Source organism: Mus caroli, unplaced genomic scaffold (assembly GCF_978045245.1).
Source record: "Mus caroli unplaced genomic scaffold, Mus_caroli_1 scaffold_4, whole genome shotgun sequence".
Lineage (NCBI taxonomy): Eukaryota > Metazoa > Chordata > Mammalia > Rodentia > Muridae > Mus > Mus caroli.
This window is the reverse complement of record NW_028227259.1, coordinates 17,385,638-17,457,726: the sequence shown is the minus strand read 5'-3', so window position 1 is coordinate 17,457,726 and position 72,089 is coordinate 17,385,638. Positions and strand designations below refer to the sequence as shown.

At 39.2% G+C, this 72,089-nt stretch overlaps 2 long non-coding RNA genes and 3 pseudogenes across 2 annotated transcripts; 3 read left to right on the top strand and 2 right to left on the bottom strand.

The window, feature by feature from the left end:
• Nucleotides 1-11,316: 11,316 nt before the first annotated feature.
• LOC147004945 (uncharacterized) lies at nt 11,317-15,795 on the top strand (annotated as a pseudogene).
• An 8,227-nt stretch (nt 15,796-24,022) lies between these two features.
• Nucleotides 24,023-35,575, bottom strand: LOC147004944 (uncharacterized). The gene is made up of 4 exons (XR_015046818.1): nt 35,303-35,575; nt 31,233-31,445; nt 28,217-28,347; nt 24,023-24,193 (listed from the first exon to the last, which is right to left on the bottom strand). It is a non-coding gene; the product is annotated as an uncharacterized LOC147004944 (long non-coding RNA).
• A 154-nt stretch (nt 35,576-35,729) lies between these two features.
• Nucleotides 35,730-40,207, bottom strand: LOC147004943 (uncharacterized). The gene is made up of 5 exons (XR_015046817.1): nt 40,161-40,207; nt 37,248-37,325; nt 37,051-37,143; nt 35,888-35,933; nt 35,730-35,789 (listed from the first exon to the last, which is right to left on the bottom strand). It is a non-coding gene; the product is annotated as an uncharacterized LOC147004943 (long non-coding RNA).
• A 1,885-nt stretch (nt 40,208-42,092) lies between these two features.
• On the top strand, nt 42,093-46,778 carry LOC147004942 (uncharacterized; annotated as a pseudogene).
• Nucleotides 46,779-51,482: 4,704 nt separating this feature from the next.
• LOC110287631 (anaphase-promoting complex subunit 5 pseudogene) lies at nt 51,483-52,870 on the top strand (annotated as a pseudogene).
• Nucleotides 52,871-72,089: the final 19,219 nt, after the last annotated feature.

Genomic DNA, 72,089 nt, shown 5'->3' with positions numbered 1-72,089 from the left:
TGATTTTTCAAGTAGAACTTAGAGACCAACTTTTTTGGGTTTAGACTCCATCTTATAGAACCTAACCCAAGTTTGAACTCAAGTAAATTAACAGGCCAGTGCCTGGCACCAGTTTCCAGGCTACCCCCTACACACACAAGACCTGTGTCTCCAGGTTATTCTCCCAACAAATTTGCACCTGCATATTACAAGCCCTCCCTGCCTAACAATCACCAGTCATGAGGAAAACAGAAGTTAAGTTTATGGTTTGACTTCTAGCACCAGCCAATTATGTTGAAGACCATAGTAGCCTCACCCCCAATTACATGGTTAGCCAGACTAGAAACACTCACCCTTCTCTTGATATTTCCTATGAAACCTTGTCCTGAGGAGTGTTTGGGGCTTTTATACATCGAAACCATCCTGTGGATCAGCATGACTTAAGCCCAAGTTTGAACTTGTGAATAAAGACTCTTGTGTGATTGTAACGGATTGCACCTGATTGGTCTTTCTGACTTCACAAATGCTTCCTGGTACTACAGAACATGAATCTCTGATGATCCAATGTTATCACCATGAAAGGAGAGAAAAATACATGATTTCTGGGCCTGGGTTGCTTTGGTGGAAAGAAAATGTAAATATATCACAGTCATCACAAAAATTTGAAGATTTCTGTCTCTTTAGAAATTTCTTCTTGAGTTCTTTCAACTAATGTGCTCCCATATATTCATCTTAAAAATTAGGAAGTTAATATCTTTGACAAAAGAATTTAATTTACATTTCCTGTGTTGTCATGTAAAGTGATCACATGGTATCAGATACTTGGCTTTGGCTTCGTTTGATTCCTGTTGTATTTGAGATCAGTGCTCATTGTGGCGCATGTGTGAGGCAACTGATTTCTGCTAATGTATTAGTCTTTCTACTTACATATTTGTCTGCATATTGCTCCTACAATTGAAATATATTACAAATAAAGCAGTTGTGAATGTATGTGAATGTCAGTGATACACATCTACTTTTACTTCCTTTTTGAAAATGTCAAAATACATTTGGCTTCTAAAGGAAAGGTAAAAAAATATTGCTAGTCACTATCTTATTTTGTTGCAGAATTCATCATCATAGATGGTAGTGTAAGTGTTTTAACTATTGACATTTTACTGAGTGAGAAATGAAAGCTCTTTATGGATTTAAGTGTAATCCTCTTAACACACACACACAGAAAATTATTTTTTAAATTTCACAAATTTATAGTAATACTGACTTCAATTTTTTATTTCATTTGTTTAAGACTATAGACTATATTTACTTTTCATGATTAATTACATAATTGGAGATTGTATCACTAATTATGATTCCCAAGTTGACAATAATATTTAAAATTAATGTTGTGTATCATTCCCTGATACTTAAATTTCCCATTTATATTAATAAAGTCATATCATCACATTTACCTTATTGTTAACTTTTATGATTATGTATAATTCTACTGAATTATTTCTTTCTATACCATAAGTCCTATGTGACATGTTTATTATTGTTATTTTAAGTTACAATGAGTCATTTAGTAACATTTGTTTAAGAGATAAGTAACTTTTGAGCCCGCATTTATTTAGCATTATCTTCAGATAACATACTGTCTGAGCTTTCATTTTTCTGAAAATGACTATTCAAGTGCAATTTTGATATATGTTCGTTTTAAATGTATATCTATGTCTATCACTCTCTCTGACATATATATATACATATATTTATATAATGAGATATATCACCTCATTATAAAATATATAAAAGTCATTATAAACTATAAAAATTTTATATATAAATATATACATATATATACAATATATACAAGTCATGTATATATATATATATGAAGACTCTTTTGCAATTGTATCAGATCCTCTACTGATTGGTCTCTCAGAGTTCACAAATGCTTCCTGGTACTACACAACATGAATATCTGATTATCCAATGCTATATAAAATATATATAAAAGTAAAAAATATATATATAAAAGTACAATATAGAGCCGGGCATGGTGGCACATGCCTTTAATCAGAGCACTTATGAGGCAGAGGCAGGCAGATTTTTGAGTTTGAAGCCATCCTGGTCTACAAAGTGAGTTCCAGGATAGCCAGGGCTATACAGAGAAACCCTGTCTCCTGAAGGAAAAAAAAACTATATATATATATATATATATATATATATATATATATATATAATAGAGAGAGAGAGAGAGAGAGAGAGAGACATAACATTAGGTTGTGGTTCTATCTGCATTTCAGCTTTACTTTCATAGGCATATTAACTTAAGGTTCTATGAGCTCCGGGTGGCTGTGGCTGTTCCCTTGCCAAAAATCATTCCTGAAAAGAATAAAGTAGGTGGGAAAGGTCTCCAGATGAATTTTTCCATTTTCATCTGAAGTATAAAAGGCTTTTCCAGAAGCCTTTGCAGCCATCACCAGAACAGAGCTTCACAGTTACTACTGGGTTCGGTCAGACTGGAAAATTTAGGATCTGACTTTCCACCCTTTGCCATATGACAAAATAAACGGTTTTCAGTATGAATTTAGCCTCACACATCAATTATATTTGTCTCAATAGGAAAAGGAAGAAATGATCTCAAAGATACCCATTTCAGACTCATGGAGAATCTAATGGGTCCAAGATGTCAATAGCAGCTTTAATTATCAGATTGTGTTTACATTGATACATTGGGAGCCTACAAGCATATCAACTTCAGTTGTCTGTTTCTTTGTATTTAAATTTTAGAGCATATTTTCTCATTTATTTCATTTATTACCATTTCCCTTACAATTCTAAATTATATTATGCTCCTTTTTTTCTACTATTAAGCTCTGCTTCTTTTCTTCTGTGTCTCATAGATTCTGTTCACTAGTTTTTCTATATATCTTTCATTTTCCCATGTACAGTTTTACTAAATTATTTTTCAATATTACATATTGTCATCTATTATTTTTTAGACCTCATCCTTAATAAAAATATCAATGCTTAACAGATGTTTTGGAAAACAACATATCAAATTCAAAACACCTGCTTCTGAAGACTAGGCTTTGAGGTCATTGTCAATTTTTGTTTCAATCAGCTGTAAAAAAAAACAAAAATATCAAGGTATGAAGTGGGGTTCCTATCTATGGTGGTGTGAATAATAATGGCCCCATAGATTCATACATTTGAAAAATGGACCCAGTTAGTGGGACCCTTTGGGAAAGGGTTGTGGCTTTGTTGGAGGATGTATGTCACTGGCAGTGAGCTTTGAAGTTTCAAAAAACCCACATCAAGCTCTGTTAGCTTCTCTCTCTCTCTCTCTCTCTCTCTCTCTCTCTCTCTCTCTCTCTCTCTCTCTCTCTCTCTCTCTCTCTCCCTGCAAGTTAGGGTGTCTTTTGTGGTTTTCTCTGTCTCTACCTGTCTCTGTCTGTCTCTCTGTCTCTGGTCCACTCTTTGTCTCTTTCTGTGTCTCTCTCTGTTATTCTCTGCCTCCTGTCTCTCTGTCTCTGTCTCTCTCTCTTTCTCCCTCCTACTTGCAGATAAGATGTAAATTACTAGCTACTTCTGTAATACCATGCCTATGTGGCTGGTGTCATCTCCTCCAATATGATGATCATGGATCCTGCTTCTAAACTGTAAATTCCAGTAAACAGTTTTTTTCTAAAAGTTACTTGATCATAATGTCTCTTCACAGAATTAGAAATGTAACTAAGGTACTATGTATAAGAAATTTCTTGTCAGTTTTATTATAAATAATTCTGGAATTTGGGAATTAAAAACAATGTAAAATCTTTACTGGATTAAGGTCCTCTGTCATTTGACAATAACTATCTTTTTTACCATTCATACAAATATTTATTTTGCCAACCATAGAATATTAGTACAGACATTAAAATGCTTTAGATCTGGATATATGTTTGCTTCCTTTTAAATGTGAACTAGTAAGTAACATTATTACTGGTGTATGTAGAGCAGACCAATTATTTTTGGTTGAGATGTTTCAACAAGTGTCAAGAGACAAGTGTGATATCATAATCCACCAAGACAATAAGAAAATTGAGATCACATGTTTCAGAGGAGAATACTTTTCTCTCATTCTATCTGCAGACAAACATGACTGAACTATGGCCATGGCATTTTACGGTTTCTAAATCAATATCAATGAGTCTATGAGGTGTAAAATAGAGGGAGCTGGTGTACAGTTTTTCAGGGAGCAGAGAATGATGCTAAGTAATCAGAACTTCTGACTGAAGGAAAGAATTACTTTATAAAAACGAGAAGTGAAGTTCTTAGCATCTTTCTTCCAGAAAAGCTATTTCAAATTTACTTATAGTAGTTGTAGAGTGTTATAAATTAGATATTATATATGGGAATGTTTATATTACCTGAAATTTTAATATGATAATCACCTTGAAGCAAAGATATTAGACTAATCTGTAATAGGTTATAGGAATTAGGTTAATTAAGTAGACTAACCTGGTTAGTTCATGTTGTTGTTTCACCTATAGGGTTGTAGACCACTTCAGCTCCTTGGGTACTTTCTCTAGCTCCTCCACTGGGGGCCCTGTGTTCCTTCCTATAGATGACTGTGAGCATCCACTTCTGTATTTTCCAGGCACTGTCATAGACTCACAGGAGACAGCTATATCAGGGTACTTTCATCAAAACCTTGCTGACATATGCAATAGTGTCTGGGTTTGGTGGCTGATTGTGGGATGTATCCCCAGGTAACTAACCAGTACCCCCAGAGTTTGTGTCTCTAGCTGCATATGTAGCAGAAGATGGCCTAGTCAGCCATCAATGGGAAGAGAGAACCCTTGGTCTTGCAAACTTTATATGCCCCATGACAGAGGAATGCCAAGGCCAAGAAGTGGGAGGGGGTGGGTAGGAGAGCAGGGCAGGGGGGAGCGTATAGGGGACTTTCAGGATAGCATCTGAAATGTAAATGAAGAAAATATCTAATAAAAATAAAATAAAATACATTAGAGAAAACTAAAAAAAAAGATAAACTAACATCCTCTCACTGTGGGTAAATGATTTTATCAGATAGAATCCCACACTGAAAAAAAGAGAAGTAAGATAGCAAAACACAATAAATCATTTCCGTGTCACTACTTCCTAACCACAGTTTCATGAGTGACCAACTGCCTGAGAATTCTGAGTCCATAACCTCTCTGCCTTGGTGATGGACTGCACCTTTGAATTTCTAGCCAAATTAATCCCTTCATTCTTTTTTTACTCTATATAGTTTTTATGATCCTGAAATGATAAAGTAATTGTATATCATATCTCCCCTTCCCTTTCCTCCCTAAACTTCATCTTCACACCTACTCTTTTTCCAATCCATGGGCTCTTTTTGTGTTAATTGTTATTGGTCTTAGTGTGGGGTAACGGTGGTATTCTTTAATACATAAATACAGCTTGATCAGTCTCTAGTAATTGATGTTACTTTTTATATGTGTTTTTTGTGGCATTAAATAACCAGTTGGTGTTCTATTCCCTTGAAAGGCCATTCTCTCACTTTCAACATCCCTTAGTTGGCACAAATTCTTTCTCTAGGGTTGAGGCCTCCTGAGTCTTCTCCCTTTGACAGTAGTACATCTGTTGGTTGTCCTTGTTCAGATTATGCTTAGGCAGCCATGCTGTTGAGACTTACTGGTGTAACTTTTCTAATAGTTTAAGGAGGCAAAATCTGCTAGAATTGCTCTAACTCCTCTTCCACAATGAAATGCCCAAGCTATTGAAAAAATATGAACTGATAAAGGAAACAAGGTGTTTTGTATCTGAGTTTTATGCAGAGTAAGATGTACACAAGAGTGCACAAGACCTTCAAATTTGACCATTAATTCAAACATGTATATTTATTTTTTAATAATAAAGCCTGCATCTGTGTATAAAGGATTGGCATCACACCTCCTAAAGAAAACATACAAACATACAGAAAACCCATGGAAGATTATACAGTGTCTTGATAAACATAAGTAATTTACCCAATGAACTCTAATCCCGCACTTGTTAAAATAGCCATAACCAAGAAGATGTAAGACTGACATGTGTATGCATACCTCATGTGACAGAAGAAATATTTGCCATCAACTGCTTTCTGATAAGACTACATAGATATTTCAAGGCAATGCTATGAAATTATTTTTTTCTTAGTTGTTTATAAACCTTACCTCTATATCTTGAAAAGCTTGACTTCAAATTAATGAATTCATGTTTTAGATAAATTCTGCTGCAATACACTATCAAGATAAAATTCACATGAGCTGGTAATAAAATTACAAGAAAAGGTTCAAACACTAAAAATGTACTTAAGAAAACAAAATTAAAATTTACATAAAGGCCAGCCCTCCAACCATCAAATACATACCAAAAAAACTTGAAATTGGCATGTCCTCTTAATGTTTACTCACCATCCTCACTGTGTCATTTTACCCAATTGCCAAGATCTAAAACAACCTCAGAAATGAAATAGTAAATCAATTTGACTATATATAATGTAGTACTTTCTGTAATAAAACAAGTGTGTCTAAAAGTAGATGCTGTATCAGTGAACAACAATAAAAAAGAAAATGATAAATAGATAGATAGATGGAAAAATGATAGATAACAAATACATTGATAGATTTTTTCAAGATTCAAATTTACAGGTTTCTTGATGAAAGGATTTTTTTTTTCAAAAATGGTTTCAAAGTATAATTTTAAAATTATTTGAATGTATCTACGAGAAGGCTGCTTGGAGATCTGAGTAGCTTGAGAATCTAAAGGTCTTAGTGAAAAGGAGTCAATGTATTGATAACATAGAAGTAATTGATGCACCTTTCCTAATTGGTCCATTAAACTAATGTAGCCATCCTGACAGAAATAATTTAATCTTCTTTACTCTGGGTAAAACCACAAGAGGATGCATACATTTTCCATGATTCAATTTATCATCAACATGAAATGGACAATTCTTTCATTTGCATTGATTGTCTTGTGCTTTTAACTCAGTTAAAGTTCAGGAAGAAGAGAGGTAAAGACAAATGAAACAAAAGTGATATGTCACTTCTTTGGATGGCTGTCAGTGAGCCATGTGGATTTCCTCTAAAAATTCCAAAGACAATCATTCCATTGAATATTACTCTCACAATAGTCATAGTTAATATAAAAAAATTTGGTGTGATTCTAATCAAAATATTTTGAATATTTTTCTTGGGTTTTTTGTTATTTCACATGAATTTGCAAATTGCTCTTTCTAACACTATGAAGATTTGAGTTGGAATTTTGATGGGGATTGCATTGAATCTGTAGACTGCTTTTAGTAAGATGACCATTTTTACTGTTAATTACACTGACCCATGAGCTTGGGATATTTTTCCATCTTCTGAGTTTTTCTTCAATTTCTTTCTTAAGGGATATGAAGTTCTAGTCATATAGATCTTTCACTTGCGAAAGATATTCTTAACAATAAATGAAATTCTGGGGGAATCCCACCATCCCTGACTTTAAGCTGTATTACAGAGGGATAGTAATAAAACTGCATGGCATTGGTACAGAGACAGGCAGGTACAGAATTGGAACAGAACTGATGACCCGGAGATGAACCCACACACCTATGGTCACTTGATCTTTTAAAAAAGAGCTAAATCCAGCCAGTGGAAAATAGACAACATTTTCAACATATGATCCTAGTTCAATTGGAAGTCAGCATGAAGAAGAATGCAAATTGATCCATTCTTATCTCCTTGTACAAAGCTCAAGTCCAAGTGGATCAAGTATCTCCACATAAAACCAGATATGCTGAATCTAATAAATGAGAAAGTGGGAAAGACCCTGGAATACTTGAGCACAGGGGAAACTTCCTGAATGGAAAAACAATGGTTTATGTTTTAAGATCAACTATCAACGAATGGGACCTCATAAAACTAAAAAGTTCCTGGAAAGCAAAGGACATTGTCAATAGGACAAAATGGGAATCCACAGATTGCAAAAAGATCTTTACCAACTCTACATCTGATAGAGGTCTCATATCTAAAATATACAAAGAACTCAAGAAGTTAGACTCCAGAGAACTAAATAACCCTATTAAAAAGTGGAATACAGAGCCAGAGAATTCTCAACGGAGGAATCACAAATGGCTGAAAAACACTTAAAGAAATGTTCAACATCCTTAGTCATTTGGAAAATATAAATCAAAATAACCTTGAGATTCCACCTCAAACAAGTCAGAATGGCTATGATTAAAAATGAAGGTGACAGCAGATGCTGGACAGGCTGTGGAGAAAGAGAAACACTCCTCCACTGCTGGTGCGACTGCAAGCTGGTAAAACCATTTTTGAAATCAATCTGGTGGTTCCGAAGAAAATAATAAACACATAATAAGGACTCGTGCTCCAGTATGTTTGTAGCAGTCTTATGTATAATAGCCAGGAGTTGGAAACAATCCAGATGTCCCTCAACAGAAGAATGGATACAGAAAATGTGGTACAGTCACAGAATGGAGTACTAGTCAGCTATTAAAAACAATGACTTCATACATTTTGAAGGCAATTGGAAGGAAACTAGAAAATATCATCCTGAGTGAGGTAAACCAGACATAAAAGAACACAATTTTATGTATTCACTGATAAGTGGATATTAACCCAACAATCACAATGCCCATGTTACAACCCACAGAACATATGGTGCTTAGAAAGAAGACCAGAGTATGGATGTTTCAGTCCTGCATTAAGGGAAGAACAGGATAATCATATGACATGGAATTAGAATGGGACCAAGGAGAGAGATGAAGGGAAGGAAATAAGGGGGTGGGGGCAAGTATAAGGTACTGAAAGGGAGGAGAGAAATGTACAAAGGGCCAGGAAAAAAAAAGAGTATGGAAAAAAAGAGTATGGAAAAAAAGGGTCAGGAAATTGAACAAAAATATTTAGGGGTTGGGAGGTGAGGAACAGAGGATAGCCTTTGTGGGTCTCAGACATCAGGAAATTGTGAGGCTCCCAAGGCACAAAGGGGATGACTTTAGCAGAAATGCACAGAGAAGGGGAAGATAAAACCTGTAGAGACCACCTCCAGAGGATAGGTGTGCCTCTGCCCACCCCCACCCCGATATTGCCCTCTGCCAAGGGTTGGTGTCACCCACCCATTTCAAAGTTTTTAACCCAGAAATGTTTCTGAGCAAAGGAAGAACAGGGACAAGAAATGGGGCAGAAGCTGAAGGAAGGGCCTTCCAGGGACTGCCCTACCTGGGGATCCATCCTGTCTGCAGAAACCAAACCAGATACTGTTCTTGTGGTCAAGAGGCACTTGCAGACAGGAATCTCAAGTGACAGTTCTTTGGGAGGTCCAGCCAGCAACTGACAGTTGGAAGCAACCATTAGATTGAGCTCACAGAACTCCTTGTGGGAGCTTGGGGAAAGCTGGAAGTGCAGAGGGGGTTTACAACTCTATTGGAAGAACAACATCTGCTGGCAGGACCACCCAGTGCTCCTGGAGACTAGACCACAAACCCAGGAGTTTATAAGGAGGGAGCTATAGCTTCAGATACATTGTAACAGAGGATGGCCTTGCTGAAAGCAATGGGAGGGGAGGCCCTTGTTCATGGAGAGTTTTGATGCCCTAGTGTAGAGTGTTGTTAAAGCAGTAGGGAAGGAAAAGGTGGATGTGGGAAGGAGCACCCTCATCCAGGCAAAGGGGAGGAGGAGAGGGCAGATATTGTTTCAGGGTTTGTGGAGGGGTATGAGATGTAAACGAATGGAATAATAAATATATAATTTTTTAAAAACACACATATGCCAGGCATTTCTTTTTAAGAATGAAGACTCAGGAGCCAGCTCAGAGAGTCAGGAAAAGCACCCAGCTGATCTTCCTACTCTGCTGACTTCCCAGAAGGAACACATTCTTTATCCCTCTCCACACAGTCTTAAATATCCTTGAACTTAAAGACCTTCCTTTGGTTTAGTTATTTTCATTCCCTTTCAATTGGTTAATTCTTCTGCCTCTTGACCTGGAGTTGACTTTATTTTGTCTTCCAAGAAAGGTGTGTGCTACACCTGAGCCAGACAAGAACTTTCAGCAAACAGAAAGCTCTTGGGTTAAAAGTCTGTGCTAGGGATGAGCTACACCATAAAAAGGGTTTTGGTTAGTTTGTTTTTGTTTTTGTTTCTGTTTTTTTTTTTTTTTTCAGAAAATAGCACAATCTTGGGGTTTATAATGGGATCAAATATCGTGCATCAGAATTCAGCAATGTTCCCACCCTTATATTATCAAGCTCTCTGACAGTGCTCTGGTTGTTTCTAGGTGTGTCTGAGTGCATCATCATGGGCATACCAGGATCCTAGTACATCAGAATTGGCCTTTTGAACCTGTTGCACATGGCCAACAGGGACCTAAAAAGCACCAAGGAGACAACTGATCCTTATCACTAGGGATAAATCCCTCATCCCTCTTGTAACATAATTTACTGCAAGGTGTCACCATTCCTGACCATGGCTCATTGTCCTATGTTCTGCTGAAAGGAAGGGTTCCTGTCCAGGGTTCACCCAACTAACCACAGAAACACTGAACTCAGTTAAACAATGTTCCACAAAGCTCTATATAGGACCCATTCAATTCAGAGTCACTATGCACTGTTATAACTAAGATGGCCTGATCAGAACTTATCACTTCACATGTGCTCCTTGTGGTTTTGTTTTGTTTTTTTGTTTGTTTGTTTTCCTTTATAAGTTAACAAAGATTGATGTCTGGAACCATGGCTCAGCACCCAAGACCTCAGCATATTCAAACTCGTGTGATTTCTCAGTAGTTTTTAATGGCTCCTTTGATGATTGAAGAAATTGTAAGGTAGGATGAGACATTTCTGAGAAAGGTTTGGAAGGGAAACACTCTGTTAGATACATAGAAATTACTTAGGCAATGCCAATCAAGACTGGACAAACCCTGGCTTTGGAAGGAGAATGTGTTCAATGGCTGTGTCCCAGGAAATGGGTATCTGTTTGTGGAACATTGTAAGATTAACAAATGTCATTCAGAACATAGCAGGATGTGATCACCAGGACCTTCCTCTGAGTCAAGTTATTTTTCTATATCAGTGATTGGCAGGCTTATTACAGCAACAATCTGAAATAGGGGGTGGACAGATAACAAAATGGCTGTAGCTATACTGGCAGGTATACACCTCAGCTTCCTGTCAGTACAGGGAGAACATTAGCAGGGAGGCAAAGGCTATAGCCCATGACATCAGCAATCCCTTCTTGGAAAAATCTATTGTCTCCTGGAGAATTCTTGGCATCTCCTGTGATGTCACCAGTGTTGTAGCAACAATCTCACTTAGGATTCTCACTCAGTGTATAGCCACTAAGTTGGTGAACATGTTTTCTCAACTCTGCCATCTTTTTGGGAGATCCAGTGTGGATCGGAGAGAGGCCAGAGGGAGGAGGGAGGATGCTGGCCTTCCATCTGAGAGTAATGAAGGACGAAGGAGGTGGACTTGGAGAATGTGGCGTAAGTCCTGGGAAGTGGATGTTGAGCTCCCTGGAAGGGGTGGCCTGACATGGCCTTTCTACTAATGGGGCACAGGAACTGGAGTCTCTGGGTAGCAAAAGAAATTAATAATTATCAAAATTCTTGTACATCAAGGATTTCAGAACATTACTTTCTCCATCCCCTAAGCAGGAGTTGGCAAGGCCAAAACTGTTAAGCTAAGAAGTATTTACATTCACTGAGGATTGTGGGTGTTACATGAGACCATCAGGAGTCACAGAGTGTCTAACCTATGCCCTTTTAGGGAAGGGCATGACTCTATTTCACTCTCAGGGTTCTTTAACTTCAGTGGCTATTTGGGAGTAGTATGATAGAGAGAATTGTGCTCCAGGCCATGACCTCATGTTCTCAGAATGACTCTGAGATCCTGTCCATGACGGTTCCCATTTTACCTTTCTTTATTACCAGTTGTGAGTGGCAGGCATTTCTATACTGTAACCACAGACCTGTCTAGTGGATACACCCAGACAGAGAAGGGATCCTATTGCTACTTCTTGGGTGTTTGGTGTTTCAGTAGGGGCAATTGATAGCATTTGACCATGTGGTCCCACTGCATGACTTTTGAAGCCCAAGTCCTGAGCCTAGCATAAATGGGTAGGAGATCTGAGCATCTCCAAGCACTAAAGTACTTGAGAATAGGGATTTTACCATCTGACTTGTGAAACCACAGGAATAATGGCTCTGAAGCCAAACTGCACTCTGTTCAGCTGATAATCATCCTGAGTAAGCCATCTCTCTGGTAATAATAAGCATGTTTAGGGAGATAGAGGAAACACCTGTCTGTTTACATCTCCTGGTCTCTCTAGAATACTGGTAGAACTGAGACCCACTGTGGAGGCCTCTCAAGCCCAGACCAAAGGCTTTCTGGTGTCACTAGTTTCCAGGCATGGTCTCTCTCTTGGTGGTCTGCCTACACTCTTTGATTTCTCACATGAAAGTATTTTTGTATTCTTCTACCTAAAGGGGCTGGAAGACACACATCATCCACTGCACCTGACCTAAGCAAGAATGAGTTCAAAAAGGAAAAGGAGAGGCTGACCACAGAGCTGCAGCTCCTTATCCAGAAGAGAAATGAGCAGAGTGATCACCTGAACGCTTTCAAAAAGAGATCCAACTACAAGAGGTATGCATTGTTCCAAACATTGTGGTGTCAGTCTGGGGTCTTCAATGTCAGCCTCAGCTTATCCTTTAAAGGAGGTGGGTTCTATAAAGCTGTACCACCAGATCGTCCCTAGGTCCAACCTCATGTCCATGCATGCTTCATAGTGGAGAGGCAGAACCTGAAGCTTGGTCAGGAGGGAGATGAGAAATGGACTCTTCTGCTTCCTCCAGGGGAAAAGAAGGTCTTGTATTCTGAATGAAGAATTCAGGGATAGAGCTGGTGGACATTGAATTCCCAACATGCATTTGGAAAGCACTTGACAAGATGTGGCTTTGTGTGGTTCTAGGTGATTTGAGTTTATGGTGAGTGTTTATACTTGCCTGGCAGGTGACTGAGTGCTTGGAAGCTCCTTGTAGTATCTAGAGGGACCTGGTCGACCTTTTACTTCTCAGTGCATATCTAGAAGGCCTGAGGTTCATTCCTGTTCCTCCTTGTCTGTGTGCCTTATACTGAAAGACAGTAATGCTGCATATATTTCTTTTGCATCTCATTGTGCTCCTTGTTTCTGTCTCTGTCTCTCATTCTCTGACTGTTTCCTTTTCTCCTCCATATGTGTGTGTGTGTGTGTTCAAGTGTGTGCGTCTGTGTGTGTGTGCACATGTACCTACGTGTTAATGAGTTTTGTGTGTTTAATTTTCCCTCAAAACTTGGGAACCTATGGGATCTGTGTTTTGACTTGAGGATTTATCTTCATAACAATTTCATGGTGATGTTAGTGCTGAAGTCTCAGAGCTCCTACTTTATTCAACACTCTTCTTAGCCTATGTGGTCACAGTTGTCCACACACTTGTATCTCTTGGGCATATTATAAAGCTGTGGTGATGTCTGATCACATCTCCAGGATTATGTTTAAGGTCTGTTTCTATGTTATAAGTTACTCAGGATTTACCACCCCAGTTGTGAAAACAGAAAAAAATGTAATCACAGGTTTTTGGTGGGCAAAGACCTGTGGCCTAGGATCTTGAGAACATAGCTGGTTAGACTGCAACATCCAACCCTACTGAGTGAACACAGGGAGCCAGGGAACCCTCCATCTTGATGCTTAGCTTCTGCTGTCCTGGACCAGGATAACAAATTTTCAAAGCTGAAGATCATCCCAGTATATAGAATTCAGAATGTGCTTTCCATGGCTGGGGTAGTCCAGCACTCAGCCTGAGAAATGTGTTCCTAAAAGCCCATGTTCATGGAGTTCTTTCTTCCTAGGACCAAGCCCTTGGAGAAGATAAATCCATTCTATGAACAACTGATATCAGAGAAGAACCAGATCCTGTCCTCTCAGTACAAGTTAGAGAAGGGGATATTTGAGGCCCAACAGAACATCCAGGAGCTCATTAAGTGGAAATTCTACTTTATGTAAGTACCATTTAGCAAGCCAATCAACAGTGGAATGGCAATTTCTGCCTTCCTTGGGTTATGGACTGGAGAATCTGCTGTTCTGCTTCTATCCCTTCTGCTTTTAGGCATCAGTGTGCCTTGGGATATTAGACTCAGTTTTCATAAATCCGTAAGAGACTCTTACCCCTCCCAGCATTGTCCAGGCATCCTTAGAAGCCTCTCAGTAGAAGAGTGATTGTGTATAGTTATTATGCAGTACTGAGAGCCTGGTTCTCAGGCAGTGTTTTAGAGAGCTGAGTGTGACATAACACAAGGATAGAATGCCCTCCCTTTGATTCTGCTGATCAACTCTGATGCTATTTGCACCCTATTAATTGATGTTGCCCTAGTGCATTGGGCAGTCAATTATAGATGGAGATCCCTCTTTCTTTTGGAGAGACATGGACCCTCATTGGTGTTCAGGCTGTAGCAATAATTTCTTCTTCCCTGAAATGGCTGTTTGCTGTTTGTACAGCTGTCATGGATTTATTGAGATGGATTGTATTAGGTCTTCATGGGAACCAGGATCCTGGTAGGGTTAATGGGCCTATACCTAAGAATGAGAGGAGGAGGCTGCAGTATCTTACTATGCAGAGGGTGTTTCCAGGAACATACAGAGCCAGATCATGATGGAAAAGAAGAATCTTACCAAGATGTCCGTCACACTGGAGCAAGAGAGCAAGGAAGTACAGATTGATTGGGCTCTCATTGAGAAATATTTGGTTGACTTGAACCTGAATGGACGAACAGGAGCAGACCAGCAACCATGAGACCCAACAACTTCAGGTAGGGACAAACAGCTCAGTCAGGCTAATGCTGTCTGACACCATTTGCCCCATTGGATTAATCTTTGCTTTCCCCTACTGCTTTTCTAACCCACACTCCCAACCAGCCACCCACCTCATGGAATGTAGTTGTTCACTGCTCTTTTTATACACACATATTCTGGGAAGTTAGCCTCTTGTGAGAAACTAAATCATTGGCAAGTGTACCTTGCTGCACTGCTTTAATATGAAGTCTAGAAAAGGTGACAGATGAATTACATACCACATTTCTGCATGTGTTCATGAGAAGTGGGATGATATGCAGAGTTTTGAGCAGCATCTAGGTCCTGGGACAGAGGTCATGCAAGGGTCATGTGACTTGAGGTGGGAAGAACCTTCCAGGGTTAAAATCGAAATGCAAATATCAAATGAATGCTTCTCATGGTCATTAATCTGGGGGGCATGTGGGCTACTCCTTTCTTCTTGCAATCCAATGAGGTCTCTTCCTGTTGCCCAATTCTTGGTTTGCAAGCATAGAATTCTGAGTGACGGCTTGCCAGTTCATGTGTTTGTGAGTATTGTTTGACATTTTGCCCTGAATGTATATAACAGCAATGGTTTCAGTTAATAGATCAGTGTTAACTGTCCTGTTGAGGTGGTGGGATACAGCTGTCTGACAGCTGATATTTAGGTCTCCACCAAGCTTGTGTCTTAAGAACTGCCTTCCTCTCCTAGGACTCAGAGACTCCAGCAAGAGCTGAAATGTGCACATCCCAGGAAGAGAGCCTCCTGCAGAATGAATTTCCACCTCAGGAGCCCCCTGCTGAACTCCATCCCCAACGTCCCCAATCTACCTTGGATAAATCTTATTACATTCAGTACATTTATGCAGTGTGAATAGGAGAAAGCCAGTGAGCCAGCTGATTCAGGGTGTTATTCCCTTTCCTGTTCTGGCAACACCCCTTGAGAGACATCTGAGGTGACTGCCCGGCCAACAGCAGTCCAAGTGGAGATACAGCCTGTAGGTCTGTACTTCTTAATATGCAGTGAAAGGGTGCTGATGTAGAATCATTTTCTGTTCGTTTTAGTTAAAGTTTTGCTCTTTATTGTTTTATTCTTTTTTTAGGTTTTGAGGAATTATATGTTCTTGTTTGGTTTTCATGGTTAGATTTTTGTTTTATCTCTTTTTAGTAATTGTACTTTTAAAGCCTGTTTATTAAACATTTTATTTCTTATAAATAAAAATTGATTTACAACTCTTGACTCTTAAGTCCATCTTCCTTATTTAGGTTTCCTCTCCCCTCCTGTAAACCTAGAACCCACAACCAGAGATGGATCTATGTAAGTGTCAGGCAGCCTGGGTTACAGAATGAAGTCAATGTCACCAAGGGGTATACAAGAAGATGGTCTCTTGTGGATATATGTGGCTTACTCCATGGAAACACATTTTATGCTGCAATTAGTTCCACACTGTATCCATGCTGCTATATAGTCTCCTACACCTAAATTATAGCACTCTATAACATACATTCTTGACTGACACTGTGGACCAGATATTGATTAATATACAGTCATTGCTCTAATGCTGCTGAGGAAATAAAAACATTCTCAAAGGAATAGGAAATTAATCAGGAAGGCCAGAGACATGTGCCTCAGTTTTCTTTGCACTACAGCATCAGTGACAACCACACAATAGAGATAATGGCTTTCCTTGTCAGGCTTTGAAATATCTTTTGGTAGATGATGTTGTTCTTGAACATACATTTGCTCTGGTTTTATTGTTTGTTTGTTTATTTGTTTGTTTTCTGTTTTGGGCTGTTTAGAGATATTGTTAATTATGTGAATGGTTGTTTTTCCTACTGTATGTCAGCAGCCCTTCCTAAGTGTAGTAAACTCAGAAGACAGAAGAATGAATAATAACCCCTGTTTAGATGACTGTTAGGCCACATGTGGGTGTGTTGAGAGAGCAGTAGATTTCCTAACCTGTGAGGCATCCCCACACCTTCTGCTGCTGCCCTTTGTCCTTCTAGTGCCTGTGCTGGATCAGGTGGACTGGATCACCTCCAAGTAAGTGGAGAAATCTCAGGAGATGTGTAGGTGCAGGTGCTTGAGCTATGCATGCTCATTCTCCTAGGCTGCCTGGCTTGTATGCAGGGCTCTGGTGTTACCACTGCTGGCTGTGTGCTCAGGATCATACCCCAGCATCCCTGATTTTCAATTTTAGAGGAGATCTTTCACCTCTAATCTAGGATGACCATGTAGATTAGGCATATCCTTAAAATTCAGAAGTGAGTCTGGCCTCCTGTAGGCTGTGTTGGGCTGATGAAACCCTCCTAGTTAGAACAAAAGCATCTTAACTTGAGCAATGTGGGGAGGAAACTCAAGAGCAGCCACAGTGAATGGAGCCTGCAGCTGTTGCCACATGTTTCTGGTGGAGAGCATAGAACAAAAGCATCTTAACTTGAGCAATGTGGGGAGGAAACTCAAGAGCAGCCACAGTGAATGGAGCCTGCAGCTGTGGCCACATGTTTCTGGTGGAGAGCATGCACATGCAAGGGGGAACCTAGGAGACACAGTTGCAGCTGACCTTTTCCCATAGCAGATCTGGGAGTATATTGAGAAAGGGCTTCTTCCAGATGACTGCTGTCCAATTAATGGAATAGAAATAATTAATTGAGACTGGAGATTAGTCAGAGTATTATAGTGTGGAGGAAGTATTCACCAAATAATATTGACATACAGAACATTTAAAATCTCAGCAGAGTATCAGGATAGAGGCTTTGGTTACTCTCTACTTTAGGTCTTCTGATATTTATGAACTGACAGAGAAGTTCATCAGCAGTGTGGAAAATAAAAGGGGGCCCTGGTGAAGAGAGAGAGGAAAGACCCAAAGCCCAACCAGAGTCCCACCTATGCTCTGGTCAGGTGGACATGGGAGGGCTGCCAGAGGCTTTCCACTCAGCCCCGGGTGGGCATCCAAGCCTCTGACTCACTCTTCATTGAGTAGACAATGGGGAGCCCAACCTGGGAGCCCCAGGGCTACTCTCTAAGGCCCTGCAGTAATGGGATAGAGGGATGAGGAAAGAGAGGTTCCCATTCTGGCAAGTCTGAGCACAGCCCTGCTGAACAGAGACAATCTGTGGTTTTAGAGCTTTATTATAGAAAGGCAGGGGAAAGAGAGAAGGGGAATAGGGGGGGGGGGGGCAGAAAGAGAGAGAGGAAAGCTAGAGGGAAAGAGAGAGTAAGAGGGAGAGAGTGAGATGAGAGGAGAGAGGAGAGGAGAAGACAGGAGTGTGGGCGAGGGTAAGAAGTAAGAGAGAGACAAGTAAGAGAGTGAGGTGGAGCCAAGCAGCCAGCCTTATATTCATTCTTTACTGTTGCTAGGTAACTGGGGAGGAATTTAGACTGAAGGTCAGAAGCTTGGAAAATTGCCTACTTTAGCCATGCTTCCCATGTGGGTCCTGTGGGGGCCTGTAACTTAGGCAGGAGCCAGAGTTCAAAGAGCATGAGGGCATGCCTACCATGTCATGTAGGTAAATTATCACCCTTCTGGGGTCCAGACCACAGCTCAACTGAAGACCAGCCTGTCTATGCATAGCCCAATGCCCCAGTCAGCAGTACACTAGAACTGAGGTGAGACTAGTGAGAGAAAATTTAGACTACACTAGCATGTTACTATTGTATTTGTGGGGACACTTGAATACCTTAGAACCCTAAGGGGCCTGCGTCTTTCTAAGTCCACTCATGTATAGTGGTGTGTTTGGTAAATCCTACCAGATGCATACATTAACCTGGATTTTTTTTTTTTTTTTTACTTTCACATGTGACATGAGTCAATAATCCATGTCAGCCTTTAACAGACTAAATGGTCCTTAATGTACAGTGTGGACTGAGTCTCCTTATTTTCTCTCCCAGATAGCTAAACATTCCCAGTCTTAGAAGCATTTTGTAAGCCATTCTCATGAACCAGTCATGAGATGGCCACATTGTAGGTTGAGTGTCTTCATCCAGCCTGCCCTGTAATTGTTGCAGAATATGAGTTGGGTTCCAGCCCTGGTATGTAATTCAGTGGTAGAGTATTTGTCAGCCTTCACAATGTAGTAGGTTCATCCCTATTCTCGGGGCTATAGCAGAAGAAAAATAAAATAATGAGCACTATTGCATTAGAGTTGTAACCTACAATGAAATGAAAGTCTCCAGAGAAGCTGCAAGTCACTCTAACCTCAGGCTACCTACCCCCCACCTTCCTCCAGGGATTCCATTTGTACAGTCTTTTTGTTAATTTACACATTATTCTAAGGTTGCAAAGAATGTGTACAATGTCAATAAATTATATATACACACACACACACATACACTCACAAACACAAACCACATAGAACACAAATACAGATAAATCTCATGAAATGTTTTGGTTGAGATGATCAGCTGATGAGATGCATCAACTGGCATTCATCCTTTGTACCAAAACTAGAAACATGAGTTCCTTCTTAGGGAACAAAATAATAGAAGTAACATATCTCCCACAAATTCTTTCTATCTGTCTGTCACTCTGTCTCTCTGTCTCTGTCTCTCTCTCTCTCACTCTGTCTCTCTCCCTTTCTCTCTCTCTCTCCCTCTCTCTCAATCTCTCTCTCTCTCTCTCTCTCTCTCTCTCTCTCTCTCTCTCTCTCTCTCTCTCTCTCTCTCTCTGCATTCATGAACCCATTATAATTTTTTCCAATATGACTGGAAAGACAAAAGTGGAAAATATAGTGGAGGTGTATACTGACATTGGTTAATGTCTCATGGCACCATGCAAGGAACACTGACAGAGTGGGCTAATTCAATACACCTTTAAACCTGGCTATACAGGGTTTTAGTGAGGCTGTCATGTGCATCACATGCTTCAGTTCCCAAGGTGAAGCAAAGCCTCATCCCATTGAGAGTTTGGTAGAATTGGATGGCAGGAAATAAAACAGAAATCAAACCAATCAATGAGAAACAAAGAGGATAATTAAAAGAGTCAAGGATTCCAAGAACTGGCTATTTGAGAAAATCAACAAGACAGACAAACCCTTACCCAAATGAAAGAAAAAGCAGAGAGACAATGCCCAAATTACCAAAATCAGAAATGAAAAGAGGGACATAACAGTGAACACTGAGGAACTTTGAAAAATCATTAGGTCTGGCTTCAAAGCCTGTACTCTAAAATACTGAAAATAATCAATATGAAATTGTTAATATTCTAAACAGGTACCAATTACCAAAGTTTAATCTAGATCTAGTAAAGTAAATAAATGATTCTATATTCCCTAAAAGAAAAGAAAAAGTCATCAAAAGTCATTAAGTCCCTGCCCCCCCCCAAAAAAAAGCCAGGATCACATGGTTTTAGTGCAGAATTCTCCAAGACTTTTAATGAAGACCTAATACCAATAGTCCTCTAAATACTCAACTAAATAGAAACAGAATGATCATGGCCAAACTCCTTCTCTGAGGCCACAAGCAACCTTGTAACTAAATCACACAAACACAACATGGAAAGGGAATCAGAGAAGAAATTCCATCATGAACATTCAAATATCACACACAGAATCCAAGAACACATCAAAGACACCATCTAGGATGTTCAAGCAGGCTTCATTTCAGGCATTCAGGTGTTGATTGATAGGAAAGCCCATCAACTCAATCCACCAAAATAGAAAAAATAAATAAATAAAATAAAAAAATTATCATCTTTTGGATGCTGAAAAACCCTACACAACTTCTTGTTTAAATTCCTCCAGAATACAAGGATACAAGGTACATCCCTAAACATAATTAAAGCAATAAATAACCCAAAATGTACTGTTTTCTTCACAGAGTGTTCCAAGAGAACATAGCTATGTGGTCTCTTCTGCCCCAGCATATAAAGCCAGCTCAAACAGTGCTGCAGACACACGTGATCCTTGGACTCCTGGGCAATCCTAATTGCCTCCTGCAGGGCAAGCTCTGCCCGTTGATAGTGACCAAAGAGGCAGTGCAGGGCAGCCAGGTTGAGAGCAGCATATCTCAGGCTCCGGCCATAACCCTCTTCCCCATTACTTTTGCCCTCAGCTCCATTGAGAATCAGACGGTCAAAGTAATGCAGGAGGCTCTGCGTTGAGCTGAAAACATCTTGACCACGGAGGTTTTGCTGGGAAAATGGCCAACAGACTGATGGATGCCCTAAAGGACTCTGACCTCCTGCACTGGAAACACAGCTTGTCAGGAAAAAAAAAAAAAAAAAAAACAACTTTGAATTGGGGCTGGCTTATTGGTTCATAGGTCTAGATAGTCATAGCATTTGAAGAGGTAAGAATGTATATCCTCTTCTGAATTCAAACAGGAGAAGCTTTTGTCACTGGTAGCCAGGAGAAGGGTCTCAATTCCCACTCCCACAGTAACACATTTCTTCCAGCAAAACCAAATCTACCTCAGCATGGCCTCACCTCTTAATAGTGATACTCTCTGAGACCAGCATATTGAAACAACCACAACCAGTGTCTCAGTTAGGCTTTTACTGCTGTGAACAGACGCCATGACCAAGGCAAATCTTATAAATGACAATGTGTAATTGGGGCTACTTTCAGCTTCAGAGGTACAATCCAGTATCATCAAGGCTGCAACATGTCACCATCCAGGCAGGCATGGTATAGGAGGAGCTGAGATTTCTACATCTTAATCTGTAGGCTGCTAGCAGAATCAGAGCCTCCAGGAAGCTAGAGCTAGGCTATTACAGCCTGCACCCACAGTGATACACCTATTCTAACAAGGCCACACATCCAAATAGCACCACTCCCTGGGATGAGTATTTACAAACCGTTTCATTCTACTCCCTAACCTCCATAGGCTTGTTCTAACACATAAATCTGTGGGGGACATATTTAGCCTTAGCATAATAAAAACATACATTTAGTCCAACTCCCAACTTCCTACAGTCTATAGTATTGTCCATGTTAAAAGGCCAAAGTTCAAACTCTCTACTGAGATTCATCCAATTACTTAACTGGAATCCTCAAAGCATGACAGCAAATGAGCTGGGAAAAATACAAACATCTGCTTGTCTTATATGAAAGTGGTCTTCCAATCTCCAATGCCATTTTCATCTTTGTTTACTGCAAACTTCTTTTTCCTGGGCTGGTTCTACTCCCTGTTATCAGCTTTCTTCAGCAAATAGCCTATGGCTCTGGCATCTCAAAAATCTTGATTCTCCAAAGAAACTTCAATGATATAGCTCCTTCCACAAATGAACTTTCGGGTTCCCCCAATGGGCTAACTTCACTTCTCCAGCTCTGTACTCTATAGCATTCTAAGCTCTCTACTCTTGCTGCTGTTCTTAGTGATCATCACATGGTACTGGCATCTCCAATACACGGGGATCTTCAGTTGCAAGTAGGCTTCAGCAATAACATCTCACAGGTTCTCTTCATAGTGCCAAGCATTATCCCTTCAGTCCAGAACTGTCAATTGCAATGGAGGCTGCCTCTCCACCAATGGCCTTCCTTGGCTTCTGATAATGCCATGCCACAGCTGCTCTTTATGACCCCTTCATGCCTTTAATACCAGTATCACCAGGGTAACTCTTACACATTGCCAAGTACAGCTGGACCATAAGGTACAACCTTAGCTATCTCTGGAACACTGCTTCTTTGTGCTCTCAGAAAACACTTCCCAGAAGTTATCACCTCAGTGATGCTGGTTTCTTCTTAATCACCACTAATTTCTTAGCTACAGCCAACCAGCATCAATTGTCCCAGTAGTCTCTTGCTTCTCTTGAATATAAAGCCAGAGACACATGGCTGAAGCTGTCTAGTTCTGCAGCTTGCAGAAATTAGAACATGGCCCCCGTGTTCTATTACATTATCAGTAGCTCTATTTTCCAACTCCTTCACTGTCTATGCTTGTTTGTTCCAAATCTTGCTCTTTAGAGTGACCTTAAATTCAGAGACACAGGAAAACACCCAACTGACCATCCTACTCTGCTTACATCTAGAAGTGAAACATTCTTTTTTTTTCCTCTTCTCCCTTTATGTTTTTCATTAATTTTCTCAACTGTTATACATCTTTACTATCCAATGCTCTTCTTTTTTAAATTAGATATTTCCTTACTTACATTTCTTTTTTTTTAATTTTCTTTTTTTTTCATCTTAGGTATATTTTTAATTAGGTATTTTCTTTATTTACATTTCAAATGTTATCCTCTTTCATGGTTTCCCATTTGAAAACCCCCTATCTCATCCCTCTCACCCTGCTTATCAACCCACCCACTCCTGCTTCCTGCTGCTGGCATTTCCCTATAATGGCTCAGCAAGTCTTCACAGGACCAAGGGTCTCTCCTCCCATTGATGTCCAACAAGGCCATTCTCTGCTACATATTCACCTAGAGCAATTGGTCCCTGCATGTGTCCTCTTTGATATGTGATTTAGTCCCTTCTCCTCCTCTATGTTGTCTTAAATACCCTTTGTTCAAAAAAACTACTTTCTGATAACTTATATTTTTTGCCTGTCAGCTGGTTACTTGCTCTGCCTAATGACTAATGGTTGACATTATTTACCTTTGGAATAAAGTTGTGTGCTAGGGTTGAGGCACAACAGAAGAAAGAGAGACTTTGTTTACAATAAGCAGACAGCTCTTGGTTTAAAGCTCTGTGCTAGGGGTGAGTTACACCACAGCAAGGGATTTTCAGTAGGAAACACAGTCCTGGGGTTCAAGTGTGATCAAACATCCTGCAGCATTAGCCAGTAATGCCCTGTTCATTGTATAAATGGAGCTCTCTGGGAAATTTTTCGGTTGTTTCTATGCATTTCTGAGTTCCTCATCATGGGAATTCCAAGGAACATCACAACTGGGCTCTTCAAGCTGTTGCACATGACCAACAGGGACCCAAAATCATCTAGGAAACCCTGATTTATTAATTTATTAAATTTACAGTGAAAAGATCAGCTTAGCAACATTGGTAAGGTCCTGAAACACTTGCCCCTCCCGAAGGGAGAGGCTAATTAACATTTCTCAGACCACAGGGTGGGAACTGACCTATGGATGGGGACATATTCTGAAGGACAGTCTGTTGCTCACCTTCAGACAAGGGATATCCTTGTCAACTCATTCCCTAAAACCACTTTAAATGGTGCACTGCTCTGCCAATCATATTGTACCTAGTTGCTGATTCTCTATTCTACCCCTGAAAACCATATAAAAACTCACCAGTTGGGTGATGGGGGCTGCTGCCTCTCTTTGGGTCTGGGAAGAACCTGGTGCACTGGAACAATTAATTCCTCTTCCTTTTTGCATCAATCCCAGCTCCATGTGTTTCACTCACAGGATCTCCAGAAAGCTAAGGCTCCCTGGAGTCTTACAACAGCATTCTGTTTGCATATTTGCCTGCAGGCCAGAAAAGGGCACCAGATCTCAAGGTTAACTTTCTAGATTGTTATCAGTCACCATATAGTTGCTAGAAATTGAGCTCAGGATCTCTTGAAGAACAGCCAGTGCTCTTAAACTCTGAGCCATCTCTCCAGCTCTGAAAACCCAGGATTTTAACACAAATGAATTTACTATCCCTCTTGTCACATAATATATGGCAAGGTGTCACCATTTCTGATTTTGGATTATTGTCCTAAGTGCTACTGAATAGAAAAGTTGGGATTCAGGAGTCAGCCCACAAACCACACAAACACTGCTCTCACTTAATCAGGCATAGTTTATAGAATGCACACCAATAAGGTCATCTTGTTCAGGAAACTTAAGACATGCCTGACCAAATGATATTTTATCTAAGGGAACTTCCATGAGAATAACATAGAAATTCATAAGTAATTATCAGTAAAAACTTATCAACGAAGCTTAAGCTGTACAGTCACACAAAATACATTTTGTAAAAATTACACTTCGATGGCCAGACATTTGTCTCCATTGGTAGGTGGAACTAATTGATCTTGATTAAAGTATGCATATACCCAAATAAAATTAATGAACGTTGCTCAGAAAATGAGATTATATTTTTGCAATAAACATACACAAATTTGTTCTCCAACTATAATGTGTACCAGTAAGAAGTCAAAGTATAATTCTATCCTATTATGAACAATAAGAAAAAATGAATTTAAGAAAATTTGTTAGCAACTTGGCATGCCATGTTGCTAGTCAGATTCCACATTCTTTACTTCCATTTGTTCAGGCATTCTCATAAGAGTGTCAAACAATGAAATATCACAGAAGAATGTTGTTGGGCCTACCAATACAACTTTTATAATTTAAACTAAAAAAGATGACTAATTTCAGTTATAAATAGGCAACCTGTGATTTATGACTCTGTGTATATAAAATATGAACTTATATATTTGCAGCATGTATACTTATATAAAATAAGATATTAAGAGGTTTATAGGGGGATTAGTGAAGTATTCTTTAAATAACCTGAATTCAAAAATAATCTGAAAACCTTAAAGCAGCTTGGTTATGACTTCTTTAACGAACAGTTTCCAGTAAATAAAAAATGATCTATGAGTTACACTTCTTAGCTATCTATGAAACTGATTGAAGATAGGGATTCAGCAGCAGAGTGCCATAAAAGGAAGACTACTCAAAAGACAAAAGAAAGAAAACCTCAAACAACCATGCTAAAACCCTCATTTGGATGTGAGATGATTAGAAGATAAACAATGAAAAAAAAAAAAGCTCAGCAGAGGTGGATCTCAGTTAATTACTTAGAAAAGATAAAATGCAATAATTGTAACAACAGGCTCATTAAACAAATGTGAACCCACAAGAAACAATGGCCTCCTCAGATCCCTTCTATGCAGTGGAGGGTGGAAGGTAAAGTTAGCCCAGAGGAAAAAAGCACATAGCACCACAAAGACTTATCACAGCTTCAAACTCAATTGTTCTCCATGAATTGTAAAAATGTTAAGTACAGACTAAACAAGAATGTGTTTAAATTTGTATCATCTGTTTCCTTGGGAAAAGACCTTTATGGAAGTGTATGAAAGGACTTTGTACAAAAATGTATTTATGCAGTAGGCAGAAATAAGAAGGATATCTAGAAATATCTGCGTGTTGTTCCCTATCTATAAAACACTAAGAAAACTCTTCTTTGATGATGAGTTACTAGGAGTCAGTTTATTAGATGCCCACTTGAACAGAGTGATGGTAGTAGGTACTCCATAAGAACTGTGAGCTGCCTACTACCATTCTTTAACAATAATTCAGTGGAAAGTCAGAATTAATTTTAATCTCTTTATACAATGGAAATGCTAATCCAGGCCAGCAAAATGGCTCAATTGGCAAAGGTACTTCCTGCCAAGCAGAGCAAAGAGATTTTGTTCCTGGGATCCCACATAGTAGAAAGAGAGACCCTATTCCTCTACTTGTCCTAAAACCTATATGTGTGTTCCATGACACACACTATTTTCAGATACATAGACACCCACAAATACAAAAACATAGAATGAATAAAATATTTTAAAAACTTTGATGTTAAATAAAGGGGCTAGAAAAATGGCTCAATAGCTAAGGCTACTTGCTGGTAGGTAGAGGACCTGGGTTCTGTTCCTGTTACCATGTTTAACCAAAGCTTCAGGGGATGTATTATCTTCTTCTGGCTGCTAGAATACTCTATACTCATATGAACACTACTCTACACAAACATGCGCAAGCATGCAGGCACACACACACACACACACACACACATGCACACACACAAATGAATGCACACATGTGCACACACACATGAAATTAATTTTAAAACTATTTTGAAAATTTAAAATAACAGTAGAGGCTATCTTGAGTTGTGTTTTATAACTAAATATGATATTTTGAAATAAATCTATATTTTATACATTTACCTAAATGAATTGGTTTAACAGTTTACTCTTGTCATTAGAGCTGATATCTAAAAAAAGCAATATCTAATTTAATACTCTACCTTAAGAAAATTTAGTTGAGGCTTAGGATTTTTCAACAAAAGAGAGTAGATACCTGTGTTATATTAAAACATAGTTTTGAAGACTCATGAATATTAATTTTTCTCTATTATTCACTAAATCATTCGACCCCATTTTTGGAAAATGTAAAGATAATTAAGGGAGATCAAATATTGTGGGTTGAAATAATGGATCACAATAAAGGCATGAGAAAAACTTAGCATTGCCACTATCGTGTACTTTATGCATATTAGAGTTGTGGCCTAGCATGGAAATAGTTCTCTTGTGAGAGCTGGTACTTAGCAAGTAATACTTCAAAAGAAACACACTCTTCCTAGTGCTTCTTCCTCCTTTCTTAAGAGCTCTGTGGCCCTGTGGTGTGGGTTTCATTGATATTCTCCTTTAACAAGAAGGGAAATGAGCAAAAGTTTCAGTAACTTGCTCATATCAATATACAACTCACTGCTGACCCGGGTTACAACAAGCATGGCTATCTCTCTGGTAGCAAGAATTTCGTTTTTAGCACATCTGATTCCAGTTTCATTCAAGGCAGAGATTTATCGTATGTGAGGTGACAGAATAAAGCTGAATACCTTCTAATAGCAACTCAGTGCTTACAGAATATATGTGAATACATTGCATCTTGAAGTTAGTCAAAAAATGTGTTCAAGCATAGGAGGAAATGTAACCTTCTCCAGGAAATATGAAAAGGCTTCAGACTCCCTTGCTTTTAAGGTCTATTAGGACAGTCCATTTATATCAGTCACTTTGTTTTAGCCAAAGAAGTGGTATACATCATCAGCTGCCGTAAGATATAAACAATAGAGAATTGGTGTCACAAGTGAAATTCTGTGGCATTTCATCCTTAATCTTTCCCATGTATGGGACACTTTCTCTCTCTATGAGAATGTTAATCTCCTCAAGGTTGGCTACTTCTGCCTTCTCAGCATAGTTAACTTTAATGCTTGGCAAATTTGTCCAAATACTTCTGTTTCACCTTTTAGAAAAGTTCCATCTGGTAGTTGGTTGGGTTTTTGGGTTTTGTAGCACTTGCAATTTTATTGAAACTATTTACATTTGATGGATTCAAAAATAATTAAAGAGAAATTAAATTTTTATAAGAAATATATGCTTTTAAAGATAATTCTAAGATTAACTGGTATATGTAATCTATCTTTCTAGGCAAAAATAAAAATAGCTACATAATTGTTCAATAAAATATAAATTTAATTTTGAAATGATCTTGATAGTTCACCAATGCTACAAAGTGGTCTCTGAAACTACACCAAATAAGAGATTTTTTATATACCCATTTGTCCTAAATGTCACAGTATTTCCAAATGGCTTCCCACAAATAGTATGAGTGGACCAAGCTTCACAGGTCTGTCAATGAAAGCATGACAAGTTAAAAGTATATTATGTAACTACTTCAAATATATATATATATATATATATATATATATATTTCATATTTTTAACATACCTTATTAACTATTTATGGGAAGAAATTCACTATCCAAGCTGCATAGATCAGAGACAATGTATTTCAGAGTTGATGTTCGCTGCCCATTTGATTCTCTGGTACTTTGTTTTTGAAGTGCTAGATTCTGGCTGCTGTAATGGAATACTGTTGAGTAGGTGATTTAGCAAGCAAACAGATTTTTTCTTCTAAGTAGGAATGTATTCTATCAAAAGACAAGGGTTCTGAAGCAAAAAAGTATCTATTGAAAGCCATATTTCTGATCATAAATATTGCCTTACTGATTCCTCAGGTGATAAAGGAAGAAAAGATAGAGAAAGAGAAACATTGAAATTAAGGAAAAAAGTGGGGGCCAATATATAAAAGGAAAGAAGAGAGAGAGGAGAGGAAGTGGATGTCAGAGGAGGCAAAGATGGTGAAGAATGGGAATAGGAGGAAACAAAAAAAGAAGGTGAGAAGGTAGAGAGGCAAGAGAATAAAGAAGAAAATGGAGACTATAGAGTGCATAAAGGAAGAGGCTAGAGAAAAAACTCTAAAGCACAGGAAGGGAAGGAGTGGGAGAGGAAGAGAGATTGAGGCAGAGACTGACAGAGACAGATAGAGACAAAGACAAACAGAGACAGGAACATAGATAGAGACAGAGACAGAGACAGGAACATAGACAGAGGCAGAGACTTCTGTGCACCTTTGTGTAAAAGCAGGAACCTCATTCATCAAGACTACCTTCATTGCCTAATTAACTCCCACTTTTTAAATGTATGATTCATTACACAATGCACATACATTCTAACTGTTTGATGTTATGGTACCTGCATAGGCTTTAAAAGATATTTTATTAATTCCTTGAAAACTTTACATAATATATTGGGACCTATGACTGCCCATCAACTCCCCCATTTACCACCCTCTCAACCCTCCTTTTCCTTCCTACCCAACTCTGAGATGATTTCTTGTTTTTCTTCTTTCTCCAGTTTTTGATACTTAACTTATCTTGGAATTGGACCCTGTTCTGTTGTGTGGTGAGTCTACCAGCAGTCATAATATCAAAATATAGGCTTTTCCTCCTCAATAGCAACCAAGTACTAATAGCTTCTGAGCTAGTGGTGAAATTACATACCAACTTTTCTCATGTACACTGTAGTTTTTCCTAGCTGAAATTTTTGCATAACTTATGTATGCTGTCACATAATTTTGAATTCATATGTTTATTTTCCATGTGCTTGGAAAACAGTTTTCTTGATGTTATCTAAAACCTTGGCCTTTCTAAGCTTTCTGGCCCACTTCTAGATAATTTGCTGGGCCTAAATATGACACATAAACATCTGATTTACAGCTGAGTACTAGACAGCTTGTTTTATTCTTCCTGCTGAAATGCTTGGGGCTCTATATTAACTACTACCTACTACAACAAATAGAGGCTTTTCTTTAGAGGTCGGAGAGACTCTCTGATCTACGGGTACAGGAGTAAGTCACTAGGAATGGTTTTAATACTATACCTATTAAACAAAATAATAGTACTTCATTCTCCACTAGAAACTTTGAATTACCTAGCCACAAGTTTTGTTGTACTTAATATTTCTAAGGTTAGGTTTGATCTCATGGAACAGGCCATTAATTCAAACATTTGTTTGGGTACTCCAAAGAAAGGTATGTTACCATTCAAAGAGTGGGCCTAATTTGTCAATCCAGTCATTGTGGCTTTAAGAGTTCACATCTGGGTGAGGTTGAGGCTAACAGTTCTCCTCTAACAGCCTACATAGCACTGAAGACATTAGAGTTGAAGCTTGAAGTTGAGTACCAGATTAATGTCTACATGTTCTATGATTCAAATATGTGATGTTTTTAGCATTAGGCTCCTACTGTCAATTTCCAGAGGGTAGCCACTATTTGGAATATTCTCTAATTTGAGGGAGGGGGATGTCTTTATGAACCTATTTACTAACATTTCACCAAGAGGTGACCCATTCCTGCAACTCGGTATTTAATCTGGTAGCAGGGAAAATTACTTCTAATATGGCCTCTCCCATTAAATCTTTGCATGTATAGGTTATATTTTATGAAATTCTTATAGTAGCAGATTTCCATGTGGCTTTTTCAAAAGACCATGAGTGTTAATTATTCCTCCCAATATTCCCTGTTTACCCTGTGATATATTTATAAAAAGATAAGTAGAGAAGGAATATGTTCTATGGGGGTGTAGTCAGGTATGGGGGAAGGGGATGTCACAGTGGGCCCATAACAAGGCATCCCTTCCCACTGAGCGACCAGTCATATGAAGGTATAGTATAGAATAGAGTTTATTCATGGTATGGGGAGGGGAATTAAGAGAGTAGTAGAGTCAGAGAAAAGTAGAGAGAGAGAAAAGAAGTAGAGGCCAGTCATGGCTACAGGGAGAGGGATGAGTAAGGGAGCAAGATCCCAAGAGAGCAAGAAAGGAACAAGAGAAGGAGGAGGGGATGAGCACCCCTTTTCATAGTGGGTCAGGCCTACCTGCCTTTGCCAGGTAACTGTGGGGTGGAGTTTAAACAGAATGCTAACACCCTGCCTTCCAGTTCCTATCAAATCTAATGATTTCAGTTCTATTATTGCACTTAACTCTTTATACTACTGTGCTCTATCTTCTGTCTTTCTGTTCTTTGTAAGTATCCCCTGACTAAATTTCTGGCCTATCTTGCTTTTCCAAGTAGAACTTAGAGACCAAATTTTTTGGGTTTACACTCCATCTTATAGAACCTAACCCAAGTTTGAACTCAAGTAAACTAACAGGCCAGTGCCTGGCACCAGTTTCCAGGCTACCCCCCTCCACACACACACACACACACACAAGACCTGTGTCTCCAGGTTATTCTCCCAACAAATTTGCACCTGCATATTACAAGCCCTCCCTGCCTAACAATCACCAGTCATGAGGAAAACAGAAGTTAATTTTATGGTTTGGCTTCTAGCACCAGCCAAATATGTTGAAGACCATAGTAGCCCCACCCCCAATTACATGGTTAGCCAGAGTAGAAACACTCACCCTTCTCTTGATATTTCCTATAAAACCTTGTCCTGAGGAGTGTTATGGCTTTTGTCCACCGAAACCTTCCTGTGGGTCAGCATGACTTAAGCCCAAGTTTGAACTTTCAGAGTTCACAAATGCTTCCTGGTACTACAGAACATGAATCTCTGATGATCCAATGTTATCACCATGAAAGGAGAGAAAAATACATGATTTCTGGTCCTGTGTTGCCTTGGTGGAAACAGAAGGTAAATACATCACTGTCTTCACAAAAAATTGAAGATTTCTGTCGCTTTAGAAATTTATTCTTGAGTTCTTTCAACTAATTTGCTCCCATATATTCATCTTAAAAAATTAGGAAGTTAATATCTTTGACAAAAAATTTTAATTTACATTTCCTATATTGTCATGTAAAGTGATCATATGGTATCAGATACTTGGCTTTGGCTTCGTTTGATTCCTGTTGTATTTGAGATCGGTGCACATTGTCACTCATGTGTGAGGCAGCTAATTTCTGCTGATGTATTAGTCTTTCTGCTTACATATTTGTCTGCATATTGCTCCTACAATTGAAATATATTTCAAATAAAGCAGTTGTGAATATAAGTGAATGTTAGTGATATACATCTATGTTTACTTCCTTTTTGAAAAATGTCAAAATACATTTGGCTGTTAAAGGAAAGGTAAAAAAAATATTGCCTAGTCACTATCTTATTTTGTTGCAGAATTCAACATCATACATCTATGTATGTAGTGTATGTGTTTTAACTATTGACATTTTACTGAGTGAGAAATGAAAGCTCTTTATGGATTTAAGTGTAGCCCTCTTGACACACACACACACAGAATCATATTTTTTAAATTTCACAAATTTATAGTAATAGTTACTTCAATTTTATATTTCATTTGTTTAAGACTATAGACTATATTTACTTTTCATGATTAATTACATAATTGGAGATTGTACCACTAATTATGATTCCCAAGTTGACAATAATATATAAAATTAATGTTGTGTATCATTCCTGATACTTAAATTTCCCATTTATATTAATAATGGCATATCATCCCATTTACCTTATTGTTAACTTTTATGATTATGGATAATTCTACTGAATTATTTCTTTCTATACCATAAGTCCTATGTGACATGTTTATTATTGTTACTTTAAGTTACAATGAGTCATTTAGTAACATTTGTTTAAGAGATAAGTAACTTTTGTGCCCACATTTATTTAGCATTATCTTCAGATAACATACTGTCTGAGCTTTCATTTTTCTGAAAATAACTATTCAAATGCAATGTTGATATATGTCCGTTTTAAATGTATATCTATGTCTATCACTCTCTCTGACATATATATACATATATTTATATGATGAGATATATCACCTCATTATAAAACATATAAAAGTCATTATAAACTATAAAAATTTTATATATAAATATATATATATATAATATATACAAGTCATGTATATATATATATGAAGACTCTTGTGCAATTGTATCGGATCCTTTCCTGATTGGTCTTTCAGAGTTCACAAATGCTTCCTGGTACTACAGAACATGAATATCTGATGATCCAATGCTATATAAAATATATATAAAAGTAAAAAATATATATATAAAAGTACAATATAGAGCTGGGCATGGTGGTACATGCCTTTAATCACAACACTTATGAGGCAGAGGCAGGCAGATTTCTGAGTTTGAAGCCATCCTGGTCTACAAAGTGAGTTCCAGGCCAGCCAGGGCTATACAGAGAAACCCTGTCTCCTGAAGGAAAAAAAAAAACTATATATATATATATATACAGAGAGAGAGAGAGAGAGAGAGAGAGAGAGAGAGAGAGAGATAACATTAGGTTGTGGTTCTATCTGCTTTTCAGCTTTACTTTCATAGGCATATTAACTTAAGGTTCTATGAGCTCGGGGTAGCTGTGGCTGTTACCTCGCCAAAAATCATGCCTGAAAAGAATAAAGAAGGTGGGAAAGGTCTCCAGATGAATTTTTCCATTTTCATCTGAAGTATAAAAGGCTTTTCCAGAAGCCTTTGCAGCCATCACCAGAACAGAGCTTCACAGTTACTACTGGGTTCGGTCAGACTGGAAAATTTAGGATCTGACTTTCCACCCTTTGCCATATGACAAAATAAACGGTTTTCAGTATGAATTTAGCCTCACACATCAATTATATTTGTCTCAATAGGAAAAGGAAGAAATGATCTCAAAGATACCCATTTCAGACTCATGGAGAAGCTAATGGGTCCAAGATGTCAATAGCAGCTTTAATTATCAGATGATGTTTTACACTGATACATTGGGAGCCTACAAGCATATCAACTTCAGTTGTCTGTTTCTTTGTATTTAAATTTTAGAGCATATTTTCTCATTTATTTCATTTATGACCATTTCCCTTACAATTCTAAATTATATTATGCTCCTTTTTTTCTACTATTAAGACTCTGCTTCTTTTCTTCTGTGTCTCATAGATTCTGTTCACTAGTTTTTCTATATATCTTTCATTTTCCCATGCACAGTTTTACTAAATTATTTTTCAATATTACATATTGTCATCTATTATTTTTCAGACCTTATCCTTAATAAAAATATCAATGCTTAACAGATCTTTTGGAAAACAACATATCAAATTCAAAACACCTGCTTCTGAAGACTAGGCTTTGAGGTCATTGTCAATTTTTGTTTCAATCAGCTGTAAACAAAACAAAAATATCAAGGTATGAAGTGGGGTTCCTATCTATGGTGGTGTGAATAATAATGGCCCCATAGATTCATACATTTGAAAAATGGACCCAGTTAGTGGGACCCTTTGGAAAGGGTTGTGGCTTTGTTGGAGGATGTATGTCACTGGCAGTGAGCTTTGAAGTTTCAAAAAAGCCACATCATGCTCTGTTAGCTTCTCTCTCTCTCTCTCTCTCTCTCTCTCTCTCTCTCTCTCTCTCTCTCTCTCTCTCTCTGCAAGTTAGGGTGTCTTCTGTGTTTTTCTCTGTCTCTACCTGTCTCTGTCTGTCTCTCTGTCTCTGGTCCACTCTTTGTCTCTTTCTGTGTCTCTCTCTGTTATTATCTGCCTCCTGTCTCTCTGTCTCTGTCTCTCTCTCTTTCTCCCTCCTACTTGCAGATAAGATGTAAATTACTAGCTACTTCTGTAATACCATGCCTATGTGGCTGGTGTCATCTCCTCCAATATGATGATCATGGATCCTGCTTCTAAACTGTAAATTCCAGTAAACACTTTTTTTCTAAAAGTTGCTGGATCATAATGTCTCTTCACAGAATTAGAAATGTAACTAAGGTACTATGTATAAGAAATTTCTTGTCTGTTTTATTATAAATAATTCTGGAATTTGGGAATTAAAAACAATGTAAAATCTTTACTGGATTAAGGTCCTCTGTCATTTGACAATAACTTTCTTTTTTACCATTCATACAAATATTTATTTTGCCAACCATAGAAAAGAATATTAGTACAGACATTAAAATGCTTTAGATCTGGATATATGTTTGCTTCCTTTTAAATGTGAACTAGTAAGTAACATTATTACTGGTGTATGTAGAACAGACCAATTATTTTTGGTTGAGATGTTTCAACAAGTGTCAAGAGACAAGTGTGATATCATAATCTACCAAGACAATAAGAAAATTGAGATCACAGGTTTCAGAGGAGAATACTTTTCTCTCATTCTAACTGCAGACAAACATGACTGAACAATGGCCATGGCATTTTACGGTTTCTAAATCAATATCAATGAGTCTATGAGGTGTAAAATAGAGGGAGCTGGTGTACAGTTTTTCAGGGAGCAGAGAATGATGCTAAGTAATCAGGACTACTGACTGAAGGAAAGAATTACTTTATAAAAACGAGAAGTGAAGTTCTTAGCATCTTTCTTCCAGAAAAGCTATTTCAAATTTACTTATAGTAGTTGTAGAGTGTTATAAATTAGATATTATATATGGGAATGTTTATATTACCTGAAATTTTAATATGATAAAGAATCACCTTGAAGCAAAGATATTAGACTAATCTGTAATAGGTTATAGGAATTAGGTTAATTAAGATAGACTAACCTGGTTAGTTCATGTTGTTGTTCCACCTATAGGGTTGTAGACAACTTCAGCTCCTTGGGTACTTTCTCTAGCTCCTCCACTGGGGGCCCTGTGTTCCTTCCTATAGATGACTGTGAGCATCCACTTCTGTATTTTCCAGGCACTGGCATAGACTCACAGGAGACAGCTATATCAGGGTCCTTTCATCAAAACCTTGCTGACATATGTAATAGTGTCTCGGTTTGGTGGCTGATTGTGGGATGTATCCCCAGGTAACTAACCAGTACCCCCAGAGTTTGTGTCTCTAGCTGCATATGTAGCAGAAGATGGCCTAGTCAGCCATCAATGGGAAGAGAGGACCCTTCGTCTTGCAAACTTTATATACCCCAGTATATGTCCCAGTACAGGGGAATGCCAGGGCCAAGAAGTGGGAGTGGGTGGGTAGGAGAGCAGGGCAGGGGGAGGGTATAGGGCAGGTATAGGGTATAGGGGAATTTCAGGATAGCATCTGAAATGTAAATGAAGAAAATATCTAATAAAAATAAAATAAAATACATTAGAGAAAACTAAAAAAAAAAAAAAAAAAAAAAAAAAAGATAAACTAACCTCCTCTCACTGTGGGAGAAATGACTTTATCAGATAGGATCCCACACTGAAAAAAAGAGAAGTAAGATAGCAAAACACAATAAATCATTTCCGTGTCACTACTTCCTAATCACAGTTTCATGAGTGACCAATTGCCTGAGAATTGTGAGTCCATAACCTCTGTGCCTTGGTGATGGACTGCACCTTTGAATTTCTAGCCAAATTAATCCCTTCATTCATTTTTTACTGTATATAGTTTTTATGATCCTGAAATGATAAAGTAATTGTATATCATATCTCCCCTTCCCTTTCCTCCATAAACTTCATCTTCACATCTATTATTTTTCAAATTCATGGGCTCTTTTTGTGTTAATTGTTATTGGTCTTAGTGTGGGGTAACGGTGGTATTCTTTAATACATAAATACAGCTTGATCAGTCTCTAGTAATTGATGTTACTTTTTATATGTGTTTTTTGTGGCATTAAATAACCAGTTGGTGTTCGATTCCCTTGAAAGGCCATTCTCTGACTTTCAACATCCCTTAGTTGGCACAAATTCTTGCTCTAGGGTTGAGGCCTCCTGAGTCTTCTTTCTTTGACAGCAGTACATCTGTTGGTTGTCCTTGTTCAGATTATGCTTAGGCAGCCATGCTGTTGAGACTTACTGGTGTAACTTTTCTAATAGTTTAAGGAGGCAAAATCTGCTAGAATTGCTCTAACCCCTCTTCCACAATGAAATGCCCAAGCTATTGAAAAAATATGAACTGATAAAGGAAAAAAGGTGTTTTGTATCTGAGTTTTATGCAGAGTAAGATGTACACAAGAGAGCACAAGACCTTCAAATTTGACCATTAATTCAAACATGTATATTTATTTTTTAATAATAAAGCCTGCATCTGTGTATAAAGGATTGGCATCACACCTCCTAAAGAAAACATACAAACATACAGAAAACCCATGGAAGATTATACAGTGTCTTGATAAACATAAGTAATTACCCCAATGAACTCTAATCCCGCACTTGTTAAAATAGCCATAACCAAGAAGATGTAAGACTGACATGTGTATGCATACCTCATGTGACAGAAGAAATATTTGCCATCAACTGCTTTCTGATAAGACTACATAGATATTTCAAGGCAATGTTATGAAATTAATTTTTTCTTAGTTGTTTATAAACCTTACCTATATATCTTGAAAAACTTGACTTCAAAATAATGACTTCATGTTTTAGATAAATTCTGCTGCAATACACTATCAAGATGAAATTCACACGAGCTGGTAATAAAATTTCAAGAAAAGGTTCAAACACTAAAAATGTACTTAAGAAAACAAAATTAAAATTTACATAAAGGCCAGCCCTCCAACCATCAAATACATACCAAAAAACTTGAAATTGGCATGTCCTCTTAATGTTTACTCACCATCCTCACTGTGTCATTTTACCCAATTGCCAAGATCTAAAACAACCTCAGAAATGAAATAGTAAATAGATTTGACTATATATAATGTAGTACTTTCTGTAATAAAACAAGTGTGTCTAAAAGTAGATGCTGTATCAGTGAACAACAATAAAAAAGAAGATGATAAATAGATAGGTAGATGGAAAAATGATAGATAACAAAAACATTGATAGATTTTTTTCTAGATTCAAATTTACAGGTTTCTTGATGAAAGGATTTTTTTTTTCAAAAGTGGTTTCAAAGTATAATTTTAACATTATTTGAATGTATCTACCAGAAGGCTGCTTGGAGATCTGAGTAGCTTGAGAATCTAAAGGTCTTAGTGAAAAGGAGTCAATGTATTGATAACAAAGAAGTTATTGATGCTCCTTTCCTAATAGGTCCATTAAACTAATATAGCCATCCTGACAGAAATAATTTAATCTTCTTTACTCTGGGGAAAACCACAAGAGGATGCATACATTTTCCACGATTCAATTTATCATCAACATGAAATGGACAATTCTTTCATTTGCATTGATTGTCTTGTGCTTTTAACTCAGTTAAAGTTCAGGAAGAAGAGAGGTAAAGACAAATGAAACAAAAGTGATATGTCAATTCTTTGGATGGCTGTCAATGAGCCATGTGGATTTCCTCTAAAAATTCCAAGGACAATCATTCCATTGAATATTACTCTCACAATAGTCATAGTTAATATAAAAAAATTTGGTGTGATTCTAATCAAAATATTTTGAATATTTTCTTGGTTTTTTTGTTATTTAACATGAATTTGCAAATTGCTCTTTCTAACACTATGAAGAGTTGAGTTGGAATTTTGATGGGGATTGCATTGAATCTGTAGACTGCTTTTAGTAAGATGACCATTTTTACTGTTAATTACACTGACCCATGAGCTTGGGATATTTTTCCATCTTCTGAGTTTTTCATCAATTTCTTTCTTAAGGGATATGAAGTTCTAGTCATACAGATCTTTCACTTGCGAAAGATATTCTTAACAATAAATGAAATTCTGGGGGAATCCCACCATCCCTGACTTTAAGCTGTATTACAGAGTGATAGTAATAAAACTGCATGGCATTGGTACAGAGACAGGCAGGTACAGAATTGGAACAGAACGGATGACCTGGAGATGAACCCACACACCTATGGTCACTTGATCTTTTAAAAAAGAGCTAAATCCAGCCAGTGGAAAATAGACAGCATTTTCAACATATGATCCTAGTTCAATTGGCAGTCAGCATGAAGAAGTATGCAGATTGATCCATTCTTATCTCCTTGTACAAAGCTCAAGTCCAAGTGGATCAAGTATCTCCACATAAAACCAGATATGTTGAATCTAATAAAAGAGAAAGTGGGAAAGACCCTGGAATACTTGAGCACAGGGGAAACTTCCTGAATGGAAAAACAATGGTTTATGTTTTAAGATCAACTATCAAAGAATGGGACCTCATAAAACTAAAAAGTTTCTGGAAAGCAAAGGGCATTGTCAATAGGACAAAATGGGAATTTACAGATTGCAAAAAGATCTTTACCAACTCTACATCAGATAGAGGTCTCATATCTAAAATATACAAAGAACTCAAGAAGTTAGACTCCAGAGAACTAAATAACCCTATTAAAAAGTGGAATACAGAGCCAGAGGATTCTCAACGGAGGAATCACAAATGGCTGAAAAACACTTAAAGAAATGTTCAACATCCTTAGTCATTAGGAAAATATAAATCAAAATAACCTTGAGATTCCACCTCAAACAAGTCAGAATGGCTATGATTAAAAATGAAGGTGACAGCAGATGCTGGACAGGCTGTGGAGAAAGAGAAACACTCCTCCACTGCTGGTGGGACTGCAAGCTGGTAAGACCATTTTGGAAATCAATCTGGTGGTTCTGAAGAAAATTGGAAATAGTTTTACCTAAACACCCAGAAATATCTCTCCTCAGCATAAACCCAAAAATTATTCCAACATATAAAAAGGGCTCGAGCTCCGGTATGTTTGTAGCAGTCTTATGTATAATAGCTAGAAGCTGGAAACAATCCAGATGTCCCTCAACAGAAGAATGGATACAAAAAATGTGGTACATTCACAGAATGGAGTACTAGTCAGCTATTAAAAACAATGACTTCATACAATTCGAAGGCAATTGGAAGGAAACTAGAAAATATCATCCTGAGTAAGGTAAACCGGACATAAAAGAACACACATGCATGTATTCACTGATAAGTGGATATTAACCCAACAATCACAATGCCCATGTTACAACCCACAGAACATATAGTGCTTAGAAAGAAGACCAGAGTATGGATGCTTCAGTCCTGCATTAAGGGAAGAACAGGATAATCATATGACATGGAATTAGAATGGGACCAAGGAGAGAGAGGAAGGGAAGGAAATAAGGGGTGGGGGCAAGTATAAGGTACTGAAAGGGAGGAGAGAAAAATACAAAGGGCCAGGAAAAAAAAAGAGTATGGAAAAAAAGAGTATGGAAAAAAAAGGGTCAGGAAATTGAACAAAAATATGTAGGGGTTGGGAGGTGAGGAACAGAGGATAGCCTTTGTGGGTCTCAGACATCAGGGAATTGTGAGGCTCCCAAGACACAAAGGGGATGACCTTAGCAGAAATGCACAGAGAAGAGGAAGATAAAACCTGTAGAGACCACCTCCAGAGGATAGGTGTGCCTCTGCCCACCCCGACCCCGATATTGCCCTCTGCCAAGGGTTGGTGTCACCCACCCATCTCAAAGTTTTTAACCCAGAAATGTTTCTGAGCAAATGAAGAACAGGGACAAGAAATGGGGCAGAGGCTGAAGGAAGAGCCATCCAGGGACTGCCCTACCTGGGGATCCATCCTGTCTGCAGAAACCAAACCAGATACTGTTCTTGTGGTCAAGAGGCACTTGCAGACAGGAATCTCAAGTGACAGTTCTTTGGGAGTTCCAGCCAGCAACTGACAGTTAGAAGCAACCATTAGACTGAGCTCACAGAACTCCTTGTGGGACCTTGGATAAAAGCTGGAAGTGCAGAGGGGGTTTACAACTCTATTAGAAGAACAACATCTGCTGGCAGGACCACCCAGTGCTCCTGGAGACTAGACCACAAACCCAGGAGTTTATAAGGAGGGAGCTACAGCTTCAGATACATTGTAACAGAGGATGGCCTTGCTGAAAGCAATGGGAGGGGAGGCCCTTGGTCCTGGAGAGTTTTGAAGCCCTAGTGTAGAGGGTTGTTAAAGCATTAGGGAAGGAAAGGGTGGGTGTGGGAAGGAGCACCCTCATCCAGGCAAAGGGGAGGAGGAGAGGGCAGATATTGTTTCAGGGTTTGGTGGAGGGGTATGAGATGTAATCGAATGGAATAATTAATATATAATTTTTAAAAAACACACATATTCCAGGCATTTCTTTTTAAGAATGAAGACTCAGGAGCCAGCTCAGAGAGTCAGGAAAAGCACCCAGCTGACCTTCCTACTCTGCTGACCTCCCAGAAGGAACACATTCTTTATCCCTCTCCACACTGTCTTAAATATCCTTGAACTTAAAGACCTTCCTTTGGTTTAGTTATTTTCATTCCCTTTCAACTGGTTAATTCTTCTGCCTCTTGACCTGGAGTTGACTTTATTTTGTCTTCCAAGAAAAGTGTGTGCTACACCTGAGCCAGACAAGAACTTTCAGCAAACAGAAAGCTCTTGGGTTAAAAGTCTGTGCTAGGGATGAGCTACACCATAAAAAGGGTTTTGGTTAGTTTCTTTTTGTTTTTGTTTTTGTTTCTGTTTTTTTTTTTTTTTCCAGAAAATAGCAGAATCTTGGCGTTTACAATGGGATCAAATATCCTGCATCAGAATTCAGCAATGTTTTCTCCCTTATATTATCAAGCTCTCTGACAGTGCTCTGGTTGTTTCTAGGCATGTCTGAGTGCATCATCATGGGCATACCAGGATCCCAAGGACATCGGAATTGGGCTTTTGAACCTGTTGCACATGGCCAACAGGGACCTAAAAAGCACCAAGGAGACAACTGATCCTTATCACAAGGGATAAATCCCTCATCCCTCTTGTAACATAATTTACTGCAAGATGTCACCATTCCTGACCATGGCTCATTGTCCTATGTGCTGCTGAAAGGAAGGGTTCCTGTCCAGGGTTCACCCAACAAACCACAGAAACACTGAACTCAGTTAAACAATGTTCCACAAAGCTCTATATAGGACCTATTCAATTCAGAGTCACTATGCACTGTTATAACTAAAATGGCCTGATCAGAATTGATCACTTCACATGTGCTTTCTGTGGTTTTGTGTTGTTTTTTTGTTTGTTTGTTTTTCTTTATAAGTTAACAAAGAGTGATGTCTGGAGCCATGGCTCAGCACCCAAGACCTTAGCATATTCAAACTGGTGTGATTTCTCAGTAGTTTTTAATGTCTCATTTGATGATTGAAGACATTGTAAGGCAGGATGAGACATTTCTGTGAAAAGTTTGGAAGGGAAACACTCAGTTAGTTACATAGGAATTACTTAGGCAATGCCAATCAAGACTGGACAAACCCTGGCTTTGGAAGGAGGATGTGTTCAATGGCTGTGTCCCAGGAAATGGGTATCTGTTTGTGGAACATTGTAAGATTAACAAATGTCATTCAGAACATAGCAGGATGTGATCACCAGGACCTTCCTCTGAGTCAAGTTATTTTTCTATGTCAGTGATTGGCAGGCTTATTACAGCAACAATCTGAAATAGGGGGTGGACAGATAACAAAATGGCTGTAGCTATACTGGCAGGTATACACCTCAGCTTCCTGTCAGTACAGGGAGAATATTAGCAGGGAGGCAAAGGCTATAGTCCATGACATCAGCAATCCCTTCTTGGAAAAATCTATTGTCTCCTGGAGAGTTCTTGGCATCTCCTGTGATGTCACCAGTGTTGTAGCAACAATCTCACTTAGGATTCTCACTCAGTGTATAGCCACTAAGTTGGTGAACATGTTTTCTCAACTCTGCCATCTTTTTGGGAGATCCAGTGTGGATCGGAGAGAGGCCAGAGGGAGGAGGGAGGATGCTGGCCTTCCATCTGAGAGTAATGAAGGACGAAGGAGGTGGACTTGGAGAATGTGGCGTAAGTCCTGGGAAGTGGAAGTTGAGCTCTCTGGAAGGGGTGGCCTGAGATGGCCTTTCTACTAATGGGGCACAGGAACTGGAGTCTCTGGGTAGCAAAAGAATTCAATAATTATCAAAATTCTTGAGCATCAAGGATTTCAGAACATTACTTTCTCCATCCCCTAAGCAGGAGTTGGCAAGGCCAAAACTGTTATGCTAAGAAGTATTTACATTCACTGAGGATTGTGGGTGTTACATGGGGACGCTATGAGACCATCAGGAGTCACAGAGTGTCTAACCTATGCCCTTTTAGGGAAGGGCATGACTCTATTTCACTCTCAGGGTTCTTTACCTTCAGTGGCTATTTTGGAGTAGTATGATAGAGAGAATTGTGTTCCAGGACATGACTTCATGTTCTCAGAATTACTCTGAGATCCTGTCCATGACAGTTCCCACTTTACCTTTCTTTATTACGGGTTGTGAGAGGCTGGCATTTCTATACTGTAACCACAGACCTGTCAGAGTGGATACACCCAGACAGAGAAGGGATCCTATTGCTACTTCTTGGGTGTTTGGTGTTTTAGTAGGGGCAATTGATAGCATTTTGACCATGTTGTCCCACTGCATGACTTTTGAAGCCCAAGTCAAGGGCCTAGCATAACTGGGTAGGAGATCTGAGCATCTCCAAGCACTAAAGTACTTGAGAATAGTGATTTTACCATCTGACTTGTGAAACCACAGGAATAATGGCTCTGAAGCCAAACTGCACTCTGTTCAGCTGATAATCATCCTGAGTAAGCCATCTCTCTGGTAATAATAAACATGTTTAGGGAGATAGAGGAAACACCTGTCTGTTTACATCTCCTGGTCTCTCTAGAATACTGGTAGAACTGAGACCCACTGTGGAGGCCTCTCAAGCCCAGACCAAAGGCTTTCTGGTGTCACTAGTTTCCAGGCATGGTCTCTCTCTTGGTGGTCTGCCTACACTCTTTGAATTCTCACATGAAAGTATTTTTGTATTCTTCTACCTAAAGGGGCTCGAAGACACACATCATCCACTGCACCTGACCTAAGCAAGAATGAGTTCAAAAAGGAAAAGGAGAGGCTGACCACAGAGCTGCAGCTCCTTATCCAGAAGAGAAATGAGCAGAGTGATCACCTGAACGCTTTCAAAAAGAGATCCAACTACAAGAGGTATGCATTGTTCCAAACCCTGTGGTGTCAGTCTGGGGTCTTCAATGTCAGCCTCAGCTTATCCTTTAAAGGAGGTGGGTTCTATGAAGCTGTACCACCAGATCATCCCTATGCCCAACCTCATGTCCATGCATGCTTCATAGTGGAGAGGCAGAACCTGAAGCTTGGTCAGGAGGGAGATGAGAAATGGACTCTTCTGCTTCCTCCAGTGGAAAAGAAGGTCTTGTATTCTGAATGAAGAATTCAGGGATAGAAGGGGTGGACAGTGAGTTCCCAGCATGCATTTGGAAAGCACTTGACAAGATGTGGCTTTGTGAGGTTCTAGGTGATGTGAGTTTATGGTGAGTGTTTATACTTGCCTTGCAGATGACTGAGTGCTTAGAAGCTCCTCGTAGTATCTAGAGGGGCCTGGTCCCACATTTTCCTTCTCAGTGCTTGTCTAGAAGGCCTGAGGTTCATTCCTGTTCCTCTTTGTCTGTGTGCCTTATACTGAGAGACAGTAATGCTGCATACATTTCTTTTGCATCTCATTGTGCTCCTTGTTTCTGTCTCTGTCTCTCATTCTCTGACTGTTTCCTTTTCTCCTCCATATATGTGTGTGTGTGTGTGTGTGTGTGTGTGTATGTTCAAGTGTGTGCGTCTGTGTGTGTGCACATGTACCTACATGTGCATGAGTTTTGTATGTTTAATTTTCCCTCAAACCTTGGGAAGCTATGGGATCTGTGTTTTGACTTGAGGATTTATCTTCATAAGAATTTCAAGGTGATGTTAGTGCTGAAGTCTCAGAGCTCCTACTTTATTCAACACTCTTCTTTGACTATGTGGTCGCAGTTGTTCACACACTTGTATCTCTTGGGCGTATTATAAAGCTGTGGTGATATCTGATCACATCTCCAGGGTTATGTTTAAGGTCTATTTCTATGTTATAAGTTATTCAGGATTTACCACCCCAGGTGTGAAAACAGAAAAAATGTAATCACAGGTTTCTGATGGGCAAAAACCTGTGGCCTAGGATCTTGAGAACATAGCTGGTTAGACTGAAACATCCAACCCTACTGAGTGAACACAGGGAGCCATGGAACCCTCAATCTTGATGCTTAGCTTCTGCTGTCCTGGACCAGGATAACAAATTTTCAAAGCTGAAGATCATCCCAGTATATAGAATCCGGAATGTGCTTTCCAAGGCTGGGGTAGTCCAGCATTCAGCCTGAGAAATGTGTTCCTAAAAGCCCATGTTCATGGAATTCTTTCTTCCTAGGACCAAGCCCTTGGAGAAGATAAATCCATTCTATGAACAACTGATATCAGAGAAGAACCAGATCCTGTCCTCTCAGTACAAGTTAGAGAAGGGGATATTTGAGGCCCAACAGAACATCCAGGAGCTCATTAAGTGGAAATTCTACTTTATGTAAGTACCATTTAGCAAGCCAATCAACAGTGGAATGGCAATTTCTGCCTTCCTTGGGTTATGGACTGGAGAATCTGCAGTTCTGCTTCTATCCCTTCTGCTTTTAGTCATCAGTGTGCCTTGGGATAATAGACTCAGTTTTCATAAATCCGTTAGAGACTCTTACCCCTCCCAGCATTGTCCCAGCATCCTTAGAAGCCTCTCAGTAGAAGAGTGATTGTGCATAGTCATTATGCAGTACTGAGAGCCTGGTTCTCAGGCAGTGTTTTAGAGAGCTGAGTGTGACGTAACACAAGGATAGAATGCCCTCCCTTTGATTCTGCTGATCTACTCTGATGCTATTTGCACCCTACTAATTGATGTTGCCCTAGTGCATTGGGCAGTCAAAGATAGATGGAGATCCCACTTTCTTTTGGAGAGACATGGACCCTCATTGGTGTTCAGGCTGTAGCAATGATTTCTTCTTCCCTGAAATGGCTGTTTGCTGTTTGTACAGCTGTCATGGATTTATTGAGATGGATTGTATTAGGTCTTCATGGGAACCAGGATCCTGGTGGGGTTAATGGGCCTATACCTAAGAATGAGAGGAGGAGGCTGCAGGATCTTACTATGCAGAGGGTGTTTCCAGGAACATACAGAGCCAGATCATGATGGAAAAGAAGAATCTTACAAAGATGTCTGTCCCACTGAAGAGGGAGAGCAAGGAAGTACAGATTGATTGGGCTCTCATTGAGAAATATTTGGTTGACTTGAACCTGAATGGACGAACAGGAGCAGACCAGCAACCATGAGACCCAACAACTTCAGGTAGGGACAAACAGCTCAGTCAGGCTAATGCTGTCTGACACCATTTGCCCCATTGGATTAATCTTTGCTTTCCCCTACTGCTTTTCTAACCCACACTCCCAACCAGCCACCCACCTCATGGAATGTAGTTGTTCACTGCTCTTTTTATACACACATATTCTGGGAAGTTAGCCTCTTGTGAGAAACTAAATCATTGGCAAGTGTACCTTGCTGCACTGCTTTAATATGAAGTCTAGAAAAGGTGACAGATGAATAACATACCACATTTCTGCATGTGTTCATGAGAAGTGGGATGATATGTAGAGTTTTGAGCAGCATCTATGTCCTGGGACAGAGGTCATGCAAGGGCCATGTGACTTGAAGTGGGAAGAACCTTCCAGGGTTAAAATCGAAATGCAAATATCAAATGAATGCTTCTCATGGTCATTAATCTGGGGGGCATGTGGGCTTCTCCTTTCTTCTTGCAATCCAATGAGGTCTCTTCCTGTTGCCCAATTCTTGGTTTGCAAGCATAGAAGTCTGAGTGACAGCTTGCCAGTTCATGTGTTTTTGAGTGTTGTTTGACATTTTGCCCTGCATGTATATAACAGCAATGGTTTCAGTTAATAGATCAGTGTTAACTGTCCTTTTGAGGTGGTGGGAGACAGCAGTCTGAGAGCTGATATTTAGGTCTCCACCAAGCTTGTGTCTTAAGAACTGCCTTCCTCTCCTAGGACTCAGAGACTCCAGCAAGAGCTGAAATGTGCACATCCCAGGAAGAGAGCCTCCTGCAGAATGAATTTCCACCTCAGGAGCCCCCTGCTGAACTCCATCCCCAACATCCCCAATCTACCTTGGATGAATCTTATTACATTCAGTACATTTATGCAGTGTGAATAGGAGAAAGCCAGTGAGCCAGCTGATTCAGGGTGTTATACCCTTTCCTGTTCTGGCAACACCCTTTGAGAGACATCTGAGGTGACTGCCTGGCCAACAGCAGTCCAAGTGGAGATACAGGCTGTAGGTCTGTACTTCTTAATATGCAGTGAAAGGGTGCTGATGTAGAATCATTTTCTGTTCATTTTGGTTAAAGTTTTGTTCTTTATTGTTTTATCCTTTTTTTAGGTTTTGAGGAATTATATGTTCTTGTTTTATTTTCATGGTTAGATTTTTCTTTTATCTCTTTTTAGTAATTGTACTTTTAAAGCCTGTTTATTAAACATTTTATTTCTTATAAATAAAAATTGATTTACAACTCTTGACTCTTAAGTCCATCTTCCTTATTCAGGTTTCCTCTCCCCTCCTGTAAACCTAAAACCCACAACCAGAGATGGATCTATGTAAGTGTCAGGCAGCCTGGGCTACAGAATGAAGTCAGTGTCACCAAGGGGTATACAAGAAGATGGTCTCTTGTGGATATATGTGGCTTACTCCATGGAAATACACTTTATGCTGCAATCTGTTCCACACTGTATCCATGCTGCTATGTAGTCTCCTACACCTAAATTATAGCACTCTATAACACACATTCATGACTGACACTGTGGACCAGATATTGATTAATATACAGTCATTGCTCTAATGCTGCCGAGGAAATAAAAACATTCCCAAAGGAATAGGAAATTAATCAGGAAGGCCAGAGCCATGTGCCTCGGTTTTGCTTGCACTACAGCATCAGTGACAACCACACCAAAGAGATAATGGCTTTCCTTGTCAGGCTTTGAAATATCTTTTGGTAGATGATGTTGTTCTTGAACATACATTTGCTGTGGTTTTATTGTTTGTTTGTTTATTTGTTTGTTTTGTTTTTGGGCTGTTTAGAGATATTGTTGATTACGTGAATGGTTGTTTTTCCTACTGTATGTCTGCAGCCCTTCATGAGTGTAGTAAACTCAGAGGACAGAAGAATGAATAATAACCCCTGTTTAGATGACTGTTAGGCCCCATGTGGGTGTGTTGAGAGAGCAGTAGATTCCCCACACCTTCTGCTGGTGCCCTTTGTCCTTCTAGTGCCTGTGCTGGATCAGGTGGACTGGACCACCTCCAAGTAAGTGGAGAAATCTCAGGAGATGTGTAGGTGCAGGTGCTTGAGCTGTGCATGCTCATTCTCCTAGGCTGCCTGGCGTGTATGCAGGGCTCTGGTGTTACCACTGCTGGCTGTGTGCTCAGGATCATACCCCAGTATCCCTGATTTTCAATTTTAGAGCAGATCTTTCACCTCTAATCTAGGATGACCATGTAGATTAGGCATATCTTTAAAATTCAGAATTGATTCTGGCCTACTGTAGGCTGCGTTGGGCTGATGAAACCCTCTTAGTTAGAACAAAAGTATCTTAACATGAGCAATGTGGGGAGGAAACTCAAGAGCAGCCACAGTGAATGGAGCCTGCAGCTGTGGCCACATGTTTCTGGTGGAGAGCATGCACATGCAAGTGGGAACCTAGGAGACACAGTTGCAGCTGACCTTTTCCCATAGCAGATCTGGGAGTATATTGAGAAAGGGCTGCTTCCAGATGACTGCTGTCCAATTAATGGAATAGAAATAATTAATTGAGACTGGAGATTAGTCAGAGCATTATAGTGTGGAGGAAGTATTCACCAAATAGTATTGACACACAGAACATTTAAAATCTCAGCAGAGTATCAGGATAGAGGCTTTGGTTACTCTCTACATTAGGTCTTCTGATATTTATGAACTGACAGAGAAGTTCATCAGCAGTGTGGAAACTAAAAGGGGGCCCTGGTGAAGAGAGAGAGGAAAGACCCAAAGCCCAACCAGAATCCCACCTATGCTCTGGTCAGGTGGACATGGGAGGGCTGCCAGACTCTTTCCACTCAGCCCCGGGTGGGCATCCAAGCCTCTGACTCACTCTTCATTGAGTAGACAATGGGGAGCCCAACCTGGGAGCCCCAGGGCTACTCTCTAAGGCCCTGCTGTAATGGGAGAGAGGGATGAGGAAAGAGAGGTTCCCATTCTGGCGAGAGTGAGCACAGCCCTGATGAACAGAGACAATCTGTGGTTTTAGAGCTTTATTATAGAAAGGCAGGGGAAAGAGAGAAGGGGAATAGAGGAGGGGGAATGAGAGAGAGGAAAGCTAGAGAGAAAGAGAGAGTAAGAGGGAGAGAGTGAGATGAGAGGAGAGAGGAGAGGAGAAGACAGGAGAGAGGGTGAGGGTAAGAAGTAAGAGAGAGACAAGTAAGAGAGTGAGGTGGAACCAAGCAGCCACCCTTATATTCATTCTTTACTGTTGCTAGGTAACTGGGGAGGAATTTAGACTGAAGGTCAGAAGCTTGGAAAATTGCCTACTTCTAGCCATGCTTCCCATGTGGGTCCTGTGGGGGCCTGTAACTTAGGCAGGAGCCAGAGTTCCAGGAGCATGAGGGTATGCCTACCATGTCATGAAGGTAAATTATCACCCTTCTGGGGTCCAGACCACAGCTCAACTGGAGACCAGCCTGTCTGTGCATAGCCCAGTGCCCCAGTCAGCAGTACACTAGAACTGAGGTGGGACTAGGAGAAAATTTAGACTACACTAGCATGTTACTATTGTATTTGTGGGGACTCCTTGAATACCTTAGAACCCTGAGGGGCCTGGGTCTTTCTAAGTCCACTCATGCATAGTGGTGTGTTTGGTAAATCCTACCAGATGCATACATTAACCTGGTTTTTTTTTTTTTTTAACTTTCACATGTGACATGAGTCAATAATCCATGTCAGCCTTTAACAGACTAAATGGTCCTTAATGTACAGTGTGGACTGAGTCTCCTTATTTTCTCCCTAGATAGCTAAACATTCCCAGTCTTGAAAGCATTTTGTAAACCATTCTCATGAACCAGTCATGAGATGGCCACATTGTAGGTTGAGTGTCTTCATCCAGCATGCCCTCTAATTGTTGCAGAAGATGAGTTGGGTTCCAGCCCTGGGATGTAATTCAGTGGTAGAGTATTTGCCAGCATTCACAATGTAGTAGGTTCATCCCTAGTTTCGGGGCTATAGCAGAAGAAAAATAAAATAACGAGCACTATTGCATTTGAGTTGTAACCTACAATGAAAAGAAAGATTCCAGAGAAGCTGCAAGTCACTCTAACCTCAGGCTACCCACCCCCCCAGCTTCCTCAAGGGATTCCATTTGTACAGTCTTTTTGTTAATTTACACATTATTCTAAGGTTGCAAAGAATGTGCACAATGTCAATAAATTACACACACACACACACACATACACACAAACACAAACCACATAGAACATAAATACAGATAAATCTCATGAAATGTTTTGGTTGAGATGATCAGCTGATGAGATGCATCAACTGGCATTCATCCTTGGTACCAAAACTAGAAACGAGTTCCTTCTTAGGGAACAAAGTAATAGAAGTAACATATCTACACAAATTCTTTCTATCTGTCTGTCACTCTGTCTCTCTGTCTCTGTCTCTCTCTGCCTCTCTCTCTGTCTCTCTGTCTCTGTCTCTGTCTCTGTCTCTCTCTCTCTGTGTGTGTGTGTGTGTGTGTGTGTTTGTGTGTGTGTGAGTGCATTCATGAACCCATTATAATTTTTTCCAATATGACTGGAAAGACAAAAGTGAAAAATATAGTGGAGGTGTATACTGACCTTGGTTAATGTCTCATGGCACCGTGCAGGTAACACTGACAGAGTAGGCTAAATCAATACACCCTTAAACCTGGCTATGCAGGGTTTTAATGAGGCAGTCATGTGCATCACATGCTTCAGTTCCCAAGGAGAGGCAAAGCCTAATCCCATTGAGAGATTGGTAGAATTGGATGGCAGGAAATAAAACAGAAAAACAATCAATGAGAAACAAAGAGGATAATTAAAAGATTCAAGGAATCCAAGAGCTGGCTCTTTGAGAAAATCAACAAGACAGACAACCCCTTACCCAAATGAAAGAAAAGGCAGAGAGACAATGCCCAAATTACCAAAATCAGAAATGAAAAGAGGGACATAACAGTGAACACTGAGGAACTTCGAAAAATCATTAGGTCTGGCTTCAAAAGCCTGTACTCTAAAATACTGAAAATAATCAATATGAAATTGTTAATATTCTAAATAGATACCAATTACCAAAGTTTAATCTAGATCTAGTAAAGTAACTAAATGATTCTATATTCCCTAAAAGAAAAGAAAGAGTCATCAAAAGACATTAACTCCCTGCCCCCCCAAAAAAAGCCAGGATCACATGGTTTTAGTGCAGAATTCTCCAAAACTTTTAATGAAGACCTAATACCAATAGTCCTCTAAATACTCAACTAAATAGAAACAGAATGATCATGGCCAAACTCCTTCTCTGAGGCCACAAGCAACCTTGTAACTAAATCACACAAACACAACATGGAAAGGGAATCAGAGAAGAAGTTCCATCATGAACATTCAAATATCACACACAGAATCCAAGAACACATCAAAGACACTATCTAAGATGTTCACGTAGGCTTCATTTCAGTGTTGATCGATAAGAATGCCCACCAACTCAATCCACCAAAATAGAAAAAATAAATAAATAAAATAAAATAATTATCAACTATTGGATGCTGAAAAACCCTACACAACTTCTTGTTAAAAGTCCTCCAGAATAGAAGGATACATGGTACATCCCTAAACATAATAAAAGCAATAAATAATCCAAAATGTACTGCTTTCTTCACAGAGTGATCCAATAGAACATAGCTATGTGGTCTCTTCTGCCCCAGCACATAAAGCCAGCTCAAACAGTGCTGCAGACACATGTGATCCTTGGACTCCTGGGCAATCCTAATTGCCTCCTGCAGGGCAAGCTCTGCCTGTTGATAGTGACCAAAGAGGCAGTGCAGGGCAGCCAGGTTGAGAGCAGCATATCTCAGGCTCTGGCCATAATCCTCTTCCCCATTACATTTGCCCTCAGCTCCAGTGAGAATCAGACAGTCAAAATACTGCAGGAGGCTCTGCGTTGAGCTGAAAACATCTTGACCACGGAGGTTTTGCTGGGAAAATGGCCAACAGACTGATGGATGCCCTAAAGGACTCTGACCTCCTGCACTGGAAACACAGCTTTTTGGAACTTATCGATATCAGCATTGCACAGAATATGGCCATCTGCAGGCTGCACGGCCGCAGCACCAGGACACTGCATCAAGTCCAGATGTTGCTGAGCATGAACAGCCTGGAGTCGCTGAATGAGGGCGTGCAGCAGAACAATACTGAGTCCTTTGCCTTTGCTCTCTACCATCTTGCAGAGCTCCATGCAGAACAGAGCCGTTTCGTGGCTGCTGGTGATGTATTAAAGCACTTGAAAGACCTATTTCCACCCAACAATCAGCACGCCCAGAAATGGATGCTGTGTGACCAAAAAGTTCAGTTTGACAGAGCACTGAATGATGGCAAATTCCATCTGGCTTATTACAGGAATCACAGCGCTTAATGACATAGAAGGTGTATACAGGAAAGCAGTCATACTGCAAGCTCAGAACCAAATAACAGAGGCACACAAGCTTCTGCAGAAGTTGATGACGTACTGTCAGAAGTTAAAGAACACAGAAATAGTAATCAGGGTCCTAATGTCAGTGACAGAGCTGTACTGGAGCTCTTAGTCCCTGACAATTGCCATCCATGCCTGTGCTCCTGGAAGCTCTGGCCCTCTCCAAAGAATACCAATTACAGTACTTGGCCTCTGAAATAGTGCTCAACTTGGCTTATGCCCAGCTCATCCTTGGAATCCCAGAATAGGCCTCAACCCCTCTCCACATGACTAGCTGATGGGGCTATCCTGGACAAAGGTCGTGCCATGTTCTTAGTGTCCAACTGCCAAGTGGCTTCGGCAGTTTCCTATGACCCAGTGATGAAAGCAGAAGCTCTGAAAGCTGCCATTCATAACCTCAGTGAAGCCAAGATCTACTTTGCAAAAGTTGACTGTAGAGAGCACATCAGGGATGTTGCTTAATTCCAGGACAGGCTGTACCACGCTCTTGGCAAGACCCAGGAGAGGAATCATTGTGCCATGATCTTCTGGCAGCTGCACCAGGGGATGCCCACCCATGGAGTGCCCTTGATTAACCATCTCAAGACAGGACTCCCTGCTTGATGTTGTATATTTAGGGACTGGGTCATTACATGCTATCAATAAACTGTTATGATAAAAAAATAAAAAAAATGAATAAAATTAAAAAAATAAAAGCAATAAATAACAAATCAATAGATAGCATCAAATCAATAAGCAATAGGACACATAAAGGGGATCAGGGGGATGCAAATGGGAAAGAAGTCAAAGGATAGCTATTTGCACATGATATGATAGTATATGTAAGTGATGCTAAAGGGTCTACCCTGCTGGTCTCTTCATAATCACTGCTAATTTCTAAGCTCCTGCTAAGCAGTACCAATTGTTCCAGTAAACCCCTCTACTTTTGACTGTAAAAGCAGAGCCATGTGGCTGAGGCTACCAAGTTCTGCTTCTTGCTGGGGCTGGAAAATGCCCCCTTGTTCTATTACATTATCACCAAATCTTCATGTTTAATGATTTCACTCACTGCCTAAGCTTGGTGGTCCTGGAACTTGCTCTGTCGACTGACCTTGAACTCAGAGATCTTCAGGCCGCTGTCTTCTGAATGCTGGGATGAATGCCATTGTCTACCATGCCTGACTCTAAGCTTTTGTCTACTTGTAACTCTCTCTCTTCTAGACTGGTGTTGAATTTGGAGATCTCCTAGAGCATCTCATGGCCATGGTTCTCAAGATATAAATCAAAAGCCTGTGCATTCAGCCTCAAGTTCTGGATCACAATAGGACCATCCATTTCTGCATAGTAGTTCATTCCACATTAAAAGTACAAATAAAAACTATAACCAGGAAATACAGCTGAATATCACATAACTATTGCTAGTTTAGGTGTAATAACAATAAGCTTAGGTAGTTGGAATCTTGCACTGAGATCATCACTCCCTTAAGCTGCTTATCTCCTTCCACACAGGATCCAGCTCCATTTCAATTCTTACTGCTCCTTTAAGTCTTGCCCCTCATATTTTATATTTTTGCTTTATCAGCTTGGTAAACTTCATCAAAACACTTTCATGAGAGTGAACCAGAGGACAAAGTCTATGCTGGGCTCTTGTTAGACTTCAGTTGTCATGCAATTTTTCTGACTCTCTTCATGCTAGACAGGGCCTCCTCAGTCTCTTCAGATAATGGCAAAGGCATCCAGATTCTTCACCCAAATGCCACTCAAAGAGTTTCTAGGCCACATACTGATATCTTCCTCCTATAAAACCTTTTGCATCACTTTAAGTCACCCTCAGTACCAAATTCTTCCATATTTCTTGTAGGATGGGCCAAAGGCAACCCTTAATGCATTGGCATTGCACCACTTTCCAAATCAAAAGTCACCAAACTCACCTTCCTCCAAGCAAAGACAAGGTCAGGCCTATTATGTCAATATCTCACTCCTGTTGGCAAAGACTGACTTAGGGTTTCTATTGTTCTACAGAGACAACATGACCAAAGCAACTTTAATTAAAAAAAAATAAAATAAAATAAAAATAAAACAACTTTGAATTGGGGCTGGCTTACTGGTTCATAGGTCTAGATAGTCATAGCATTTGAAGAGGTAAGAATGTATTTCCTCTTCTGAATTCAAACAGGGGAAGTTATTGTCACTGGTAGCTAGGAGAAGGGTCTCAATTCCCACTCCCACAGTAACACATTTCTTCCAGCAAAGCCAAATCTACCTCAGCATGGTCTCACCTCTTAATAGTGATACTCTCTGAGACCAGCATATTGAAACAACCACACCCAGTGTCTCAGTTAGGCTTTTACTGCTGTGAAAAGACACCATGACCAAGGCAAATCTTATAAATGACAATGTGTAATTGGGGCTACTTTCAGCTTCAGAGGTACAATCCAGTATCATCAAGGCTGCAACATGTCACCATCCTGGCAGGCATGGTATAGGAGGAGCTGAGAGTTCTGCATCTTAATCTGAAGGCTGCTAGCAGAATCAGAGCCTCCAGGGAGCTAGAGCTAGGCTATTACAGCCTGCACCCACAGTGATACACCTATTCCAACAAGGCTACACATCCAAACAGCACCACACCCTGGGATGAGTATTTACAAACCTTTTCATTCTACTCCCTAACCTCCATAGGCTTGTTCTAACACATAAATCTGTGGGGGCCATATTTAGCCTTAGCATAATAAAAACATACATTTAGTCCAACTCCCAACTTCCCACAGTCTATAGTATTGTCCATGTTAAAAGGCCAAAGTTCAAACTCTCTACTGAGATTCATCCAATCACTTAAGTGGAAACCTCAAAGCATGACAGCAAATGAGCTGGGAAAATTACAAACATCTGCTTGTCTTATATGAAAGTGGTCTTCCAATCTCCAATGCCATTTTCATCTTTGTTTACTGCAAACTTCTTTTTCCTGGGCTGGTTCTACTCCCTGTTATCAGCTTTCTTCAGCAAATAGCCTATGGCTCTGGCATCTCAAAAATCTTGATTCTCCAAAGAAACTTCAATGATATAGCTCCTTCCACAAATGAACTTTCAGGCTCCCCCAATGGGCTTGCTTCACTTCTCCAACTCTGCACTCTATAGCATTCTAAGCTCTCTACTCTTGCTGCTGTTCTTAGTGATCATCACATGGTACTGGCATCTCCAATACACTGGGATCTTCAGTTGCAACTAGGCTTCAGCAATAACATCTCACAGGTTCTCTTCATAGTGCCAAGCATTATCCCTTCAGTCCAGAACTGTCAATTGCAATGGAGGCTGCCTCTCCACCAATGGCCTTCCATGGCTTCTGATAGTGCCATGCTTCAGCTGCTCTTTATGACCCCTTCATGCCTTTAATACCAGTATCACCAGGGTAACTCTTACACATTGCCAAGTACAGCTGCACCACAAGGTACAACCTTAGCTATCTCTGGAACACTGCTTCTTTGTGCTCTCAGAAAACACTTCCCAGAAGTTATCACCTCAGTGATGCTGGTTTCTTCTTAATCACCACTAATTTCTTAGCTACAGACAACCAGCATCAATTGTCCCAGTAGTCTCTTGCTTCTCTTGACTATAAAGCCAGAGACACATGGCTGAAGCTGCCTAGTTCTGCAGCTTGCAGAAACTGGAACATGGCCCCCTTGTTCTATTACATTATCAGTAGCTCTATTTTCCAACTCCTTCACTGTTTATGCTTGTTTGTTATGAATCTTGCTCTGTAGAGTGACCTTAAATTCAGAGACACAGGAAAACACTCAACTGACCATCCTACTCTGCTTACATCTAGAAGTGAAACATTCTTTTTTTTTCCTCTACTCCCTTTATGTTTTTCATTAATTTTGTCAACTGTTATACAAGTCTTTACTATCCAATGCTCTTCTTTTTTAAATGAGGTATTTCCTTACTTACATTTCCTTTTTTTTAATTTTCTTTTTTTTTCATCTTAGGTATATTTTTAATTAGGTATTTTCTTTATTTACATTTCAAACGTTATCCTCTTTCATGGTTTCCCCTTTGAAAACCCCCTATCTCATCCCTCTTACCCTACATATCAACCCACCCACTCCTGCTTCCTGGTGCTGGCATTTCCCTATACTGGGGCATCATGTCTTCACAGGACCAAGAGTCTCTCCTCCCATTGATGTTCAACAGGGCTATTCTCTGCTACATATTCACCTAGAGCAATAGGTCCCTGCATGTGCCCTTTTTGATTGGTGATTTAGTCCCTTCTCCTCCTCTATGTTGTCTTAAATACCCTTTGTTCAAAAAAACTACTTTCTGATTACTTATATTTTTTGCCTGTCAGCTGGTTACTTGCTCTGCCTACTGACTAGTGGTTGACATTATTTACCTTTGGAATAAAGTTGTGTGCTAGGGTTGAGGCACAAGAGAAGAAAGAGAGCCTTTGTTTACAATAAACAGAAAGCTCTTGGTTTAAAGCTCTGTGCTAGGGGTGAGTTACACCACAACAAGGGATTTTCAGTAGGAAACACAGTCCTGTGGTTCAAGTGTGATCAAACATCCTGCAGCATTAGCCAGTAATGCCCTGTTCATTGTATAAATGGAGCTCTCTGGCAACTTTTCTGGTTGTTTCTAGGCATGTCTAAGTTCGTCATCATGGGAATTCCAAGGAACATCACAACTGGGCTCTTCAAGCTGTTGCACATGACCAACAGGGACCCAAAATCACCTAGGAAACCCTGATTTATTAATTTATTAAATTTACAGTGAAAAGATCAGCTTAGCAATGTTGGTAAGGTCCTGAAACACTTGCCCCTCCAGAAGGGAGAGGCTAATTAACATTTCTCAAACCACAGGGTGGGAACTGACCTATGGATGGGGAAATATTCAGAAGGACAGTCTGTTGCTCACCTTCAGACAAGGGATGTCCTTGTCAACTCATTCCCTAAAGACCAGTTTAAATGGTGCCCTGCTCTTCCAATCATATTGTGCCTAGTTGCTGATTCTCTATTCTACCCCTGAAAACCATATAAAAACTCACCAGTTGGGTGCTGGGGGCCGCTGCCTCTCCTTTGGTTCTGGGAAGAACCTGGTGCACTGGAACAATAAATTCCTATTCCTTTTTGCATCAATCCCAGCTCCATGTGTTTCACTCACAGGATCTCCAGAAAGCTAAGGCTCCCTGGAGTCTTACAACAGCATTCTGTTTGCATATTTGCCTGCAGGCCAGAAAAGGGCACCAGATCTCAAGGTTAACTTTCTAGATGGTTATCAGTCACCATGTAGTTGCTAGAAATTGAGCTCAGGATCTCTTGAAGAACAGCCAGTGCTCTTAACCTCTGAGCCATCTCTCCAGCTCTGAAAACCCAGGCTTCTGACACAAATGAATTTCCTATCCTTCTTGTCACATAATTTATGGCAAGGTGTCACCATTTCTGATTTTGGCTTATTGTCCTAAGTGCTACTGAATAGAAAAGTAGGGATTCAGGAGTCAGCCCACAAACCACACAAACTCTGCTCTCACTTAATCGGGCATAGTTTATAGAATGCACACCAATAAGGTCACCTTGTTCAGGAAACTTAAGAAATGCCTGACCAAATGATATTGTATTTAAGGAAACTTTCATGAGAATAACATAGAAATTCATAAGTAATTATCAATAAAAACTTATCAACGAAGCTTAAGCTGTACAGTCATACAAAATATATTTTGTAAAAATTACACTTCGATGGCCAGACATTTGTCTCCATTGGTAGGTGGCACTAATTGATCTTGACTAAAGTATGCATATACCCAAATAAAATTAATGAACGTTGCTCAGAAAATCAGATTATATTTTTGCAATAAACATACACAAATTTGTTCTCCAACTATAATGTCTACCAGTAAGAAGTCAAAGTATAATTCTATCCTATTATGAACAATAAGAAAAATATGAATTTAAAAAAATTTGTTAGCAACTTGGCATGACATGTTGCTAGTCAGATTCCACATTGTTTACTTCCATTTGTTCAGACATTCTCATAAGAGTGTCAAACAATGAAATATCACAGAAGAATGTTGTTGGGCCTACCAATACAACTTTTATAATTTAAACTAGAAAAGATGACTAATTTCAGTTATAAATAGGCAACCTGTGATTTATGACTCTGTGTATATAAAATATGAACTTATATATTTGCAGCATATATACTTATATAAAATAAGATATTAAGAGGTTTATAGGGGGATTAGTGAAGTATTCTTTAAATAACCTGAATTCAAAAATAATCTGAAAACCTTAAAGCAGCTTTGTTATGACTTCTTAACGAACAGTTTCCAGTAAATAAAAATGATCTATGAGTTACACTTCTTAGATATCTATGAAAGTGATTGAAGATAGGGATTCAGCAGCAAAGTGCCATAAAAGGGAGACTACTCAAAAGACAAAAGAAAGAAAACCTCAGACAACCATGCAAAAACCCTCATTTGGATGTGAGATGATTAGAAGATAAACAATGAAAAAAAGAAAAGCTCAGCAGAGGTGGATCTCAGTTAATTACTTAGAAAGGATAAAATGCAATACTTGTAACAACAGGCTCCTCAAAACAAATGTGAACCCACAACAAACAATGGCCTCCTCAGATCCCTTCTATGCAGTGGAGGGTGGAAGGTAAAGTTAGCCCACAGGAAAAAAGCACATAGCACCACAAGGACTTATCACAGCTTCAAACTCAATTGTTCTTCATGAATTGTAAAAATGTTAAGTACAGACTAAACAAGAATGTGTTTAAATTTGTATCATCAGTTTCCTTGGGAGAAGACCTTTATGGAAGTGTATGAAAGGACTTTGTAGAAAAATGTATTTATGCAGTAGGCAGAAATAAGAAGGATATCTAGAAATATCTATATTATGTAAGTACAGGATAGAGGCAATACATCACAGTGTTTCAGAAGCTAGAATTTTGTGCTATGAGTTTTAAGAATGAAAGGAAAGTTTCCAGGTAGTGTTTCTTTCACACAAATGCCTGAGGCTAAGTGTCTGGACTGGTGATAGACCACCAGGATTCCTGGCACATGTGGTATCCAGGGCCACAGAAGTTTCTAGATTCTGTGACTATTTATGTAGTATGCCAAACACATACTTCGAGAGTAACCAAGATTAGATTTTCAAAGATTGCCTAGTGAAGCTGATATGAATTGCCAGAATACTTTTTGCTTTAGAGAATGCTTCCAATTAAGAAAAATAAGGACTGATATACCTCCCCACCCACCCACCCAAATCAATCAAATGAATGTTTTTCACTTCTAGGATGTAGAAGATGCACTTCCCCCTATACATCCAGATTTACTGGACAAGACTTTGCATGTTATGTGTACAAAGAGCCAGGAGGAACTGAAAGGTATAAATATTCAAGCTAGAAACTTTAAGGAGCTAAAGAAGACTATGATGAAGGTGGATTGGAGAAGGCTCACTTACAAGCTGAAATTACTGTTCCTTCAACAGTAGCAAAACCTCTAATCCTCAATGTCAAAAACATAACCTACAGGAGAATTAGTGTCCAGAAAGAAGATGATAAACCAGGCATCCTTCACCATTTTCTCATGGATATGGTGCAAAAGAAAGGCAGCTAAGATCTCCTTCAGAAGTTCATGGGCTTATTATATCATACATATGTGATGTCTCAGGCAATCTAAATGTCATTTGCTATATCAAACCAATCGTTTTGAAAATAAAAGTAAATAGAGAAACTATAGTTAGTATTTGAAAATTATATTCATGAAAAAATTGAAGATTTAAAAACAACCAATGGAAAGAATTCACCAATTATGTACTCACAGTATGAAAAGAAACAAACTACCGAACAACTGGTGAACAACTAGAACAACTGGACTTTTAGTAGACTGTTAGCATCTAAAACCACAGGCATTATGGAAATGGGTTTGCAAGCTTCCACAAACCAAAAAGCTAACAATGTTCTCAGAAAAAAAGTTCAAGGAAAATAGCTGAGTTTGTGCCTCTTTGCTACAGTCATTTTACCCAATGATTTTTCATCAATATATTTGAAGAGTGTCTTTTTTTTGCTTTGTTACAAGTTTTCCTGAAACTGTTTCCAAGTTGGAACATGGTATTTGGTCAAAGTCGCTACTACTGAGCTCCAGAATTAATTCTTTATTATCTTCTTTAGAGTGAAAATTTGACTTTTTAACATAGACTGTAGTGATTCTGGAATGTTTGGTTGCATGTTCATGTAAATGTCTGATTTTCATATTTTTTGCAATTGTACTAATTCATTGGGACTGATTTATGACTGCAGGTCATGGAAATCTGCTATTTCGTATGTAAATCAGAAAATTAAAAAAAATATGCTTCCTTGGGTTTGATTTATGATTTAGTCACAAAAGGAGCTTGATAAATATCAGAATGTCTATCTCTATGTACACTCTCCTGGATTTATACTTCTTTACAAATTTACACGAAATGCTTTGCAGTCTTAGATCGCTATCATGGCAATTTTCAAGTAAACTTGTGTACTTCTTCTCTTTAATTTAGGATTGGTCTGTTGAAGTCAGGCTTTTTAGGATTTAGAATGTGTAATAAGTCCATTACTCTCACATGTGAAGTCTTCTTTCAGGCACTTTCAGCTTCCGATTCCTCTGCATCCTCACCAAACTTTCTTTCAGTGTTCTGCCGTAATACCGTTGTATCCAGGCTGAAATTTAGAGTCAAACCTGTATCTGATTATCCTCAACAATGGATTTTCTTTAGTAAAAAGAGATAACTAGTATAAGATAACTAGTGTAAGTTGTTTAAAAAGCAAACAGGTAGATGGAATTCACTGTCAAGCGCCTTTGTTGGCATTTGATAGAAATAGCAATTCAATAGAAAAAACATTTCTTGAAATTCTTTTCATAAAGATTGATGAAAAAAAAAGTAAAAGGAAGGGTTTTGAAACTTATTATAGAGAATAAGTTATGCAAAATGACAACCAAAACCTGCAACTATTCATTCACTCAACTGAGTGGCTAGTGTTTTTAGGAAATATAAAATAGAATGTAATTGGTGGATTAGAAAGGCCATAAAATAAACAATTCCTCTACAAATCCTAAAGTACAAATACAAGACATATTTTTTTAAAATATTTTTGCCAGGCAAGGGAGCAAATGTCTGTATTCCCCATACAGAGGAGTTAGGATGAAACAGTTCAAGGAAAGTCTGAGCTATATGAGAAACAAGCAAGAATACTGCATTTTACCTGCTGGTTCTTGCTTTACTTGCCAGTATGCATAAAGCTTACTGGTGCATGACTTTCTCTGCTTTCTATGAATGTTTTCTTAAATGCAGTATGACATGACAAGAAGGGGTCCCCTTAGTGGGTCCTGCTGACGGCATCCTGCACTGGGGTCCCAGCCATAAGAGAGATCTAGTATAAAATGAAGTTTATTTTGGGGCATAAGAAGGGGTTTGAGAAGGGAGTAGAGGCAGAGAAAGAGAGGCACAGAGAAGAGAGTGAGAGAGAGAGAGAGAGAGAGAGAGAGAGAGAGAGAGAGAACAGAAAGAGGTCAAACCTTTCTTTGATAGCAAGAAGCCAGGCTCCTACTTGGCTGTTGCTATGTAACTGTTGGGAGGAACCTAGAAGAAATGTTGGGAGGAGCCTAGAAGAATAAACACACTTATAAAAACAAACAAACACCCCTCAAAATACTGTCTAATGGCAAAATGAGTGAAATACACAGGGTATGATGTACATTTTGAAGCAAGTCTAGAACCCTTAAATACACATGAGCAGAGCACAGGTTTTTGACAAAATATTGGAATTAGTAAATAAGTAGGGATGCATCATTCAGTAAGCATCAGTGATAGGTGAGTGTCTTCTCTAAAATAGCTATATGTGGAAAATAAGAATCAAATAAGAAATCTTGGTTCTAAATTATATATATTTTTAACAAATATATTTATTATATATTTTCCTCAATTACATTTCCAATGCTATCCCAAAAGTCCCCTATAACCTCCCCCCCACTTCCCCTACCCAACCATTCCCACTCTTTGGCCCCAGCTTTCCCCTGTACTGGGACATACAAAGTCTGCGTGTCCAATGGGCCTCTCTTTCTAGTGATGTCCAACTCGGCCATCCTTTGACACATATGCAGTTAGAGTCAAGAGCTCCAGGGTACTGGCTTGTTCATAATGTTGTTGCACCTACAGGGTTGCAAATCTCCTCAGCTCCTTGGATACTCTCTCTAGCTCCTCCATTGGGGGCCCTGCAATCCATCCAATAGCTGACTGTGAGCATCCACTTACGTGTTTGCTAGGCCCTGGCCCAGTCTCACAAGAGAGAGCTATATCAGGGTCCTTTCAGCAAACGCCTGCCAGTGTATGCAATGGTGTCATCATTTAGAGGCTAATTATGGGATGGATCCATGGATATGGCAGTCTCTAGATGGTCCATCCTTTTGTCTCAGCTCCAAACTTTGTCTCTGTAACTCCTTCCATGAGTGATTGTTTCCAATTCTATGAAGGGGCAAAATGTCCACACTCTGGTCTTCGTTAGTCTTCAGTTTCATGTATTTTGCAAATTGTATCTTATATCTCGGGTATACTAAGTTTCTGGGCTAATATCCACTTATCAGTGAGTACATAACATTTGAGTTGCTCCACTATGTTCATAGCAGCCTTATTTATAATAGCCAGAAGCTGGAAAGAACCCAGATGCCCCTCAACAGAGGAATGGATACAAAAAATGTGGTACATTTACACAATGGAGTACTACTCAGCTATTAAAAGGAATCAATTTATGAAATTCCTAGGCAAATGGTTGGACCTGGAGGGCATCATGCTGGGTGAGGTAACACAATCACAAAAGAACTCAAATGATACTCACTAAATTATATTTTTAAAGCACCTAAAATTATTTTTATTAAAATGGTTTGCAGCTAGACATCAAAAACAAACTTTCTTCAAGAAGTGAACCTTCTCTGGGTACAGTCCCCGCCAGAGGAGATTCGTCCTCCAGGAGGGCTCTGACCCCAGGACTCAGGTGAGAGCACCATCTTGTATCCAGGGTCTCTCAGAGACCAGTCGGTGCAGGAGGGTGGACGGCTGGGAAAAGCAACAGAGCTTCTTGGACAGGGTCCCTTCGGGCCTTCATCTTCAGTCAGGAGGCAGAGCTGAGACCCAGACCTCTGTGTACCTTTCCAGCAGGAGGAGAGCTAGACTGCAGAGAGTGCTGTGACCACTGGGACTCAGGAGAGAGTTAGACTCCCAGAAGTGCTGACAGAGGCTAACAGAATCACAGGAGGAACAAGCTTCAGGCACAGACAGCTAGAACATCTAACACCAGAGATTACCAGATGGCAAAAGGCAAACATAAGAAACTTACTAACAGAAACCAAGACCACATGGCATCATAAGAACCCAGTACTCCAACAACAGCAAGTCCTGGATACCCCAACACACCTGAAAAGAAAGATTCAGATTTAAAATCATATCTCTTGATGCTGGTAGAAGATTTTAAGAAGAGCATTAATAATACACTTAAAGATAAACAGGGGAACACTGCAGAACAGGTAGAAGTACTTAAAGAAGAATCACAAAAATCCCTTAAAGAATTATAACAAAACACATCTAAACAAGTAGAAGCCATTAAAGAAGAAACACAAAAATACCTTAAAGAATTACAGGAAAATACTACCAAACAGGTGATGGAATTGAACAAAGCCATCCAAGATTTAAAAACAGAAGTAGAAACAATAAAGAAAACCCAAAGGGAGACAACTCTGGAGATAGAAACCCTAGGAAAGAAATCAGGAACCATAGATGCAAGCATCAGCAACAGAATATAAGAGATGGAAGAGAGAATCTCAGATATAGAAGATTCCATAAAGAACATGAACACAACAATCAAAGAAAATGCAAAATGCAAAATGATCCTAACTCAAAACATCCAGGAAATCCAGGACACAATGAGAAGACCAAACCTACAGATAATAGGAGTAGATAGGAATGAAGATTTTCAACTTAAAGGGCCAGCAAATATCTTCAACAAAATTATAGAAGAAAACTTCCCTAACCTAAAGAAAGAGATGCCTGTGAACATGCAAGAAGCCTACAGAACTCCAAATAGATGGGACCAGAAAAGAAATTCCTCCAGACACATAATAATCAAAACAACATATGCACTAACTAAAGATAAAATATTAAAAGCAGTAAGGGAAAAATGTCACGTAACATATAAAGGCAGGCCTATTAGAATTACACCAGACTTCTCACCAGAGACTATTAAAGCAGAAGATCCTGGACAGATTTTTTCCCCCACATTTTTTTTATTAGATATTTTCTTCATTTACATTTCAAATGCTATCCCAAAAGTCCCCTATACCCTCCCCCTGCCCTAGGCCCCTACCCACTCACTCCCACTTCTTGGCCCTGGTGTTCTCCTGTACTGGGGCATATAAAGTTTGCTAGACAAAGGGGCCTCTTCCCAATGATGGCCGACTAGGCCATCTTCTGCTACATATGAAGCTAGAGACATAAGTTCTAGGGGTACTGATTAGTTCATATTATTGTTCCACCTATAGGGTTACAGACCCCTTCAGCTCTTGGGCACTTTCTCTAGCTCCTATATTGGGGATCCTGTGTTTCATCCTATTGATGACTGTGAGCATCCACTTCTGTATCTGCCAGGCACTGGCAAAACCTCATAGGAGACAGCCTTATCAGGGTCCCTTCAGCAAAATCTTGCTGGCATACATATGCAATAGTGTCTGTGTTTGGTGGCTGATTATGGGATGGACCCCAGGTGGGGCAGTCTCTGGATGATCCATCCTTTCCTCTTAGTTCCAAACTTTGTCTCTGCAACTCCTTCCATGGATATTTTATTCTGTATTATAGGGGGAATGAAGTATCCACACATTGGTCTTCCTTCTTGATTTTCTTGTGTTTTGGAAGTAGTATCTTGGGTATTCTAGGTTTTGGGGCTAATATCCACTTATCAGTGAGTGCATATCAAGTGACTTCTTTTGTGATTGGGTTACCTCACTCAGGATGATATCCTCCAGATACATCCATTTGACCAACATTTTGCTACATACAGGAAACCCACCTCAGGATAAAAGATAGACAATACCTCAGAGTGAAAGGCTGGAAAACAATTTGCCAAGCTAACAGTATGAGGGAACCAGCTGGAGTAGCCATTCTAATGTCGAATAAAATTGACATCCAACCCAAAGTTATCAAAAAAGACAAGGAGGGGCACTTTATACTCATCAAAGTTAAAATCTAACAAGATGAACTCTCAATCCTCAATATCTATGCTCCAAAGGCAAGGAGAGCCACATTCAACCTATCCCAAATCGGATAGGGGACTAATTTCCAATATATATAAAGAACTCAAGAAGGTGGATTCCAGAAAATCAAATAACCCCATTAAAAATGGGGCTCAGAGCTGAATAAAGAATTCTCACCTGAGGAATACCGAATGGCAGAGAAGCACCTGAAAAAATGTTCAACATCCTTAATCATCAGGGAAATGCAAATCAAAACAACCCTGAGATTCCACTTCACTCCAGTCAGAATGGCTAAGATCAAAAATTCAGGTAACACCAGATGCTGGTGAGGATGTGGAGAAAGAGGAACACTCCTCCATTGTTGGTGGGATTGCAAGCTTGTACAACCACTCTGGAAATCAGTCTGGCGGTTCCTCAGAAAATTGGACATAGTACTACCGGAGGATCCAGCAATACCTCTCCTGGGCATATATCCAGAAGATGTCCCAACCGGTAAGAAGGACACATGCTCCACTATGTTCATAGCAGCCTTATTTATAATAGCCAGAAGCTGGAAAGAACCCAGATGCCCCTCAACAGAGGAATGGATACAGAAAATGTGGTACATTTACACAATGGAGTACTACTCAGCTATTTAAAAAAATGAATTTATGAAATTCCTAGGCAAATGGATGGACCTGGAGGGCATCATCCTGAGTGAGGTAACCCAATCACAAAGGAACTCACACAATATGTACTCACTGACAAGTGGATATTAGCTCAGAAACTTAGGATACCCAAGATATAAGATACAATTTGCTAAACGCATGAAATTCAAGAAGAACGAAGACCAAAGTGTGGACACTTTGCCCCTTCTTAGAAATGGGAAAAAAACACCCATGGAAGGAGTTACAGAGACAAACTTTGGAGCTGTGACGAAAGGATGGACCATCTAGTGATTGCCATATGCAGGGATCCATCCCAAAAATCAGCTTCCAAACGCTGACACCATTGCATACACTAGCAAGATTTTGCTGAAAGGACCCAGATATAGCTGTCTCTTGTGAGACTTTGCCGGGGCCTAGCAAACACAGAAGTGGATGATCACAGTCAGCTATTGGATGGATCACAGGGCCCCCAATGGAGGAGCTAGAGAAATTACCCAAGGAGCTAAAGGGAACTGCAACCCTATAGGTGGAACAACAATATGAACTAACCAGTACCCCAGAGCTCTTGTCTCTAGCTGCATATGTATCAAAAGATGGCCTAGTTGACCATCACTGCAAAGAGAGGCCCATTGGACTTGCAAACTTTATATGCCCCAGTACAGGGAAACCCCAGGGTCAAAAAGGGGGAGTGGGTGGGTAGGGAAGTGTGGGGGGGTGGGTATGGGGGACTTTTGGGATAGCATTGAAAATGTAAACGAGGAAAATACCTAATAAAAAATAAATTAAAAAAAAGAAAGAAAGAAACTTTGGTAAAGCTCAAAGCACACATTGCACCTCACACAATAATAGAGGGAGACTTCAACACTCCACTCTGACCAATGGGCATATCCTAGAAACAGAAACTAAACAGAGACACATTGAAACAGAAGTTATGAAAGAAATGGATTTAACAGATATCTACAGAACATTTTATCCTAAAACAAAAGGATACAACTTCTTTGCAGCACCTCATGGTTCCTTCTCAAAAATTGACAACATAATTGGTCACAAAACAGGCTTCAACAGATACAAAAATTTTGTAATTATCCCATGCATCCTATCAGATCACCATGGACTAAGGCTGATCTTCAATAACAACATAAATAATAGAAAGCCAACATTGACTTAGAAGCTGAACAATGCTCTATTCAAAGATAACTTGGTCAAGGAAGAAATAAAGAGAGAAATTAAAGTAGTTTTTTGTTTTTTTTTTTTTTTTTTTAGTTTAATGAAAATGAAACCACAACATACCCAAACTTATAGGACACAATGAAAGCAGTCCTAAGAGGAAAATTAATAGCTCTGAATGCTGCCAAAAAGAAACTAGAGAGAGCACAAACTAACAGCTTGACAGCACACCTAAAAGCGCTAGAATAAAAGGAAGCAAATTCAACCAAGAGGTATGGATGGCAGGAAATAAAATCAGGGCAGAAATCAACCAAGTGGAAAAAAAAAAACTATATAGAGACAACCAAACCAGGAGCTGGTTCTTTTGAGAAAATCAACATGATAGATAAACCCTTAGCCAGACTATCTAGAGGGCAAAGGGACAGTATATTAATTAAAAATCAGAAATGAAAAGGGAGACATAACAACACAAACTGAAGAAATCCAAAACATCATCAGATTCTACTAAAAAAAGCTATATTCAACAAAACCCGAATGAAAACCTGAATGAAATGGGCAAATTTCTAGACAGATACCAGGTACCAAAGTTAAATCAGGATCAGATTAACGATCTAAACATCCCCATATTCCTAAAGAAATAGAAGGAGTCATTAATAGTCTCCCAAACAAACAAACAAACAAAAAAAAGCTCAGGACCAGATGGGTTTAGTGCAGAGTTCTATCAGACCTTCCACGAAAACCTAATTCCCATTCTCCTCAAACTATTTCACAAAATAGAAACATAAGGTACCTGACCCAATTCATTCTATGAAGCTACAATTACTCTGATACCTAAACCGCACAAAGATCCAACAAAGAAAGAAAACTGCAGACAAATTTCCTTTATGAATATGGATGCAAAAATACTCAATAAAATCCTTGTAAACCTAATCCAAGAACACATCAAAATAGTCATTCATCATAATCAAGTAGACTTCAACCCAGGTTTGGTTTAATATACAGAAATCCATCAACGTAATCCACTATATAAACAAACTCAATGGAAAAAAAATGATCATCTCTTTAGATGCTGAGAAAACATTTGACAAAATCCAATACCCATTCAGGATAAAAGTCTTGGAAAGATCAGGAATTCAAGGCTCATACCTTAACATAATAAAAACAATATACAGCAAACCAGTAGCCAACATCAAACTTAATGGAGAGAAGCAGAAAGCAATCCTACTAAAGTCAGGGACTAGACAAGGCAGTCCACTTTCTCTCTACCTATTCAATATAGTACTCTAAGACCTAGCCAGAGCAATTAGGCAACAGATGGAGATCAAGTGATACAAATTAAAGGAAGAAGTCCAAATATCACTATTTTCAGATGATATGATAGTAAATGTAAGTGACCCTAAAAATTCCACCAGAGAACTCCTAAACCTGATGAACAGCATCAGTGCAGTAGCTGGATATAAATTTAACTCAAACAAATCAGTGGCCTTTCTCTACACAAATGATAAATAGGCTGAGATAGAAATTAGGGAAACAACACCCTTCACAATAGTCACAAATAAGATATAATACCTTGGTTTGACTCTAACTAAGGAAGTGTATGATAAGAACTTCAAGTCTCTGAAGGAAGAAATCAATGAAGATCTCAGAAGATGGAAAGATCTCCCATGCACATGGGTTGGAAAGATTAATATAGTACAAAATGGCTAACTTGCCGAAAGCAATCTATAGATTCAGTGCAATCCCCTTCACAATTCCAACTCAATTCTTCACAGAGTTAGAAAGGGCAACTTGCAAATTCATCTGGAATAACAAAAATCATAGGATAGCAAAAACTCTTCTCAACAATAAAAGAACCTCTTGTGAAATCACCATGCCTGACCTAAAACTGCACTACAGAGCAATTGTTTTAAAAACTGCATGGTACTGGTACAGCGACATACAGGTAGATCAATGGAATACAATTGAAGACCCAGAAATGAATCCACACACTTATGGTCACTTGATCTTTGGCAAAGGAGCTAAAACCATCCAGTGGAAAAAAGACAGCATTTTCAACAAATGGTGCTGGCAAAACTGGCAGTTACCATGTAGAAGAATGTGAATTTCTCCATTCTTTTCTCCTTGTACAAAGCGCAAGTATAAGTGGATCAAGGAAGTTCACATGAAATCAGAGATATTTTCACTTATATAGGAGAAAGTAGGGAAAATCCTCGAAGAAATGGGCAAAGGGGAAAAATTCCTGGACAGAACAGCAATGGCTTGTGCTGTTAGATTGAGAATCGATAAATGGGACTTCATAAAATTGCAAAACTTCTGTAAGGCAAAAGACTCTGTCAATAAGACAAAAAGGCCACCAACAGGTTGTGAAAGGATCTTTATAAATCCTAAATCTGAAAGGGGACTAATATCAAATATATACAAAGAACTCAAGAAGCTGGACTCCAGAAAATCAAATAACCCCATTAAAAATGGGTTATTGAGCTAAACAAAGAATTCTCAACTGAGGAATATGGAATGGCTGAGAAGCCCATGAAATAATGTTCAACATCCTTAATCATCAGGGAAATGCAAATCAAAACAACACTGAGATTGTACCTCAAACCAGTCAGAAAAGCTAAGATCAAAAATTTAGGTGACAACAGATGCCTGTGAAGATGTGGAGAAAGAGGGACACTCCTCCATTGTTGGTGGGATTGGAAGCTGGTTCAAAATCTCTGGTAATCAGTCTGTTGGTTTCTCAGAAAATTGGACATAGTACTATTGGAGGATCCAGCAATATCTCTCCTGGGCATATACCTAGAATATTTTCCAACTTGTAATAAGGACACATTCTCCACTGTGTTCATAGCAGCCTTATTTATAATAGCCAGAAGCTGGAAAGAACCCAGATGTCCCTAACAGAGGAATGGATACAGAATGTCATACATATACACAATGGAGTACTACTCAGCTATTAAAAGCAATAAATTTATGAAATTCTTAAGCAAATGGATGGATCTGGTGGATATCATCCTGAGGGAGGTAACCCAAGCACAAAAGAACTCACAGGATATGCACTCACTGATAAGTGGATATTAGCCCAGAAACCTAGAATACCCAAGATACAATTTGCAAAACACATGAAACTCAAGAAGAAGTAAGACCAAAATGTGGATACTTCATTCCTCTTTAGAATGGGGAACAAAATACCCATGGAAGGAGTTACAGAGTTACAAAGTTTCGAGCTGAGATGGAAGGACCATTCAGAGACTGCTCCACCAGGGGATCGATCCCATAAAGAGCCATCAAACTCAGACACTATTGCATATGCCAGCAAGATTTTGCTGACAGGACCTGATATAGGTCTCTTGTGAGGCTATGCCAGTGCCTGGCAAATACAGAAGTGGATGCTCACAGTCAGCTATTGGATGGAACACTGGGCCCTCAATAAAGGAGCTAGAGAATGTACACAAGGAGCTAATGGGTTCTGCAACCCTATAGGAAGAAAAACAATATGAACTAATCAGTACCCCCAGAGCTCGTGTATCTATCTGTAGATGTAGCTGAAGATGGCCTAGTCGGCCATCATTGGGAGGAGAGGCCCTTGGTCTTGCGAAGACTATATGCCCCAGTACAGGGGAATGCCAGGGCCAGAAGGCAGGAGTGGGTGAGTTGGGGAGCAAGGTGGGTGCAGGGTATAGGGGACTTTTGGGATAGCATTTGAAATGTAAATGCAGAAAATAACTAATAATAAAAAAGAATAGAAAGAAAATTACTCACTAAGATAGAAGAAAATAGGTCTTTAAATGTAGGGTATTTTAATCATCAAACAAGTAATGATCTTCAAGTTTATATACTTAATAACAATTACAGTTATACACACACACACACACACACAAACACACATACACACACACATATATATATATATATATTATGTGACCAAATGAAAAATGCCAAACGGAAAGCTTTTCTTTATGTTGTCCATTTTAAACACTCAAGTGTAAACAATTCATTGTTAAATGGAATCAGTATATAAATGACAAAATTGCTTATTTGGAAGTTACAGAATTAATCATTATCACAAGTCAACCCAGACACACACAACCAAGCTCAAGCACCTTGTTTCTAGGTTATACCAGAACTCACTCATTCTTTGGTAGCATGAGAGGCACTGTAACCTTTTTAGAATCTCTATACATTAACTCTACTTACAAATTCAGTGATGAATTTTTCAAAGATAGCTAGTGAGTTTCATTTCTTTTATTGTTGTTGTTTGTTTTATAAGCAAATTCAGTAGAACATGAGTAGAAAAAGGGAAGTTTGTCTGATTTTATCCTTTCGTAAATATTATAATGACTTCTCTGAAATTAATGACAAAGTAGGTAACAATGGAATCCAAAAAAAGCACCCGAAGAAGCTAGGGAGATGGCAGACCTAAATGACTATTTAAATTCCAAGAAGAGATTTAGAAGTTTATATAATCCCACGTTTTAGTGAGAATCAATTGGCCTGGATTTCACCCTCCTGGAATCACTCACCTGCTCTGAATTCGCATCCCCACATTTTAATGTAGGAATGTATTTACTATGTGTTTCATTCATCACAAAACTGGCCCCTAGTGAGAACTCCCTTAAGATCACTAGATTGTGCAGGACTTTTTTCTTGGCAGAGGTACATAGCAAAAAGAAAAATAGCTCAATAATTCTCACTGTATACTTGCGTTAGAAAGAGAAACTTGTCAGTATATCATCGTTTATATGACAAGAAGTTTCCTGTCGTT